This window comes from Aotus nancymaae, unplaced genomic scaffold, assembly GCF_030222135.1.
Source record: "Aotus nancymaae isolate 86718 unplaced genomic scaffold, 86718_ANA_hifiasm-v0.15.2.pri h1tg000106l, whole genome shotgun sequence".
Taxonomy (NCBI): Eukaryota; Metazoa; Chordata; class Mammalia; order Primates; family Aotidae; genus Aotus; species Aotus nancymaae.
Genome location: NW_026988521.1, coordinates 2,934,140 through 3,001,428, shown reverse-complemented (window position 1 = coordinate 3,001,428; position 67,289 = coordinate 2,934,140). Strand labels below are relative to the sequence as shown.

The 67,289-nt window shown below is 61.3% G+C and overlaps 3 protein-coding genes and 1 long non-coding RNA gene across 5 annotated transcripts; 2 read left to right on the top strand and 2 right to left on the bottom strand.

Annotated features, from left to right (window-relative positions):
* Positions 1-5,684: 5,684 nt before the first annotated feature.
* Positions 5,685-9,760, bottom strand: LOC135272124 (uncharacterized). The gene is made up of 3 exons (XR_010340223.1): positions 9,260-9,760; positions 7,411-7,648; positions 5,685-6,783 (listed from the first exon to the last, which is right to left on the bottom strand). It is a non-coding gene; the product is annotated as an uncharacterized LOC135272124 (long non-coding RNA).
* Positions 9,761-16,999: 7,239 nt separating this feature from the next.
* CD81 (CD81 molecule) lies at positions 17,000-37,017 on the top strand. The gene is made up of 8 exons (XM_012456173.3): positions 17,000-17,298; positions 29,904-30,018; positions 33,690-33,787; positions 34,633-34,707; positions 35,011-35,115; positions 35,457-35,558; positions 36,236-36,322; positions 36,409-37,017. The coding sequence occupies exons 1-8, from the start codon at positions 17,233-17,235 to the stop codon at positions 36,469-36,471; spliced, it is 711 nt and encodes a 236-aa protein (XP_012311596.2). The 5' UTR covers positions 17,000-17,232; the 3' UTR covers positions 36,472-37,017.
* A 3,343-nt stretch (positions 37,018-40,360) lies between these two features.
* TSSC4 (tumor suppressing subtransferable candidate 4) lies at positions 40,361-43,377 on the top strand. Of its 2 annotated transcripts, none has more exons than XM_012456171.2 (3): positions 40,361-40,426; positions 41,863-42,009; positions 42,163-43,377. In XM_012456171.2, exon 3 carries the CDS (start codon positions 42,186-42,188, stop codon positions 43,194-43,196), a length of 1,011 nt encoding a protein of 336 aa, XP_012311594.2. In that variant the 5' UTR covers positions 40,361-40,426; positions 41,863-42,009; positions 42,163-42,185; the 3' UTR covers positions 43,197-43,377. The 2 variants fall into 2 exon arrangements, with proteins under 2 accessions (XP_012311594.2, XP_012311595.2); XM_012456172.2 differs by lacking the exon at positions 40,361-40,426 and adding an exon at positions 40,443-40,562.
* Positions 43,378-44,484: 1,107 nt separating this feature from the next.
* Positions 44,485-64,882, bottom strand: TRPM5 (transient receptor potential cation channel subfamily M member 5). Its single transcript, XM_064370259.1, has 24 exons — positions 64,766-64,882; positions 63,556-63,736; positions 62,605-62,771; positions 61,675-61,858; positions 59,985-60,049; positions 59,625-59,816; positions 59,200-59,302; positions 57,772-57,890; positions 54,946-55,296; positions 54,733-54,873; positions 54,535-54,658; positions 53,893-54,038; positions 53,314-53,426; positions 52,970-53,062; positions 52,612-52,870; positions 51,968-52,086; positions 51,466-51,598; positions 51,186-51,360; positions 47,186-47,339; positions 46,559-46,740; positions 46,138-46,270; positions 45,541-45,613; positions 45,079-45,133; positions 44,485-44,591 (listed from the first exon to the last, which is right to left on the bottom strand). The coding sequence occupies exons 1-24, from the start codon at positions 64,880-64,882 to the stop codon at positions 44,485-44,487; spliced, it is 3,486 nt and encodes a 1,161-aa protein (XP_064226329.1).
* Positions 64,883-67,289: the final 2,407 nt, after the last annotated feature.

The following is a 67,289-nucleotide window of genomic DNA, read 5'->3' as shown; positions in this document are numbered from 1 at the left end:
TGGCATGATGGAATGGTGGAATGGGCTTTTGCAGACGCAGCTCCAGCAACCAGCTGGGTGGCGATGCCTTGCGGGCCTGGGGCAAGGCGCTCCAGGAGGATGTCTGGGCTCTGATCAGTGTCCAGTATGTGGAGCTGTTTCTCCCACAGTCAGGATTCCCGGGCCCGGGAACCAAGGGGCGGAATTGGAAGTGGCACCACCGTCCCTCACCCACAGTGACCCACTAGCAGACTTTTCCTTTCCTGTTCCCATGACTTTATGCTCTGCCGGCCTAGGGACCTTGGTTCCAAGGTGAGGAATGCTGCCACCAGGAGACACAGCAATGACTCCACTTAACTGGAAGTTAAGGTGCCAACCGGGCACCCGGGCACCGGGGGCTCCTCAAGCCTCAGAGTCAACAGCCCAAGAAGGGAGTTTGGATGCTGGCTGGGGGATTGATCCGGAGGACTCAGGGGACATTGGACTACACTCCACAACCGAGGTCAGAAGAGCCGGTGTGGAATGCAGGAGGCCCCTTAGCGCTTCTCTGAGTGGAACCAAGCCTCGTGGTTAAGACCCCTGGGAAACTACAGCGAGGCCCAGACCCTTAAGCAATGAAGCCTTGAGTGACCTGGCCAGGTACAGAACCACCACCAGCTGAGGCGCTTGCTAGGGCAAAGGGACCACAGAACAGGAGTGGAAGACCTTGGTTAGAAACACCAGGCGCTCCTGTAGGTTGGCCGGTTACAGAAATGAGGACTGTAACTGTCATGCGTGTTTCCTCTCTATTTTGTTAAGAAAGCGTCTGTGCATATGTGTACACATATTAAGCAAGTATCTGTTTTCTTTCCTCTCTTACTCTTTTATCATGTAACATAAGATCTAGTGACTTTGTCTCAGTGTCAACATATCGTTAACTTCACACCACAGTATTGAAGCCGCAGGTAATCGAGACAGTCAGCATCACTGGAGGACTTCACCTCCTCTTCCAGGGAAGGAGTCAGTGCGTCTGGTTGCATGGGAATAGCTGTAACTTGTTAGTGGGAACCATGGCCTTGCTGTGGTCTGTCAGAGACTAAGTGCGGTTTAAGGAGATGTGTGTGGGTTCCAGGTTGACAGGGAGTGAACGTTGTGATGGTTCAGTTCAGCTGTCAGCTTGAACTGGATGAAGGGGCAGCCAGAGAGCACTGAAGCATCATCTCTGGGTGTGCCTGGGAGGGTGTTTCCAGGAGAGACTGGCGTTTGAATCCGAGGGCTAAGCAAGGAAGATCTGTCCTCCCCCAGTGTGAGAGGGCACCATCCACACCACTGAGGGCCCAGGCAGAACGGAAAGATGAATTGGGCTCTCTTGCTCTCTCTCTCTCTCGCCCCCCAGAGCTGGGACACCCACCTCCTACTACCCTTAGATGCTGGAACTCCTGGGTCTCTGGCCTTTGGACGCTGGGACTTATACCAGTGGTCCTCTGACTGAGAGTTACGCTGCCAGCCTCCCTGGTTCTCAGGTCTTCAGGTTTGAACGGAGCCACACTACCAGCCTCCCTGGGTCTCCAACTTGCACAGGGCAAATCATGGGACTTCTGAGTCTCCATAATCGTGTAAGTCAATTCCCATAATAAACCCCCTTTCATCCATTCATACATCTGCCCATCTAGCTTACCTCCATGTCTACCCATATCTATATCTCTGCCTACATTTCCATATCTGTCTACTCTATCTTTATCTGCCTATCTGTCTGCCTGCCTGCCTACCTGCCAGTCTATCTGTCTGTCTGCCTGTCTGCCTGCCTGTATGTCTGCCGGCCTATCTGTCTGCCTGTCTGACTGCCTGTCTCTCTGCCTGCCTGCCTGTCTGTCTGCCTGTCTATCTGTCTGTCTGTCTGCCTGCCTATATGTCTGCCTGCCTATCTGTCTGCCTGTCTGTCTGTCTGCCTGTCTGTCTGTCTGCCTGCCTGCCTGTCTGCCTGTCTGTCTGCCTGCCTGTCTGTCTGTCTGCCTGCCTGCCTGTCTGTCTGCCTGCCTACCTGCCAGTCTATCTGTCTGTCTGCCTGTCTGCCTGCCTGTATGTCTGCCTGCCTATCTGTCTGCCTGTCTGCCTGTCTGTCTGTTTGCCTGCCTATCTGTCTGTCTGCCTGTCTGTCTGCCTGCCTGCCTGTCTGTCTGCCTGCCTGTCTGTCTGCCTGCCTGCCTGTCTGTCTGTCTGTCTGCCTGCCTGTCTGTCTGTCTGCCTACCTGCCAGTCTATCTGTCTGTCTGCCTGCCTGCCTGTCGGCCTGCCTGTCTGTTTGCCTGCCTATCTGTCTGTCTGCCTGTCTGTCTGTCTGCCTGCCTGCCTGTCTGTCTGCCTGCCTGTATGTCTGCCTGCCTGCCTGTCTGTCTGTCTGTCTGCCTGCCTGTCTGCCTGCCTGTCTGTCTGCCTGCCTGCCTGTCTGCCTGCCTGTCTGTCTGTCTGCCTGCCTATCTGTCTGTCTGTCTACCTGTCTGTCGGCCTGCCTGCCTGCCTGTCTGTCTGCCTGCCTATCTGTCTGTCTGCCTGTCTGCCTGCCTGTCTGTCTGCCTGCCTATCTGTCTGTCTGCCTGTCTGTCCGTCTGCCTGCCTGTCCGTCTGCCTGCCTGTCTGTCTGTCTGCCTGCCTGCCTGTCTGTCTGCCTGCCTATCTGTCTGTCTGCCTGCCTATCTGTCTGTCTGCCTGTCTGTCTGTCTGCCTGCCTGTCTGTCTGCCTGCCTGTCTGTCTGTCTGCCTGTCTATCTGCCTGTCTGCCAGTCTGTCTGCCTGCCTGTCTGTCTGCCTACCTATCTGTCTGTCTGCCTGTCTGTCTGCCTGCCTGCCTGTCTGCCTGTCTGTCTGTCTGCCTGCCTGTCTGTCTGCCTGTCTGCCTGCCTGTCTGTCTGCCTGTCTGCCTGCCTGTCTGTCTGCCTGCCTGTCTGTCTGTCTGTCTGTCTGCCTGCCTGTCTGTCTGCCTGCCTGTCTGTCTGCCTGCCTGTCTGTCTGCCTGCCTGCCTGTCTGTCTGCCTGCCTATCTGTCTGTCTGCCTGCCTGTCTGTCTGCCTGCCTGTCTGTCTGTCTGACTGTCTGCCTGTCTGCCAGTCTGTCTGTCTGTCTGCCTGCCTGCCTGTCTGTCTGCCTGCCTGCCTGCCTGTCTATCTGTCTATCTATCTATCTGTCTGTCTGTCTGCCTGCCTGCCTATCTTTCTATCTATCTATCTGTCTGTCTGTCTGCCTGCCTGCCTGTCTATCTGTCTATCTATCTGTCTGCCTGCCTGCCTGCCTGTCTATCTATCTATCTATCTGTCTGCCTGCCTGCCTGCCTGCCTGTCTTCGTCTCTATGGATCTGTACTCATTTATCTATCTCATTCTGTGTATCTGTCTCTACATCTCTACATCTACGTCATGGAGGACCATGGCAGGCGCTTGCCGCTGTGCACTGCACCACCCCTCCCAGCGGGACCACAGCGTGGGTCCAGCCAGCTGCCCACAGCTCACAGCTTGCCCCTCCCAAGGAAATGCCCTCGGCCAAAGGCAGTTGCCTCACCCAAGGTTTCTCCCTGCCCTGGGAGCCACCCCTACCCCATGAATAGTCGATGGAGGAAGCAACAGCTCAGTCCTATACCTCGATTCATGGCCTCTCTGAAGGACCCCTTCAGCACCAAAAGCACCGAGACCTCATCAGAAACCTTTGTGAGTGGAGCACAGCTCACCTCCCCCACCTGCTCCCGCCCTCTCTCACAGCCTTTGTCCCCAAGAGCCCTCGCCCCTTTACCCTTGACCTGCGTGTCTCTATCTGGCCGTGTCTCCTGGGGAACTCAACATCAGACGGTTTCCAAACAACAAATTCCGAAGGTCGTGCCCGGGCCGAGAGCGCTGCTGACATGGAAGCCATGACCTCCTGGGACCTGAGGGCGTTTCTTGCCCCACTGGCCTGATACGGAGTGGCGCGCACCTGCACACCCGTGTGGTTGTAAAAACACGGAACAGCTTCCATGCCGGTTGAACAGCCCCTACCCTGAGCCTCCAGGTGTCCCCCAGAAGCCACCCCAATCCCTTCCCCCAGGATCTAAGCAGGGAACGACAAAGAGCTTCTGAAACATCACTGGATGCTGTGGCCAGCCCCGTTCTGATGGATCCGCACCATTCGGGGTTGCTCATTGGGTCTGACTAAAGTCACCTGCACTCGTCTGCTAGGACTGTCACAGCAAAGTGCCACAGTCTGGCAGCCTTCACAGCCTGAGGCCCCAAGTCCAAGCTCAAGTTTGGGGCTGCTCCTTCGGGGGCTGTGAGGGGGCCTCTGCCCAGTCCCTCCAACCTCTGGGGCTCCCGGGCAGCCTCGGGTTTCTGGGCTCATGGAGCCTGCCTCCAATCTCCGCCTTCATCTTCACACGGCGTCCTTCCTATGTGTGAGTCGGCATCCAAATTCCCTGTTCCTAAGGTCACCGGTCAGATCCGAGAAGGGTCCACCCTATGGCCATGTCTCAGTTCCATCTGCAGGGACCCTATTTCCAAATAAGGTCCCATACAAGGCGCTGAAGGTCGGGACTGCCACACGCTTGCCCTCCTCTCCTGGAATCAGACCAGCAGGTGCGTCACATTCTACCAGGCGGGGAGTGGGCAGATGCCCCGCGGGCTTGACGTGTGCGGCTCCTGGAAGAACCACAGTGGCAGCGGCTGGGATGGGGGCGGGGATGTTCACAGCCTCCCATGACAGCCCAGGCTGGGGGCTCTGTCCACAGCCCCTGGTGGGGTGGGGCAAGGTCCTTCCTTCTGATCCACATAACTTTGGACCTCTGGGCCACTGCAGAGGGACTCAGGATCTGACCAGCAGCCTTTGACGTGGCCAAGAGTGAAAGTGATGGAGACCCACGAGCCATCGAAGCTCTGTCTCCAGAGTCTGAGCAGGGAGTGTGGGACAAGAAGCAAAGGAATCAGGAGCGCGTCAGGGTGGGCACCAGATTTAAGACCCCCTGGGGAATATGCTCGCAGGTGAGTGGGGCAGAGGCAGCCTCCTGGGCTTCCCTGGGGCCCGGCCCGGCCTGGCGGGCATCCCACCGTCTTCAGTGTGATGTGCTCCCTGCCGGGGCCTGCTTCTCTGACAGGAGGCCTGCTTCTGTAAACCACCAGGCCCTCACAGAACCCGCACCGCGGCCGAAGCGCCTGCAGGAAAAGGCCTCATTCGTGGCCAGGTTCATGGTTGAGGCTCTCGTAGTGAAAGACAATAACAGGAGCAAAGCAGACACGTTTATTCGATGTAAGTTTCATGTAGAACAGGAGCCTTCAGAAATGAGGCCCCAGCACTTTGGGAGGCTGAGGCGGGCAGATCATTTGAAATCAGGAGTTCAAGACAAGCCTGGTCAACATGGTAAAACCCCGTCTCTACTATAAATACAAAAATTAGCTGGGCGTGGTGGCACGCATCTGTAGTCCTAGCTACTGGGGAGGCTGAGGCAGGAGACTCGCTTGAACCCAGGAGGCGGAGGTTGCAGTGAGCCGAGATCACACCATTACATTCCAGCCTGGGTGACAGAGTGAGACTCCATCTCAAAAAAAAAAGAAAAAGAAAAAAAGAAAAAAGAAATGAGGACCCGAAGGAAGAGGGAAACCTGTGTCTTTGTACGTGAAGTTTGGTGGAGAGTGGAGTCATGCAGACGGAGTGGGTGTGTTAGTCTGTTCTTGCACTAGTATAAAGAATACTTGAGACTGGGTAATTTATAAAGAAAAGAGGTTTAATTGGCTTACAGTTCCCCAGGCTGTACAGAAAGCATGGTGCTGGCACCTACTTGGCTTCTGGGGGCGGGCTCAGGAAACTTACAATCATGGCGGAAGGCGAAGGGGGAGCTGGCGCTTCACATGGCCGGGCAGGAGGAGGCCCAGAGGAAGAGAGGGGAGGTGTCACATGCTTTTAAACAAGCAGCTCTCATGAGAACTCACCAGACCAGCACCACGGGGGAGTCCATCCCCATGATCCAATCAGCTCCCAGTAGGCCCCACCTCCAGCACTGGGGATTACAATTCAGCATGAGATTGGGGCAGGTACCCAGATGCAAACCCTATCAGGGTGTGGCCTAATGGTGCTAAACTGGAGGACCTGGCAGGCCCTGTGGTCTGAGTTCATCGTGTGCTGTTGTAACAGAAAAACACAGACTGGGTAATTTATTGGCTGCTGTTCCTAGAGGCTGGGAGGTCCAAGATCGAGGGGCCGCCTCTGGCGAGGCTGCCTCATTCCATGATGGAAGGGCAAAGAGAGGGCGAGAGAGTCAGCCAGAGAAGAGGGCACCAAACTCCTCCTGTCAGAGCCTGCTTGCACGACAATGATGTGAGCTGATCATGGGAACGGTGATGGGGGGCACATTGAGACGGCAGCAGCCCCTCACCCCCGACATGCTGTGCGCACTGAGGGGAGGGCCGCAGGACCCAAGGACACATCAGAGTCTGGAGTTACACACGGATGGAGAAGATCATGAGGCCCACCAGAGCTCTGCCGTCACCCGGCACCGAGGGGCTCATGGGACACAAGATGGGTCTCTCGGTGCTAGAGTGCTGGGCACACGCAGTCCTGGGCTCAGGGTCTGGAAGTTGTTCCTGGGCAGCCCTGGGGAGGGGCTCCCGGCTGAGATCAGCCACGTCCAGGGGAGGAGACAGTGTTCCCAGTCTCGCCTTACCCCTGGAGTCTGACGGGGTTGAATAACCAAGGAGGTGCCAAGGGCCGGGAAGGGGAGTCTGACCGGCCGTGTGGTTGCACCAAGGCACCTGCTTCCTGTCGGCGAGGCCCAGTCCTGTAGGTGGCCAGTTATGCAATGCCACTGTCTTCCTAACCTGCAAGGCGCATGGCTGGACTCAGAGACAGGCCCAGGCTTCCTTCTTGGCTCAGGCGAGGAACACAGCGGGCTTTGGGCTTTGCTTATCCATTTAGCAAATGAACTCCTAGTCTGTGCTGGGCCCCCATTTAAATGGTCCCTGGAATACAGCAGGGTCCAGAATGGGCCCAGACCCTGCCCCCATGGCTGACCCTCTGGAAAACCTGAGGATGGAGGGGAAGCCTCCAGGCATGGAGGATGAGGCAGGCCGGAGGCTTCAGCCACTTTCCCACCACGCACCCGCCCCACCCGAGCCCTTCTGGGTCAGCTGGGCTCCTGGCTCTGCCTGCCTTGGGTGCAAGACGCCAAGTTCCTTCGTGGACAGTGAGAAAACCAGGCCAAAAAGCAATGAAAGGAAGGCAGACGGCGAGATGAGGGCAAGGGTGGGCACCCAGCCAGGGACCGTGGGGACGAGGAGGAAGCACAGAGACCCACTGTCCCCAGACACTGCCAGTGAGGCTGGCCCAGGGCCAGGGGCTCTGTGTCCCTGGCATGCATGTGGCCCCCAGTGCCCCCACAGCCAAAGGGAGGGGGGCGGCCCCCTCGTCTGCCACAACCCCCCCCACCTCCCACTCACTGGTCTCACTTTTAAGTTTTCTTCTTGAAGTTATTCAGGATCGATTTGGAGAGCAGAGTGGCGACTGCAGCAACACAGACGTCTCTTCATTCTCCTTCACCTCAGAACAAAACCAGCACCCGCTCCGGGCCTCTCTCCCCAGCCTGCTCCCCACATGGGCACCTCCTCTTCCATGGTTGTGCTCTTCCCAGAGGGGGCCCCGGCCCGGCCATCCACTCGTTGTTGGAGTCCTCAGAGACTGTCCGCTCTGCAGTGGGGAGCAGCCGCTGTCAAAGACTCTGGAACCTCCTCCCTGCCACATCCAGCAACCCCCACTGCTCACTGGGCTTTCCCAACCTGAAACAACCTTGCTCCCTGCAAAAGTCTCACCTTTGACCCAACTTCCCACTCCCAGGATACCCAGCCTGGCCTCCTGTCTGGATATCCCTGTGGGCTCCCCTCTCCAGCTGGGGCTCCCCTCCACTGATAGGGTTCCCTTTTCATCTGGGGCTCCCCTCCACTGATGGGCCCCCTTTCCATCTGGGGCTCCCCTCTGCTAACGGGGTCCTCTCTCTACCTGGGGCTCCCCTCCACTAATGGGATCACCTCTCCAGGTGGGGCTCCCCTCCACTGATGGGGTCCCCTCTCTGGGGTGGCTCCCCTCTGATGACAGAGTCCTCTGATGAGGTCCCTTCTCCAGGGGGGCTCCCCTCCACAGGTGGGCTCCCCTCCCTGGGCCGAGTCTGCAGGTTGGGGCCAGGTGGGGCTGGCCAGCGTCTGACAACCTCCCTTTTCTTTTCTTGGGCACTGCCCACTTGTTGAGGTCTCAGCCAGGCAGCCCCTCCAGTGGGAAATTCAGGGTCCCCTTCAGCTTCACAGCTTCCCCTCTGTGGCCCAGCTCATGCTGAAGTAAACAAGGCAATGTCATTAACAGCTGGTATCGGCTTGTTCAGGGAACCGATGGCCCCGGGAGCCTCTGGGGAGGCACAGACTGTGAGGACCACGGGCAAGAAGAGCCCCTGGAGCTGGGGGAAGAGCCCTCTCGGGTCCCTCCACACAGGGGATGGTGACAACACAGGGTGGGGACAGAGCCGGGTCCAGGGCAAGGTGAACCTGGCCAGAAAAGGCCGGGCCTGGTGGGCACCGGCACGGAGGGAACGGAGCCCACGTGGAAAGCAGGCTGGGTCCTCTTCCGCGCTCCCAGGCCCTCTAAGCCCCACGCAGGCTGTAGGAAGGGGATCAGTGGCCCCTGGGCTTCCCACGGCTATGCTGCGCTTGGGGACATTAAGCACAGGTTGCTCAACCACTCTGGTCATGGCCAACAGACCCCCCACACCGGCCTCACCCCCCACAGGGAACAGGGTCCTAACTGCTTCCCCATCCCAACGTTGAACAAAAACTCATGGGCTTAGACAAGACTGAAGGTGAGCCCCCACCACCCATCCCACCCCCAGCAGGCAGACACCCCCAAATTTATTGATTTATTTATTAATAAATTAGTGTCAGGTGCCAGTCAGCCCCACCTGTTCCCAACCTGCAGACACAGACAGGGTGGAGGGGTCACTCTGTCCAGGAAGAGGAGCCCATCAGCAGAGGGGAACCCTCCGGAGAGGGGGCCCCATCAGCAGAGGGGAGCCACAGTTGGAGACAGTAAATAGGCAGACTATTCACTGTCTTCCCCCTCAAGCCAGGCCCACAGAGGCATGGATCCAGTCACCAGCCCTCTGGGCCCACCCAGGAGGCCCCACTCCCACCCCGGCCAGCAGGCCCATCTAGGCCATCTCCCCTGGACAGGGCCTCCCCCTGCTCAGCTCAGCCTGGATTTCTGAATTCCCCTGCCTACCAGGGATCCTGAGAGGAGATGGTATCGGAGTCTCACCAGCCTTCTCATGCCCAGGAGTCCTTGTGAGGATAAGTGTGTGTGCCAGGTTGTGCAGGTGCTAGCCGGGATCCTCTGAGGGGACAAGGTCTCCATGGTAGGGGACCACTCTGATGTCCATCCTGGGCTTCGGTGGCCCTGCCTGGCCACTGTCCGCTGCTCTTGGTCAAGGTCATGGGCCTTCAGAGGCCAGCCAGGCCTCAGTTGGTGCCTACAGCGTCCTCTCTACCTTCCCTCCTCCTGTCTCCCACCCAGAGCAAGAACAAAGGGGAGGCCCCCAGAGCCCTGCAGCTCCTGGAGAGACTCCCATCCCCACCCTGCACACCATCACCACGAACTGCCAGAGTTTAGCAGATCCTACCACTTGGGGTCTCCAAAGAGACCCCCAGGGACAGCTCATCAAGCCCCCACTGGACACTGCATGCTCAGGCTCCCCGCCTGGCCCGCCCCATGGGGTGTGCCCAGTCCTGCATCTCACCCCAAATCCCTGCATGCATGAACCTGAAAGCACCCACATCCTCTGGTGCTCAGTCCTCCCTCCCTGGGGTCCCCACTCCTTCCTGCCCCCCAAGCCTTGCACCCCCCTGCAAACCTCACAAGGGGAGCTGTTTACTGTCCTGAAAGCAGGGAGGGCCCCTTGCTTGGGACGTTATGGCCATCTCTGCCTCTAGTCCCAGCTGCCATCAGCTCCGGTCTGGCCCCTGCAGGAAGCGATCATTGGTCTCCCTGCTTCCCTCTGTAGCAATCATCCCAGAGGCTCAGACCGTGGCTAACGGCTGCCGGGTTCCCTATTTTTGCCCCCAACTCAGTACCAACCGGAGGAAACCAAGTATGTCCCTAGCCAAGCTACAGGAGGCCCTGCTCCAGGTGGCCACCTCAGCCTCCCCGGCCCACAGCCCGCAGCAGCATGCATCGGAAGCCTTCTCCGTTGGTTGCTTTTGTTGGTATTTGGGGAGATTTTTTACACCTTTATTGAGATATAATTCACATAGCACAAAGCTTAGCAATTTAAAGTCTAACTGTAGACTTAGTGTGGTGTGACTTCGGTGTAGTCATAGAATTGTGCAACTATCACCACTGCTTAATTTTAGAACAGTTTCAACATCCCAAGGACAGACCCCCATATGCACCCATTACCAGCCACTCCCCATCCTGTCCCGCAAAGCCCCAGGCAGCCACTAATCAATCTACTTCCCATCTCCGTTCATTTCCCCATTCTGAACACTTGAGATAAACGAATCACAACACGTGGCCTTTTGGGTTTGGCGTCTTTCCCTCAGCGTCGTATCCTCAAAGTTCATCCACGCTGTAGCTTGGATCAATACTTCGTTCCTTTTTATGGATGAACAATATTCCACTGTATGGATAGACCAACATGTTTATGAATTCGTTGATGAACATTTGAATTGTTCCCACTTTTTAGCTATTAAAACTAGTGCTGGCTGGGTGCAGTGGCTCACGCCTGTAATCCCAGCACTTTGGGAGGCTGAGGTGGGTGGATCACTTGAGGCCAAGAGTTTGAGACCATCCTGGCCAACACGGTGAAACCCTGTCTCTACTAAAAACACAAAAATTAGCCGGGTGTGGTGGTGTGTGCCTGTAATCTCAGCTACTCTGGGGGCTGAGGCAGGAGAATCACTTGAGCCCAGGGGGCGGAGGTTGTAGTGAGCCAAGATTGCAAGACTGCACTCCAGCCTGGGTGACAAAGCGAGGCTCTGTCTCAAAAAAAAAAAAAAAAATACAAAACCAACCAACCAACCAACAAATAAAAAAACCAGTGCTGTTGTGAACATGCACGTGCATATTGTTATACAGACATATGTTTTCATTTCTCTTGGAGATATTTCTCTTCATTTCTCTTGGAGTGAAATTGCTGGCTCTTATGGCAACTCTATACTTAGCATTTTGAGAAACAGCCAGTCTGTTTTCCAAAGTGGCTGCACTATTTTGCATTCCCACCAGCAATGAATGAGGGTTCCTGTTTCTCCACACTGCCACCAACACTTGTTAATGTCTGTCTCTTTCATTTACAGCCATCTTAGCAGGTGCATCCTGGCATCTCATTGTGTTTAGATTTGCATTTCCCTGATGACTAATGATGGGAACATCTCGTCATGGGCTATTGATCATGAGTACATCCTCTTTGAAGCAAAGTCTGTTCAAATCCTTGGCCCATTGTTAAAGGCAAGTGATTTGTCTTTTTGTTGATAAGTTATAAGAGTTCTTGGCCAGGGGCAGTGGCTCACACCTGTAATTCCAGCACTTTGGGAGGCCTAGGCGGTGGATCATGATGTCAGGTGTTCGAGACCAGCCTGGCCAACATAGTGAACCCCCATCTCAACTAAAAATACAAAAAATTAGCAGGGCATGGTGGCAGATGCCTGTAATCCCAGCTACTTGGGAGGCTGAGGCAGGAGAATCTCTTGAACTGAGGTGGAGGTTGCAGTGATCTGAGATCACACCACTGCACTCCAGCCCGGGCGAAAGTGCAAGACTCCATCTCAAAAACAAAAACAAAAAAAGAGTTCTTTACATGTTTAGATACTAGTCCCTTATCAGATTATCAGATAGATGATTCATAGATGTTTTCTCCCATTTCATGGGTGGCCTTTCCACTTCCTTGATAGTGTATATTAAAAACCATCGTTTAACACAAGCTTGCCAAGATTTATTCCTATGTTCTTTCCTAAGGATTTTATTTTTTATTTTCTTATTTTTTTTTTTTGAGACAAAGTCTCTCTCTGTTACCCAAGCTGGACCGCAGTGGCGCGAGCTTGGCTCACTGCAACCTCTGCCTCCTGAGTTCCAGCAATTCTTCTGTCTCAGCCTCTGGAGTAGCTGGGACTACAGGCACGTGCCACCACACCCAGCTCATTTTTGTGTTTTTAGTAGAGATGGGGTTTCACCATGTTGGCCAGGCTGGTCTCAAACTCCTAATCTCAGGTGATTCACTCGCCTCGGCTCCCAAAGTGCTGAGATTACAGGTGTGAGCCACCGCGCCCGGCCTTCCTAAGGATTTTATAATTTTAGTGCTTACATTTAGGTCTATGATCCATTTTGAGTTAATTTTTGTGCATAGCATGAGGTAGGAGTCCAACTTCATTCTTTTGCACTTGGATATCCAGTTGTCCCAGCACTGTTTTCTGAAAAGACTATTCCTTCTCCCACTGAATTGTCTTGGCACTTGTGTCAAAAATCAACTGTTGGCTGGTCTGAAGGTGGTGAGTTACCTCAATTGATTGTTCAGTCAGTTACAGGTGGAACACCTTGTTCTACTCTTTCCCCGCTTCTCGCCACTGCACTTGAATCATCTTTAAAAAAAAATCAATTGACCATAAACGCAAGGATTTGTGTCTGGAATCTCAATTTACTCCGTTGATCTGTATGTCTCTCCTTATGCCAGTACCACACTGTCTTAATTACTGTAGCTTTGCAGTAAGTTTGAATCAGGAAATGTGAGCCCTCCAATTTCGCTCTTCTCTTTCTAGATTGTTTTGGCTATTCTGAATCCCTTGTATTTCCCGACGAATGTGAGGACCAGCTTGTAAAAAGCCAGGTGGGAGTTTGATAGAGATTGCCTTGAAGCTGTAGCTGAATTTGGGAGTGTTGCCATCTTAACAATATTACATCTCCTGATCCATGACTTCGGGATAGCTTTCCATTTAATTAGATATTATTTGATTCCTTTCAAAAATATTTTGCATTTTTCAGTACACAAGTCATGCTTCTTTTGCTAAATTTATTTCTAGGCATGTTCTTTTTGCTGATAGTATAAATGAGATTGTCTTCCTCATTTTTGGATTGTTCATTGCTACTGTATAGAAATAAAATTGATTTTTGTATATTGATCTTATATCCTGCCACATTGCTATGCATGTTTACTAGTTTTAATAGGTTTTTGGTGGATTTTCTACATATAATGTCATATAATCCGCAAACAGAGAGTTTTGTGTCTCAGTCCCTTTGAGCTGCCACAACAGAGTACCATAAATCAAGTGGCTTATAAACAATATAATATATTTCCCACAGTTCTGGAGCCTGGGAAGTCCAAGGTCAAGGCACAGTAGACTTGGTGTCTGGTGGGGGCCTGCTTCTGGTTTCATAGATGGCTGTCTTTTCACTGTGTCCCCCCATAGTGAAAGGAAGGGGCCCGGGGGTCTTCCTAAGGCTTCTTTTATACAGACACTAATCCAATTTGTGAAGGCTCTGCCCTCATAACCTAATCTCTCAAAAGTCTCACTTCCAAATTCCATCACCTGGGGAGTAAAGATTTCAACACTGGGGGGCCGTGGATATTCAGACATAGCATTTTACTTCTTCCTTTCCACTATGGGTACCCTTGACATCTTTTTCTTACCTAATTGCCCTGCCAGAGACTTCCAGACAGTGTTGAATGGAAGTGGGGAGTGCTCACCCCACCTTCCTCCTGATCGTAGGGGAAGAGCTATCTGGCTTTCACCACTGAGCACCCCCTTAGCTGGGGGGTTTTTGTCAGTGGTCTTTACCAGGTGGAGGCAGCTCTCTTCTATCTCTAGTGAGTTCAGCACTTTTTTATCAGGGAAGAGTGTGAACTTTTGTTCGGGAGCTTATCCTGCGTCTGTTGAGATGATCATATGGTTTCTGTTCCTTATTCTATGGATATGGCATATTTATCACTTTGGTTGCTTTTGGGATGTTGATCACATCCAAACTCTCCCGCCACGCCTTTCAGTAGAAAGCTGTCCCACTCCGCAACCTGACTGTGCGTGTCTGCCCAACGTGAGTGCCAGTGGCCGACTCCCTGCTACAGTGAGCTCTGTACAAACAGCCTCTGTTTGTCCTCATATGAGCGATCTTCACATATTCCCTGGGAAATCAAGGCACAGGGGTCTCATTAATGGCCCCGCCAACTCAAGGTATGCTCCATCGGGCTGTGAGTCACCTCACACCAGGCAGAAAGGCCTCTCTGTCAAACATGGCTTCAAGGAGTCAGGGACCTGGTGCCTCCCACAGGCCAGGCCCTGCCCCGCAAGTGCAATGAGAATATATGTGCATGTCACCTGTCCTTCTGCAGATGGGGAAAGTGAGGGACCAGCCCGCAGTCATAGGGAGGAGAAGACTCCTATGCAAACCCAGCCAGGCTGCAAACACCTGCCCTTCCTCACCGTGCCACCGGCTGTGCCCACATGGCTCCAGCACCTTCACCTTCCCCAGGCATAAGCCTTTTCAGGCAGCCGGCCCAATCAAGGGATGCCCAGGGAGGGGGCGCTCCCATCCCAGCCCAGGTGCTGGCCTAGCCCCTCCTGTTTCTCCCCCTCATCCTCTGACACAGTCCACCTGGATATTTGTCCTGGAGCCAGGACAGAGCTCCATCAGGCCCAGCCAACAACAGGAGCCCTTTCAGACACACTCCTGGGTGCCTCCTGTCTGTCCCAGTATCACACAGACACAAATCATGTCCTTGTCAGCCATGGAACCCTGAGGTCCCCATGAGGTCACACCATTGGGCTGCTGGGAAGGGCACTTCAGAGGTGGAGCTCCCATGGGCCAGGCCCTGCGAACTGGCCCTCCTCCTCCTCCTCGCCAGTCCTCCCTGCAAGCCTCCCAGTGCCTGTGAACGCCAGTTCCACTCTGGAGCTGAAATGGCCTGCTGTCCTCGAAATCCAGAAGTCAGGCCCGTGAAGCCCTCCATCACCCCACTACAGTCAGAATGAAATGCAGCCTCCCTCTGGCCTCCAGGTCCCAAAGCCGGTTCCCTGCCTCCTGGGCTCGCACCTGCCCCTGACCTGTGTCCAGCCCCTTTGTACCAGTTCTGTCTACTTTGGGGCCCCCGCTTCCCTTGTGCTCCTCCAACCTCACCCATCTGCCTGGAGTGCTCCATCCCAGCTCTGCCTGGCTGACTCCTTTGCAGGCATCAGAGCCTGGATCCATTGTGCTCCTCCAAGCCTCTGCCCTGGAGGAGTGCCCCAACCCCGTGACCCTCTAGCAAGCATCCTAGGAATTCCCTCCCTCCCCAGCACTGATATGACCATCGTGCTGTGACACCTGTCATCTCTGCCAGAGCTGCAGATCCTCAAGGGGAGGGGTCTGCTGCCTGACCGCCATAGCCAGGGCCTGGAACAGTGCCTGGTACACAGCAGGCACCCACTAAATATTTGATGCATGGCTGAAGAGGACAGACAGGCTGGCTGCTGGCCGGGCATGGCCTGCTTCTGAGGCTGGTGGTCAAGAACACAGTGTGCATGGATCTGCCCTCTCCTCCAGCTTCCTGAGAGTGGGGTCAGTGTCTCCCTCCACCCACCCTCCCCTGCTGAGGACACAGCCCATGCCTTTAATGGGAAGTGTCCCTATCACTGGGGACAGCAGTGAGCTGATGGGAGAGCAGGTGTCCAGGAAATCCAAAGAAATGTTTCCTCACACTGGAACTCTTCCTGTCCCCTTCGAAATAAAAAGAATCCTCGAAGACTCTCAAGTGACCATTTAAGAATCTTTTCTTATAATGTCACTTCGACAGGCACAAAACGTAAAACTAGGCATAAAGTAGTGCTTGTAGTTCTTATGCAGGCATGAAGCCAAAACCAGTTTAAAAAGTAACCACCAAAAAACTAGCAGAGCACAGACGATTCCAATAGAACCGTTCTGCCCACTGTGAGCGCTACTGGCCACCCAGGGCCACGTGAATGTAAATTACAATGAAACACAATGAAAAATTCAGTTCCTTGTGGACACATTTCCAGTACCCAGCAGTCACTCACGCCAGGGGTTATCCAGGTACAGAACATCCCCATGGTTGCAGAAGGTTCTATCCGACATCCCTGGGTTGAACGACATTTGCTAAGACGGGCTGGCTAGAGGACTGGTTCTCCGGACCTTGTCCCACGTGGTTCCCAGGTAAGCTCCCCTCCATGACGCATCTGCGTTGTGGGAAGCCGTCGGTGAGTCATCTGCTGCAAAAGCCTTCGCTCCTTCATCTGGGGAGAAAGCACCCCTCACTCTGAATCATTAGCCCAAAGCAGTGAGTGCAGCGTGCCTGGCCCCACACCTTCAGGAAAGCTGGCATTCCTGGGGCGCGACACACCAGGGTATAGATGAAATAGATGCAGTATTTGGAGGTTCTCCTGCAGGTGGCTCTGGCCTCCCAGACACTTCACCCTGGTCTTCGAGCTGCCTTCTCAGGCCCCAGTGACCTTTTCAGATGCAGACTCCCGCAGCATGGGTCAGCAACTCCCCGCTTCCATGGGACAGGGATTGGTTGCCTGTACTAGGACCTTCAGGCCAACACCCACTAGCTAGGGGGCCTCATGCCTGCCCAGGTTCCAGCCCTCGAGAGCAATGTGAGCAAAGCTTGCTGTCTTTGCAAAGCCAACCGCTGCAGCATCACCTCCTTCGGGGAGCTCGCCGGGATTGTCCAAGGTGCTTGAGGGAGGGAGGAATAGGTTGTTCTCCAAGCACCCGGGCTGCACTCCTGGGCAGAGGCTTCATGCCTGTCCCCAGGCGCGGCCCTGCTGCCACCCCCTCGGGGGCTCCGAGCGCTACAGCAGCTCGGGGACGCCTCCCGCGCCGAGCGCGGTGCACCCGGGGCCCTGAGGTCCCGGCCGAAATGCGCCGAGTCGGGGGGAGGTGCAGCGCCCCACACACCCCCCGGTGGCGCGCCCCGGCGGCAGGAGGCGGGGCAGGGGCGGGGCTGGAACCGGCCGGGGCGGGGCCTACGGGGGGAGGGGCCGCGGCGCCTTTAAGTGGTGCGGAGCGGGGCGCGCGCCCGGCCAGAGAGCGAGCGCGCAGCTGCGGCGACAGCGGCGACCCCACCGCGCATCCGGCGAGGCGACCCCACCGCGCATCCTCCCGCGCCCCCCGCGCCCCCGCGCCGCGTTCTTCGCGCCCCAGCCTCCCGGCCCGCCAGGCCCCGCTGCCGGCCGCCCGCCAGGCCACGCGCCGGCCCGCCCGCCGCCCAGGACCGGCCCGCGCCCCGCAGGCCGCCCGCCCCCCGCGCCGCCATGGGAGTGGAGGGCTGCACCAAGTGCATCAAGTACCTGCTCTTCGTCTTCAACTTCGTCTTCTGGGTAAGGGCCAGGCCGGGGTCCGCGGCGGGAGGGGGCGGGCACGCACCCCACCTCGGTTTCCGGCAGGTCCCGCAGCCGGGCGCTAGGCCCCGAGGGCGCAGCGCGGGCCGCGAAGTTATGGGGCCACCTGTGGGCTCCGGGAGCGAAGTGGGGGTTCGCTCGGGGCCGCCGCGCCTCCCGACATGGGGCAGGGGGCTGCGAGCCGAGTTTCGGGGCCTCTGTGCGCGAGGGCCCAGCCTGGCGGCCCGGCGGGGGTTCTGGGGGCCGCCGGGCAGTTCCTGCTAAGTGGTGGTGATGGGTGCGGTGGGCGCGGGCCTGGATCTGAGTACCCGGTCGCCCCTCAGCTGAGGAGGGGCACGCGGGGTCCGCTGGCCGCGGATTCGGGACCGTTGCCTTGCGGAGACGAAGGGGGGGGCTCGCGGGCGGGACTCCTGGTGCCCCGCCCCCATGAGCTCATCAGGGCCGCCGCCCCTTGATGGTGGGGCGGGGGCGCACACTTTGCCGGAGACTTGGGGGCGATGCGCCTCACCCACTCCGCGGCCCAGCTTACTCTACAGTCTGCTGTCAGCACCTGGGACCTTCCTGGGGGTCGCGCTTAGGGAAGGAGCGCAGACACCCTCCGGGATGGCCCAAAAGCTGGGGTGCACGCACCCTGGCGGTCCCTACCTGGGGGCCGGTCTCCCGCTCCTCACCCAGACACGTTCCAGCCTAGGCCTCTCCCCAGAAGGGCTCTGGAGGCCTTGTGGGAGTGGGGTCCCGCGGCCCTTAGTTGGCACAAGGAATAAAGTGGTGCCAAGGGCTTTCAGTGGGTGCCAGGGTCTGGGCGTGGGCCCGCTGCTTTAGCAAGGGGCCCCCGCACTGGGCATCTTTGGGTGCCAGCTTGGGTGAAGGAGGGTCTCCGCTGAGGGCGGCTTTCTCTGCCCGCGGGTTTGGCTGTTGGGAAGTGACTGATGGCCTTCGCCTTTTGTCTCCATTTCCGCCAGTGCTGGAATTGAGGAGGGGGTGGAAATCCCTTCTTGGCCTGGAAGGACTGGAGTGGGTGTCCATGGCCGCGGCTTCCCTGTGGCCACGCCCCTGGGCAGAGACTGCAAGCCCCTCCCCGTGCCTCCCCCCAGGCTGTCACCCTCTTCTCGTGGAAGACTCGGCTGATGTCCCAGTAGACTGAGTGTTTCTCAAGTTGAGGCAGGGAGGGCAAACTTTTAAAATGGCCCCTGGAGCCAGTGTGTGGGACCAGGGACATCTGTTTTCCATCTGGAGGGCTAAGAATCTGGGGCAGGGAGATTATTTGGAGGAGGAAGGACAGAGGCTGGACTGAACTCTTGGCTGGGAGAGGAGTGGGGCAGTCACATCCCACCTTCCCCAAGGCTGTTCTGCACAGCCTGCCTGGGACACTGGTGGGAGTCACCCCGTCCATTGGCTCTGCCCGGGCAGTGGGGACAGCGAGGCTGCCTGGGAAAGGGTTACCCTCCCCAGGCATGGCCCTGGGACCTTGGCAGGTCCTTAATGGTGGCCTGCTTCTGGCCAGGCAGGTGGGAGAGGCCCAGGACCCAAGGACATCCCTCTGCTAGCCCTGGAGCCCCATCCCCAGCTGAGGAGAGCTTGGACATGGGGCAGGGGCTGAAGGGGAGTCGGGGAAGGGGACTTCTCCAGAGGCGGACTTTTGCTCTCTGGACAGTGCGTCAGCGCTGGGTGAGTCCCTCCTGCCTGCCCAGGCTGAGAGGTCTCCCTGCCAGCCCTCTGGGAGCGTCACCAGGGCGGGCCTGGAAGTTTCCCAGGCAGCTGGGGCGGAGGCCTGACGCATCCCAGGGGTGCTCATTATTAAGCCTCAAGGAAATGGTTAGGAGGCCTCGCCTCTGCACTCCCAAGGGCCTGCTCCCGCAAAGCATTGAGAACTGGTTCCATCCACAGTCACTGTGACCCATCCATCCACTGGGGCTCTGTGGCAGCCAGAAATGCCAGGCTGGGTGAGGGGGGGCTGGTGAGCACCACCCTGCGGGAGCCCCCTCCACCCTGGCATCACAGGGCGTGTGGCTGAGAGCACAGTGCTGTGGGCTTGGGCCTCCCCGTCTGCATTGCGGGTTCTCAGTGAGCCTGCCTCCTGGGGTTGCTGGTGGGTTTGCTGACATGCCTGAGTGCTGGTACGGGCCTTGGTGCAGGAAGGGCTCAGGGCATAGGTCTTGGGCAGGGCTCCAAAGGGACCCCTGCCTCAGAGCACCCAGCCTGGCCGAGCAGGATGTGCCGTGAGGAGGGGCTGCGGGACCCCTGCAGGGCCCAGAGGGACACAGTGTTGTCCTGTGGGCTCAGGGGAGGCTGGTGGGGAGGAGGCTGACAATGGAGATCTGGATGGGCACTTGTTAAAAGTTCCATTTTAGAGAGGACCTCTTCCCCAGGAAGGAGCCCACGCACACACGCACATGCACGCTCCCACCTGCACACACGCTCACACTTGCTGTCCCCCTCCCCAAGCCAAGGTGCAGGGGGTGGGGGGGCCAGGCATCGAGCAGGTGTGCCCTGCCTGCTTGGGGCCAGCGAGAACTGGGCTCCCTGGGTGCGGGGCCAGCCGGCCCAAGTAGGGAAGTCGGTGCGAACACCCTGGCCAAGCATCGTGGAAATCCCGTCCCTTGGGTGGGTCCGGGAGCCTCCATCAGAGGCGGCTGGCACCAGAGACCCGCTGCTGTCAGGAGCAGGGCAGGAGAGCCTGTGTCCGGGAGCAAGGGACTGACCTATGGGAGCCTCACCTTCCTCATCTGTGAAATGGACATAAGAGTCTTCTCAGGGGCTGGCCAGGGAGCCTAGGAGAGGTATTGCTAGTCTCCACAGGGAGAAGAGTGGTGTCCCCTGCCTGGGACTGGCTGCTTCTCCAACCTAATGCAGCTGGTGGCCATCTCCCTGTGGCAGGGCTGCCAAACCTGGCCGGGAAAGAGACTGATTAGAAGCCTTGCTAATAGGTATTTAATTCTCACTTCCAGACAGCACATGACTGTTTGTCACTTGGCAGATCTGTCGCTGTCCTTCCGGGAAAGGGGCTGCAACCCTGGCGGGTGGGAGGGGCTAGGACATCCTGTGCCTGATTTCGCCGAGCGGGTGTGTGGACTTTCCCTAGCTCCCCCAGGCTGTCTGGCTGCACAGCTTTGGGGAAACTGTCACTGGGCCAAGCGGGCCGAGAAGAGGAAGTCTATGGTTTGTCCCTGCCATGGATTGGCCACTGTCAGGCTGTCAAGCAGGTGGGGCTGCTTCCCTGGTCGCCCCTCTGGCTGAGTGTGGCCCTGGCAGGTGCTGACAAGCCACCCACCCTCCCTGCCTTGCCAGGCTGCATGCCTGAAAGCCCTCCATTCATCCCTGGGTTTGAGGGTACTTCTCCTGTGCCCACTCCAGCACCCAGTTCAGCTCAACTTTCAGAAATCTGCTTCACCCCCAATTCCTGTCTCATAACTGCTTCCAAGCCCAGACAGGGAGACAGACTCCAGACCATACCCTACCCCTGTTTCCGCACCTGAAATCCCATCACGGGAAGAGCTTTGCTCGAACAGTCCATAAGGCGTAGAGTCCAGGCGCTCCTGCGAGGGAGCAGGTTGTCACCCTTGTACCGCCACGGTTTTGGAAAGGACGCTGGGGCTGGGGAGGAGCCAGGTGCTCTGCCCCTTGCTCGGGCCCCTCCTCCTTGTGACCCAGGCTGGGTGCCCTGTGGGTGCTGGGTGATCTTCCAGCCCTGCAGGTGTCCGTCTTGTTCCCGGGACCTCTCGGGGCAAGAAGAACTAGGCTCACCCAGAAATGGGCCTCAGCGGCCTCCACCTCCGAGTTGCCCCACCTGCCTGGTAGGACACAGTGGCACCAGACAGCCTTCCAGGGACTTCTGGATTTACTCAGTGTCCCCCGGCCCCACACGCACATTCTTTGTGTTTCTGGGCCCAACCTCGTGGGTTGCAGAGCAGGTGCTGAGTCATGAGAGACCCTTGGGGATCCTCCAGGTAGGTGCCCAGTGCTGGAGGAGTCCCTTCAGGCAGGGGCCAGGCCCAAGGGCATGGAGGGTCAGCTGGCAGCTGGATCTTACTTTTGGGGCCATAGGTGTCTCTCGCTGGCCACCAGTGCCATGGCCGTGGGGTGGCCAGGATAAGGCAGCTGCCCCCCACTCCCCGCACAGGGTCTTTAAGGGCTGCTCGCTCAAGGAGGTGTGGTAGGGCTGGGGAGCCAGGGTCGCAGAGCCAGCACGCACCTCTCTCCGGGATGTCGGTGCCCCAGCAGGGGAGCTTCGAAAGTCCAGGTGTGGGGTTCCAAATGCCAGGGGCCGGGAGGAGGCAGTGGCTGGCCTGGCCAGAGCTTGTGGCTCCCGCCCCCACCCCACCCTGCCCCTCCCTCTGGAGGCGTGCCCTCCCACTACATTTGGAAGGTTACTGCTTCCCTCTTCCTCAGTCCCTCTGGGTCCTAGATATGGAAGTGAAGTGATTCAGAGAAGGTAAAGGATGGGAGGGAGAGGGCTGAGTGATGGGGGACCCTGCTTGGCACCCTGCCCTGTGCTACCTGGAGCTCCAGGATCAGGGCAGGCAGGCAGCCTGGCGTCCTCACTTCTATCCCCTCACAGCCCTGCCAGGAGCATGATACCCCCTACAGTGCAGAACCTACCTCAAAGCTCAGCCCCAGGTGATAGCACAGGTAAAACAGAAGACGCAGCAGTGAGACTCACCCTGGGACAGGCGAAGGGACCCCGCTGATGGGGGCCCAGAGCAGTCCTGATCCTTGAGCTCCTTCCTGAGTGGGACCCCAGGAGTTTCTGAGGGCCACGGTTTGGAAGCACAGACTCCAGCCCCCACCCTGGGCCCCCAGGGAGCTCACCCTCTCACACAGCCACAGGCCACTCCCCCACCCCCAGGGGCTCAGCTTGACCGTGGGGCTGCATGGAACAGTCTTTCCTTCTGTCCCCAAGAAGATGAAAGTAGCTTAAAGGAAGTAGCCCCGACTGCACCCGGCAGACTCCGAGCCCGGAACTGCCCACACCACCCCAGGCTTGCTGGGCGATTATCAGGCCCACCGGGCAATCAGGAAGCCAGGGTTCCCAAGTGATGGCTTTCGAGGCTGGAAACCAGAGCCACAGCCGAGTGGGGGCCACATCCAGGTGGGGGCAGGTACTGGCTCTTGGCCAGGCTGTGTCGGATGGCCTCTCGGGTGCTGCTCTGTCTGGAGACTCCCTGAGCTGCCCTGGGCCCCTCTACCCTCTCTCTGGTCCTCTGCCCGAGGCCACCCATCTTCCACCTCCCATCGACTTCCCTGGGGGCACTGGCCCACCCAGACCTTTTTCTTTGAAGCGCAGCCCCTCGTCTGGCCTTTCCCCCATGGGTCACTGGGACTGTCTGTGTTGACACACCCTTCCTACAGGGGCCAACGGGGTGGAGGAGCTTCCCAGAGGAGGGGTAAGCTTAAGGTGGGGCAAGGGACTTCCTGGCTTCCTTGCCTGGGGAGGAGCTGGCCCTGGAAGGGGCTTGGTTCTTGGGGCACCAGTGCCTCCCACCCCTGATGCCTGGGATACACCAGGATCCTCTGAGTGGGGTGATACAGGCCCTCTCAGGCCCTCCTAGGTGGTAGGCAGCTGCCCCTCGGACCCCGTTGTGACCTCCAGGGGCAGGAAGGCAGCATGGGAGGAAGAGGGGCAGGAATTCTCCTCTAGGCCAGGAAGCGGAAGCTCCACTCACAGGGCCCCTGGCCCCTGGCCCTGAGGAAGCTGCCTGTCTCAGTATCTAAAAATAGGTGTCAGACGAGGATGCTAGCCCTCTGGCCCTGCCAGCTGGGGTATGTGAGGAGCCACTTCCCTTGGTACCAGGAGGATGGGCAAGGCCCTGTCCCCAGACTCCACACTCAGGCCTGGCACTGTCCCTTTTTGGTGGGCAGAGAGCGAGGGTTTGGCCTGTGGGACCCAGGCTGGAGGGGCCATTCCCTTCCCACCCCCAGTGTCCCTTCCTGGGAGCACCTTGCCGAGCCTCTCCCTCTACCTTCACCCAGTACCTCCAGGGGACTTCCTCTCTTCCTTCCTGCCTCAGGGCCTCATTGTCCTCCCCGGGAGGGGCTCTCAGGCTTAGCTCAGTGGGCACTTCCTGGTGTGTTTCCCACATGCACAGCCCACCATGTGCAGCCCCAGGTGTCAGTGAGCAGACACAGACCCCGCAGTGTGGCCCTGCCTGGTGGCCCCACTCCCCAAGAGCATCAAGGGGGGCCTGGGCTAGACACGCACGAATGCCAGCCTCTGCGTAACGGCGGGATGAGCTGATGCATCGCGGTCCTCGTCCCCCAGTGGGGCGCCTGGGCAGGACTTGGGGTGACCACCCTTCTGGGTGGGGGTAAGCTATGTGTAGGGCGACCAGATCCCTGCCCCTTCCTGCAGCTGTGGGGGCGTGTATGCTGGCGTGGAGAGCTCTCACCCAAAGCCCGGCTCCTGGCTGTCCGGGACCTGCGGGGGCAGCAGGCAGCTGGCATGGAAGGGGAACTGCCCTAGGCCTGCCCGGGCAGCGCCTGCTGCCTTTTGCTCCCTTTCAGCTGCTTCTTGGAAACGGCGGACAGGCTGGACAGGGACCCAGTGTGCTTGGCAGCCCCCCTCTTAAAGTCGCCTCTGTTATTTATTAATTCCCAGGAAGGAGAAAGAATGAACCAAAATCCTTCATAGAGTTACACTTTCAGTCACCTTGCAGGGAGCCCTCCAGGAACCCCACAGGTCACCTGGGCTCCATCCTGAGAGCCACCCTCCATCCCCAATCCCCTCAGATCCTCTCGGGGGTGGGGCGTCTGGGGAGGCGGGGCGTCCGTGGGGCGGGGCACTTGGGAGGTGGGGCATCCAGGGGGCGGGGCGTTTCCGGAGGCTGGAGTATCTTGGGAGGTGGGAGCACGTGTCGGAGAGGCTTCCCACAGGCGAGCTTTGAGCAGGGAGGTCCCTGTGTGGATGGTTCTGTGGCGAGAGGGATGTCTGAGGAGTTCCACATGCCAGCACTTATGAAACCTAATGTTAATGGGGAGCTGGGCGCTGCGGCGCAGGCTAAGTTGTGTGGATGTCAGTTTCTGCATCTCTATTTTCTCATTTGTAGACAAGGCACAGGGAGGCTGAGATGGGCCTGAGGTCGCGCAGGTAAAAGGCACTCAGCAGCCGGGGCCTCCGGCTGCCCCCTACCTCATCTCTCTGTGTTTTCCATGAAAGCGGGACTCTCTTTTAACTGACGTTCAGGCTCCATACTTACATCCAGTTCCTAACTTAGATTTATCCTAAAACTACGCTTCTATGGACTAACTTTGGTGTTTCCCACGCTGCTGCTCGCCCCTGGGAAGCGTTGGCTCCGCCTTGGGAGAAGTCAGTACCAAGATGGCCGCCTGGGGCCTTTGGGGCCCAGAAGAAACGCTGGCCCTCAGGATTTCAGTCATCAGGGACTTGGGGCGTGGGGGCTTTTCACATAGCTTTATTTAGACATGATTGACACACCGTAAATGCAGATATTTAAAGGGTACAACTGGGTAAGTTTTGACAGGTTTGTACCGCCTTGAAACCATCACCAACTCCCCAAGCATCCCTGGGGCCCTTGGGATCTCTTCCTCCTGCCCCTCCTCCCCATCCCAGGCAACCACGGACCATCTCTGTGGATGCAGGCAGCATGTATTTCTTCGACCCCACTGCAGGTGGACTCAGAAGGCTCTTGTGAGTTCTGCCTCTTTGCCTCTTTGGTTCAGCATAATTACCCAGAAGTGCACCCATGTCGTGGCGTGCCTGTCACCCGTTCCTTGTTACCGCTGTGCAGGGAGGCACCCATGTGCGCAAGCCTGTGCGAGGGACCCAGGGTTCTCCCACTCACCGGTCCTCGGGCATCGGGGTTGTTTCAGTTTGGGACATTTACAAGAAACGTTGCTAGAACATTTGTGTACAAGACTTGTGTGAACTTCAGTTCATTTCTCTTGGGTAAATACCTGGGGGTGGGGCAGCTGGGTCATGTGGTGAGTGTGGGTTTCGCTACTTAAGCAGCAGTTTTACATAACTGCCAAACTGTGTTTCAAGGTGTCTGGACCGTTTTGCAGCCCCTGTTGAGTGCCTCCCCCATCGGCACTTGCTGTGGGTGGCCTTTTCCGTTGTAGCCAATCCAGTGGGTGCGCCCGGGATGTCGCTTCCGCTTTCCCTGGTTTCCTGATCACTGGCGATGGGGAGCATCTACTGTGGGGAAGGGTCTGTTCCTGCCTTTTGCCCATCTTTTAAAGATTGGGCAGTCGTTTTTCTTACTGTTGCATTTGGAAAGTCCTGCATACGTTCAGGGCACAGGTCCTGTCCCAGGCCCTTCCTCGCCCCAGTCCACACGTCTCCAGGCTCTGTCTTGTGTCTTTGGAGGAGCAGGTGTCCTTTGTGTTCCTGACTCTGGGGACACTCCAGCCCTGCCACAGGCGGTGCAGGGGCACCTCTGCCTTTCCCACCACGGCCCGTGGGGATTTGGTGCTGCCATTGCCCTCCCTCATAGGTGGCCTTAGGGGAGCCCCCCAACGCCTCCATTTCCTCATCCAGAAACCGGGGGTGACCATCACCACCATTAGGGTCACCTAGCCCCAGCTCAAGGTTTCTGCTGGAGGCCTCTCTGGCTCAGCGTGGCCCCCTGTGGGTCCATGCTAGGACTGGGAAGACCAAGGCCCAGATGAGGCCTCTACCCAGTGCCTGGCACTCCTTCCTGCCCCATTTTTCCACCCAGAGTGGCTCCTGACTGTTTCTGGTAGCCTCGGGGACAATTGAGGTGGGCAGACTGGTGTCACCCCCATTTCCCGCTGCCCTTCCCATCCGCTCCTGACCCAGCTATTCTTCCCTGTTGAAAGTCACATGGGCCCTCGGGTCCTTCCTGGTATCAGCCTAGGCTCTTCCAGGCCCCACAGGCCAGGATCAGCCTTTCCTGAAACCCTCAGCAGGGGCCTGGGGCCAGGGCTGGTCTGGGGGCAACATCCCCACACAGCCCTGGAGGCTGAACAGAAGCCCCTTCCCAGAGCACAGCAAGAAGCCGCCATGTGGCCTGAAATCCCACCATTGGCAGGTTTGGGGTTTAGGGTGAGCTTTCTGTGAGGATGGTGTGCCCATAAGATGGCTCAGCACCCAGGCTAAAGGAAGGGTGGTCCCCGCTCAGCCAGGGAGGGCGTAGGGCGGATCGGCCCCTGCGGAGCAGCTTCCGAGCCAAGCATGGTTCCATGATCAGCTCTGTTTTACAGAGGGGGACACTGAGGCACGGGGAGCCTGGGGTGCGGCCAGCAGCCCTGCAGCTCCTGTGGTTGAATCAGGGATTGTAACCAGGTCTCTGTGGGGATGGGGTTCCCCCATCGACCTGCCCTGCTCTGGCCCGGAACAGCTCTCAAAACAGTATCTGGACCACAGTTTCAAAACAAAATAAGCAATGTTTTCAAAGGCCCTGGAGGAAGCCAGAGTTACCACGGCAACTCGGCCTGGCCACCTCCTCCCGCCAGGCTGCAGATGGAGCCAGCTCAGGAGGGCAGTGGGGTGAGGACAGCCAGGCTCTCTGGGGCCACCCGCCGGCCCCCACCCTTCCCACCTCTCCTGAACTATCCATATCCTCCCTGTGCTGCCACGGGTGTGACAGGCACAGAAGAACCAGGAGCTCTCAGCTCCTGGAGGATTCTGGAAGCAGGGGGCCCCTGGCCTCCCTGGGGCCTTGTCACGTGAGGGGCACACTTAGGGTCCCAGCTGCCAGATGGCTTCCAGCGCTGCCTGCAGGTACACATCAGGCCCTCCATGGTTCTAATGAACCTTCCACTTGGCACGGAAGAGCTTCGGTCTGGGGCCTCAGCAGGGAGGTAGGCCCCCATCCTCTCTAAACCGAAGTGTGAAAATGCAGTTGAAACTTCCATAGGAGAACAGGAGGCCCAGCTCCTAAGAAGAAAGTCTGAGAACCCCCAGCCCAGGCTGTTGTGTCAGGTGTGTGGAGAGGGTGCCCTGGCAGCCTCAATGACCCCTTTGGGGTGACAGCCCCGTGACGGCTGGCACCAGCAGTCCCTACGGAGCTTATCTGATTTTTGAGGCAGGGTCTTGCTGTCCCCCAGGCTGGAGGGCAGCAGCATGATCACAGCTCACTGCAACCTGCAACATCTGGCCCAAACGGTCTGCCAACCTCAGCCTCCCAGGTGTTGGGACCACAGGCATGTGCCACTAATGTGCCCAGCTGATTATTTTTATTTTTTGTAGAGATGGGCTCTCACTGTGTTGCCCAGGCTGATCTTAGACTCCTGACCTCAAGCAGTCCCCCTATCTTGACCTCCCAAAGTGCTGGGATCACAGGCGTGAGCTACCACGCCTGGCTAATTTTCTTCTCAGAGACACAGCCTCGCTTTGAGACCCAGGCTGGAGTGCAGTGGCACAATCATAGCTCACTGCAGCCTCAGCCTCCTGAGCTCAAGCGATCCTCCCGCCTCAGCCTCCAAAGGTGCTGGAATTACCGGTGTTCGACACCGCCCCCAGTCCCCTCTGGCCTTACTGTTTGCCAGGCCCAGCTCAGGTCCCGGGAGAGGGGAGGCAGGGGTGTGAGGGAAAGGGCGAGGAGAGCCCCCAGCTCCTCCACCCCCAGAACCCTTATCGGAGCCCTCAACCAGCCTGCCTGGGGCGTCCTCAGGGCTTTCCTTGGGCGAGGGCTATGGTGCTGGGGTCTGAGGCTCACACTGTGCCTGGCACAGCCCCCTGCGCAGCCCCACCGTGGGGCCATGCTTCCCGGCAGGGCCATCGGAGCAGGAGTGGGGCCGTCCAGGTGGTGGTCTTGGGTCCAGCTTTCAGTTTCTCTTCTGCAGTTGACGGGCAGCCCTGCACCTGTTCTGGGGTCAGCGTCGGGCACCTGGTACTGGTGAGGCAAGGCCTCAGCTGCTGGGGCGGGACCTGCCTGGCACCCAGCTGCTGGCAGCGCCAAGCATTCTGACCCAGCTCTGGGAGCAGCTGCCATCTGGGCCGGCGTTCTCTGCGGTGGAGGTGTGCCCCTCGCCACCCCAAGTGCCTTCTCAACTGGCTGATTCATCTCATATCCCCATGCCTCCTCCTCCAGGAAGCCCCCAGAGCCTGGCCCTCAGGGAGAGTGGCATGGAGGAGGAAGGCAGACTTGCCCAGGCCTATGGGAGCCAGATGGTGGCCACACTTGTGGGCCCTGACCCCGTAGGTATCTTCAGCACCCCCTGGCCTGGGTGGTCCCTGCCTGAGTGCTGTGCATGGCTCACCTGCCAGACCACGTTTTAAGGGACTCTCGTGCTGTCCTGGGGCAACGGGGGTAAAGGCTGACTTAACCAGGCTGTCCAGCAATGAGCGCCTCCTGCTGTGGGCCAGGGACCCTGGAACTGACCGATGGTGTCCTAGAGACGCAGTGTCCCCAGGCTGCTGGAGGGCTGTGGGGCAGTGCTTCATGCCTGGGGCAGGAAGAAACCCCCAGAGGGCTCTGAAGGGGACCCAGCCCCCACCCCATCTCGCAGGGAGGAGCGTCTGCAAGAGGCGTCCTGGAGTGGAGGAGGGCAGGGCAACGGGACTCAGGGTCACTGGTTATTTATGGGGATCACATGTCTGCAGTGTGCCCTGCATGGTGCTAGGCACCAGGGACAGCAGAGGACAAGCTCGTATCCCCTCCCACCAGCAGAAGGCTGTGCACTGCCCCTAGGGAGAGGGGACTTGGTGCTTCCGGAGGGCGGCCTGGGGCACATGCCTGGCCTGGTCAGATGCTCAGAATGGCCTGGGCTGGCCCAGTCTCAAGGGCAGACCCCATCTGGCTAGCGTTGGTGTGCACACAGGACGACCAGGCGTTGGGGGTCTGTCCCCTCTGTGAGCCCCGTCCCCGCCCACCGGACGCCAAGCACAGCCCCCTTCCTGCCCCAGCCGCTGAGCAGCAGCCCCAGGCCGGCTTCTGTGTCTCTTCCTCCAGCACATGTTGGAGACCAGCAGCTTCCTTCCTCCCAAGTTTCCCTTCCCAGGGCTGACGGCCACAGGGACGTACCCACAAACCCCGCAGGCCCTGGCGCCTAAGGCTCGGCCTGGTAACATCAAATCCTACCCCCTCCTCCCTGCAGCAAACATGGGGCACCCCTACTCCAGAGTTCTCAGCACGCCCAGACAGAGGCAGTGCCTGCCGAGCTCAGACTCCTGGGGCAGTGCCACACCCATGCAGGAGGGTCCAGTGTTCCTGGGATACTCGGGTCCTGGTACTGCCTCTGGCCAGATACAGAAGGTGAAACTACAGGGTGTTCAGTGAACCCTGAACTCAGATAAGCACCACGTTATGTTTTTGTATGTCCCGTGCAGTATTTGGGACACACTTATCGTAAAGAAGGATTCCGTTTTCATCTGAGAGGCAGATTTCACCGGCGTCAAGTGTCTTCCTGGCTGTCCCGTCCTGGAGTGGCACTCCACAGGTGCAGGGCAAGGCCAGGCTCCAGGTAGATGGCGGCCAAAGCACCTGCCCCATGGTTCCTGACTCCCGGGGCCCCTCGGGGCAGGGCAGCAGAGCTGACAGCTGCTCCCTGCGTGGGGGCCGCGGGTGGCTCAGCCCGGCGGGAGGCTGCTGGGGCCGTGGGGGCGGGGGCGTACTGTGCTGCAGTGCTCTTGCTGTGTGTGACACATTCCCGCTCTTTCCCAGCTGGCTGGAGGCGTGATCCTGGGTGTGGCCCTGTGGCTCCGCCATGACCCGCAGACCACCAACCTCCTGTATCTGGAGCTGGGAGACAAGCCTGCGCCCAACACATTCTATGTAGGTGAGTGCACATGTGGCGATCTCACACGCATTCAGGGAGGGCTTCCAGGAGGCGGCGGGGCGTAGCCTTTCAGGTGGGAACATGGAGGGTGAAAGGCAGTCAGGCATGTTGTGTCTGGGAAGGGAGGTGGTCCTGGAAAGGGCTCTGGGCTCTAGGGTTGAGACAGAGGTGGGCCTGTGGCCTGCTGGGACCCCAGCACATCTCTGGGCTCAGCCGGGGCAGGAGGTGGAAGCTGGGCATGGGAGGGGACTGTGTCGAGACCTTGCTTATTTTAAGCATGGGTTATTTCTGGGGAGGCTCCCTGGGAAGGGCGGGGCTGGATGCCTGGGCCTCACTGAGCAGTTCAGGCCGCCCTGGAGGGAGGGAGGGAAGGATAGAGCTCGAGGGTTGGAACCCGGAGAGGGGTGGAGAAGGGGTAGGGGACTGGGCAGTTGAGGGGTGGAGACAGGAGAGGGGAGGGGTGGAGATAGGGCATGGGATGGGTGGAGAGGGGTAGAGATGAGGCAGGGGAGGGGTAGAGAGGGGTGGAGATGCCCCCAGAGGGTGGCATGACTCAGCTGCCCTCCCCACCCCCAGCAGCCCAGGGAAGGGAGGAGGAGGGCCAGCTCACTGTGCAGAGCAGTGCCCTTCCTCCCGGTGCCCCTGGCAGGGCTGGCGCTGGTGGGGCTCTGGGAGCATTTGTTGAGATGCTTCTGTCCTTTAAAGGAGGCCCCTGGGAAGGTCCTGCTGCTCTCGAAGGCTGAGGGGTGGGAGGGGTGGGCAGCTTGTGTGTCCCCAGGCTTCAGGGCTCCCCTCAGCCGGCAGTGGCCCCCAGGCCGGGCCCCCCACCAGTTACAGAGGCCGCTTGGCTTGGTTGCTGAACCAGGGCCCCAGGAGGCCCAAATGGTTCCACTCACGCCCCGCCCTGCCTCCTTGTCCAGTCCCCCCAGGGCCAGCTGAGGGCCCTGGTCACATGTTCCTTCTTCCCTTTGCCCATCTCATGGGTCAGATGGCCAGTGCTGACAGGGACGGCCCCTGTCCTCCCCAGAGACAGGAGTCTGCGGCCCACAGAGGGCTTCTGGGCCCAGCCGATCCTGGAGAGGGTCCCATGGCCCTCCCATAGGTTCCTGGCCTCTCTCGGGCCGTGGGGCCCTCACGGGTGTGAGTGTCAGGAGGAGAAGGGGAAAGGCTGCTGTCCCAGGGCTCGTGTGGAGACCGCCCTCTACAGGCAGCTGGGGCGCTCCTGCCGGCATCCTCGGAACACTTTGCCCATGTGCCTGGGCTGTGGGCAGCAGAGCCTGGCCAGCACCCTCCCATCCCTGAGGATGCGTCTCTACTGGGAGGTCCCTCCCGGGCCTCTTGTTTCCCGCTCCCCAGATCATCAGGGATGTAAGGGGCCCAGAAGGGCCTCCCAGCAATCCTGGGCCTTGCCCTCCAGGGCCACAGTCCAGCCAGTAACAACTGCAGCATCCCGGGCCTGGAACAAGGCTGCCCGACACGTTCCTCATACTCCTGTCCAGGGGCAGAAGGGGCGGCCCCTGCCTCCATGTCCCCTTCTCCAGGACCTGGGGCGTGTGGGTGTGAGGCAGCCTGGGGCAGGTGTTCTTGAAGGGGTCACCCTCCACGCACCCAGCGGCCAAGCCTCATGGATGGAGCAGCTCCCGCTGTTGGGTCAGCATCTGGCCGTGTGTGGCCCCAGAGGAGCTGAAGGGTCACCTATCTTCAGGCCGGGGCAAGGACAGGGGACGGAACACCCCAGAAAGGTGGGCCAGGCCTCCTTCCTGTGCCCCACCGTCCGTAGAAGCAGAGGTCACAGGCTGTGCTGAGCCCCCGTGGGGCAGTGGTGCTGACTCCCACAGTGCCAGGGCAAGGCTGGCGTTAGAAGCAGGTGTCTGACCCGCACGGTGTCACCGCGGCCACATCAGAGCTCCAGCCCCAGAGCCCCCCACCCTCTGTCCTTGGCTTGGTTTCCCTGGCCATTGTGTTGGCCACACGGCTGCAGGACCTGCCACCCGTGACATGGGCTCTGCCACCCCGTGGGGACCCCTTGGAGCCCCGCTGGCCACCAGGTCCTTCCCCATCCCAGAATCGGCCTTCTGGAGCCTCTTGCTGTCCCGAGTTCGGGCCAGGCCCTGCCAAGGCTCTTTGTCCAGCGCCGGGCCCACTCTGCAGGTCCCTCAGAGACGCTGTGTGTGCGGTGGGTGAGGCCCGCGGGCTTTAGAGAGGAGCCTAGGGTGGGGCTGGGGCCTGGCAGGGGCTCTGGCAGCCCTGGGCCTGGGCCTCCCACCTCCTGTCAGACCCTCCAGGACCAAAAAAGGCAAGGCGCCCCTCCTGACCTGCACCCCTCAGTGAACCCAGTCCTGCAACCCAGGAGTCCCAGGGTCTGAGGGGAGGGAGAGCTGGCTCCTGGGCGCCATGCCCGTGAGCAGGTGCTGCCTGCAAGGCATCCCTGGCAGAGGCTTCATCTGGCCAGGAGGAGGCCGGGCGGTGGAGCCCAGATCTGGGCGTGTTCTCTGCCTGGCATGGGTCCTGCCCCAGGCGCCTTCTCCCCTGGGCTGGCTGCTGCATTGCCACAGCAACTGGGAACGGGGCGCCTGCTGAAGGATCGGGGGCAGGCGGGCCCTGAGAGACACAGACAGCTGTCCCAAGGGCACAGGGCCCTGGGTGGCTGGGCCCACAGGTCGTTTCCCACCCTTGTGCGGCCCCTTCTCCCTCCCCAGGAGCGTGCTGCCCAGCCAGGGGCTGTCGGTGAGTTGGGGAGGGCCAGCCTTCCCGCCCTGGTGGAGCGGGCCCAGGTCGGGTGCTGGCCTTCAGCCCTCAGGCCCAGGGCCTAGGAAGCCAACTTGATTCCCGCACGCAGCAGCCAGGTTCAAATGCGGGTCCCCTAACGGAAGTACCGCTGTGCTGCCAAGCTGGGGGGCAGAGCCGCAGGGCCCCACCCACTTCACGCACCGCACTGGGGAGGCAGCACTGGTTCCGGACCCTGGGTTGACCCTCGACCCCAGCCTGACCCTTGACCCGGGCCTGCGCTTTCAGCTGCCACTCCCACCTAAGATGGGGGGTCCTTCTCAGACCCCATGCCAAGTCCCAGAGGCATTGGGAGCAGGTTTAGACAGTGGGTGGCAGGTGGTGGGTAGCAGGCCATGGGTGGCGGGCCGTGGGTGGCAGGTGTGGTGGGTAGTGGGCTGTGGGTGGCAGGTGTGGTGGGTAGCGGGCCGTGGGTGGCAGGTGTGGTGGGTAGTGGGCTGTGGGTGGCAGGTGTGGTGGGTAGCGGGCCGTGGGTGGCAGGTGTGGTGGGTAGCGGGCTGTGGGTGGCAGGTATGGTGCTTGGCGGGCCGTGGGTGGTGGGTGGGGGACCGTGGCTAGCAGGTGTGGTGGGTGGCAGGCCGTGGGCCACACTGCAGACCTTGTCCCTGCGAAGCACCCATCTCCAGCACTCAGAGCACTCATGAGGCACACAGTCCCCACCTGGATGTCTCAGTCTCCCTTCTGTGTCACGGGAGAGGAAACTGAGGCACAGAGAGTTCGCAGGGCCGAGCTGGGATGCGGGCCCTCGCTGCTCATCCCTGGCAGTCGGCATCCCCAGGTCTTCCCAGCTGGGCAGCCCATGGTGGGGTCGGCACCCGGGACCCTCCGGGGTCTTGGTCTGTGACGAGTTTGCAGGTGCCCACCCAGTGTCACTCTCCCACAAGGCATCTACATCCTCATTGCTGTGGGCGCCGTGATGATGTTCGTTGGCTTCCTGGGCTGCTACGGCGCCATCCAGGAGTCCCAGTGCCTGTTGGGGACGGTAAGGCAGGGAGGTGGGCCTGCACCTGGGCTGGGCCCGGCCCGGGGAGGGGCTGGGGGCTGTGTCTGGCCCTGGTGCTCAAGGCGGAGCCTGGACTTCTGGGGGAGGCAGCGGTGGCGGGGGCTCCCGTGCCCCAGTTTTCCCATTTGGTTTTAAATTAAATCCCACTGTGCTTGATCTCCATCGTGGCCAGTTCCTAAGTGACCTCTTTTCTTCGTCAGTAAATAGCCACAAACATAACAGGTTTTAGCCCTCAGGCCAGCCTTGGGCGTCCCTGGGCACACTGCCCCCAATGGGAAGCCCAAGCCTGGCTGTGCTACCCAGGGCCTGGCCGGTCCAGGAAGGGGGAGCCTGTGCCAGTGTTTCCAGTGGGGGAAACTGAGGCACATCCCATGGGGAGCAGGAGCAAGGGGGTGGGGAAAACCAGGTCTGAATCAGGGGTCAAGCTGCTGCACACGCCTCCCGGGGTTGCAGACATCTTGAACTCACCGGCTTTGACCCCAAACCTCAGGCCCCGCCCCATCCACCCCGGGGTGCTGGTGCTGGCGGGGAAGCCGTGGGCTTTGACGTCTGCTTCCTGGGGCTGAGCGTTATGCTCTGTGCTCTAGGGCTCACACACGGCACTCATTCCTGGTCAGGTGGTGGGCTGGTGGCTCTCACTAGCCCCTCACACACAGCCTGCTGGGTGCCTGGGTGTCTGCCCTGGGCCCCGCCCACAGCCTGCTGGGTGCCTGGGTGTCTGCGCTGAGGCCCCACACACAGCCTGCTGGGTGCCTGGGTAGCTGCGCTGAGGCCCCACACACAGCCTGCCCTCTTTCCTCCCTCTGGCCGCTGCATGGTTCCAGTTCTTCACCTGTCTGGTCATCCTGTTTGCCTGTGAGGTGGCCGCTGGCATCTGGGGCTTTGTCAACAAAGACCAGGTGAGCCTGGGCAGGGTGTGCGGGGGCAGAGTGGGGTGGGTGGGAGGGGCACCCTCCTCTCCTGTCTCGAGTAGTGGGGACCCACTTGGTAGGAGAGTCTCCAGGGGCTCTATGGAGGAGGCAGCGCTGGGGCTGAGCAGAAGGCCAGCCTCCCTTGTGTGTCCCAGCACCCCCGGGGCAGCTGAGAGTGTAGAGGTCTGGCCTGGAAGCCACCCTGCCCTGGGAGAGTCTGGGAAAGGTGCATGGGGCCGGGGCAAGGCGGGGGAGGTCCCAACTGTGCGAGTGACCGCAGCCCTCCCCCAGATCGCCAAGGATGTGAAGCAGTTCTACGACCAGGCCCTGCAACAGGCCATGGTGGACGACGATGCCAACAATGCCAAGGCCGTGGTGAAGACCTTCCACGAGACGGTGAGGCCCGGGCGGGGCGGGGCAGGAAGCGGGGGCAGGAACCCGGGCGGGCTGTGTCTCATCCTGGACCACCCCTGCGTCGGCCCAGACCTCAGGAGCAGGAGGCGCCCTGGGACCTCTAGGACCCTTGGGCTCAGCTGGTCCTCGGGTGGGAACCTATTGGGCCAGTCTGGCCCAGGGCACAGGGATCTCTGAGCAGCGCAGCTCAGCGGGAAGAAGGCTGGCCCTGGATGCATCCACAGTGGGGGCCACACGTACCCCCGGCTGCCTCCCTGCGGGTCTCCTAGAGCTGCCGTCCCCCGGGCCTGCCCAGGGCTGACCTCATACCCCACTCTCTGCAGCTCAACTGCTGCGGCTCCAGCTCGCTGTCCGCCCTGACCACCTCGATGCTCAAGAACAACCTCTGTCCCTCGGGCAGCAGTATGATTGCCAACCTCTTCAAGGTGTGCAAGGCGGGGGGGCCTCTGGGGGCCGGCAGGGGCGGGCCTGATCCCCCGAATCTCCTAGCCCCTGGGTGCGGTCTTGGGGGTGGGCAGGCCACACGGCCACCCCACCAGCCCTAGCAGGGGAGCAACCACACCGGGTGGCGTGGCCCCCTCAGGGCCGCTCTGCCAGGAGGGTCGGGGTGGGGCCACCTCTGGCCCGCAAGGAAAGCAGGCTCCCGGGCTTCACATGCCAGATGAAGGAGGTGGAGGCTCTTGGGGGTGGGAGCTCAGCTGTACCCACAGCCCCACGTGTGTACTCGCGGGTGTGGATGCCCCTGACAGCCCGTCCCTGGGGTAGTGAGTGCCCTGTGGAAGTTTCCTGCCGAGGCCCCAGTGGAAGCTGTCAGTGGGTGCACGTCAGTGACACTTTAGGGCACTAGTGGAACCGATGACTGTGACGGCAGTGGAAAACGGCACAGTGTGTCCCGGGCATTTCACATTTATGTTAAAACGGGTGGAAGATAAAAAGCTGGCAGAGGCTGGGCCGCTGCACTTGCCCGTTCTGAGGTGGATGGGAGTGGGGGGGCTGTTCCTGGGATTCCCGTCCACACTTTCTGTGATGACCACGGACTGCTGTGTGACAAGGGGGAGCTGAGGCCGGGTCCCTGACTGCTCGCGCTCGACCACCCCTGCAGGAGGACTGCCACCAGAAGATCGATGAGCTCTTCTCCGGGAAGCTGTACCTCATCGGCATCGCGGCCATTGTGGTCGCCGTGATCATGGTGAGCGGGCGGGGCGGGAGGGCCTGTTCTCCGGGCTGCCCCTCCATCGGGCCCGTGCTGACCGCGCCGCCGCCGCCCTCCCGCAGATCTTCGAGATGATCCTGAGCATGGTGCTGTGCTGTGGCATCCGGAACAGCTCCGTGTACTGAGGCCCCACCGCTCCGGCCGCAGGGACCCGTGCCTGCCCCCCACCCCCATGAGCGACCCGGACGCTTCAAGGGGGCCGTCACCGCCTGTGTATATAACGTTTCCGGTATTACTCTGCTACACGTAGCCTTTTTATTTTCAAGGTTTTTTGTTCTGAACTCTCCTGTTACCTTTTCAGGGCTGACGTCACGTGTAGGTGGCGTGTGTGAGTGGAGACGGGCCTGGGCCTTTGGGACTGCAGGGCAGGGGTCCTTCTGCCCCTGGGGTCCCAGGAAGCTCTGCCTGCTCAGCCGGGCCTCTCCTGGGAGCCACTTGCGCAGAGACTCAGCTTGGCCCATTTGGGGGGCTGTGTCTGCCCAGCCCGCCCGTCCTGTGGGCTGCACAGCTCAAGCCTTTTTAATCCTTGATCCCTCTGCCCTGGTCGAGAGCCGAGTCTGTGGGCACTCTCTCTGCCTTCATGCACCTGCCCTTTCTAACACGTCACCTTCAACTGTAATCACGACATCCTGAATCCATCATTTAATAAAGAAGGAACATCAGGCATGCTACCAGGCTGTCCAGTCCTTCAGTGCCAGTGGCGTCTGAGACCTACGGGGTGGCTAGAGGGCAAGGGAGTCCAGCGAGGGTGGGCTTCGGCTCTGTGGACTGTTGGGTCCAGGGCGAGGGGGGTGGGTTGGGATCCCTGGTGTCCACAAAAGAGAAGTCACTCTGTAAAATTTGGGAAATTTATTCTGAGCCAAGTATGAACACCAAAGGCCTGTGACACTGCCCCAGGAGGTCCTGAGAACCTGGCCCAAGGTGGTCAGGCCACACCTTGATTGTACCCATTTTAGGGATATAAGACATCCATCTGTACATCTAAGATGTACATTGGTTTAGCCAGAAAGGTGGGATAACTTGAAGGAGAGGGACCTTCAGGTCACAGGTGGATTAAAAGATGTTCTAGTTGATTGGCAATTGGCTGAGTCTATCTAAGGTCCTGGAATCAACAGAGTGGACTCTTGATTAGTCCATTATCTAATGGGTTAGAGGAGAAGTTGTGAAGACCGAGATTCTTATTACGCAGATGAAGCCTCCAGATTGTAAATGTTTCATATCAGACTTAAAAAGGTGCCAGAATCTTAGTTAATTCTCTCCTGGGTCAGCAAATAGACCTGGAGAGGGAGGGGGATTCTGTATAGATATTTTCCCCACAAGAGACAGCTTTGCGGGACCATTTCAAAACACGTCAAAGAAACTCGATTTCTTTTAGGGTATGCTGTCATGTTGGCATCTTATTGCTACAGAGTCTTTTTTGTGAGTCTTAAGTTCTCTGTTTTATTTTTATTTTAGAGGGAGTTTTGCTCTTGTTGCCCAGGCTAGAGTGCAATGGCATAATCTTGGCTCACTGCAACCTCCACCTCCCGAGTTCAAGCGATTCTCCTGCCTCAGCCTCCCAAGCAGCTGGGACCACAGGCTTGCAGCACCATACCCAGCGAATTTTGTATTTTTAGTAGAGACAGGGTTTTGCCATGTTAGCCAGGCTAGTCTCAAACTCCTGACCTCAGGTGATCCACCCACCTGGGCTTCCCAAAGTGCTGGGATTATAGGCGTGAGCTATGGCACCTGGCTTAAGCTCTCCGTGTTTTAATGTGAATGCTGGTCAGCTGTGCCGAAACTCTCACAGGAAGAGGGTATAATGAGGCACCAATGGTCATCATGGCCTAAACTAGCTTTTCAGGGTTACTTTAGAATTCTTTTGGCTAAGAGGTGCCCATCCCATTGGCTGGGGTTGCTTAGAACTTTGCTTTTGAGTTTAAACCAAGGAGCAACTTCAGGTAGCAAGGGCCCTTCTGGGGGCTCTGTGTTGCCTGCAGCCACTTCCACTCTGCCCCTTGGACACACCAAGGGGCAGTGCCAGCGGGTGGGCAGGAGGGGTCGGGCAGCCAGAGAATGCAGTAGGAGATGGGCTCGGGGCAGGGGCTGGGTAGGCTGCAGGACTCCTCTTCCTCCTGAGGGATGGTAAAGGATGAACACACGGCCCCCTCCCGAGCATTTAAGGGTCTCTGCTCTGCCCATCTAGTGCCTGTAAGTGTTCCTTTGAGGAGCTGGTGGTTCAGGGCCTGAGCCACATCTCAGAGGTGCTGGAGGGGAAGAAAGACCTGAGCCTCCTCGGGAGCCCACCCAGCCCACCAGTGAGCAGTGGGTGGGTGGACAGGCTCTGGGGCTAAGCATCCCCTGCACTCCCCCCACCCTTTCCCTGTCTGAGCTCCTCCAGCCAATGTCCTTGGTCTCGGCTCTCCCATCTCCCATCTTCCCTCACACTAGGGGGTGGTGCTTGCTGTGGGTCCGGCTGCTTTTCCCTAGTTGTGGGGAGGAAGGTGCTGGAACATTTAATTGACCCCTGGAGGAAAGGAGAGACTGGGAATTTATGTCTAGGGCTCCCAGCAGCCCCTCTGCAGGCCAATTTGGAAACTGTCCCCAGCCCTGCATTTTGGGGGGGTTGCAGAGTCTCTCAGCAGGCCCTCTCCTGCTGCTCCCAACTTCCAAGCCTGCACTGGTTGGGAGAGCAGGATGGTCCAAGGAGCCCCCTCTCCACTTCCCGCTGTGTTCTCTGTGGGGAGGGAAGAGCAGTTTAAGGAATATTGTATCCCAAAGGCGCACAGCAGACCGGGGGCCGAGGGGTGGGCCCTGCTTCCCCTCCTTTTCTCTCTAGGCCGGGCCACAGCAGGTCCTTGAATCCTGTTTCCCAGAGGATGCCAGGATAGCAGGCTCTGGGAAGGGAGTTCTCTCTCGAGCCTTTCAGACGGACCAGCGGTCTAGCCGCCAAGGGGAACTCAGATTCCCGGAGTGTGCGGGGCATGAACGCTCCCAGCAGAGAAGGGGCACAAGGTGCCAACCAACTAGGGCCCGGTGGCCAAGGGAGACGCGGCTTGTCAAGAGGAGAAGCTGGGCCCTCGTTCTCCCTTTCAGGGCGGGCACCGTGGACAGGCGAGGCCAGGCTGCCGGCTCCCAAGCATGGCGGAGCCCAGACCTTTCTGGCTGCCGCCGACCCAGCCACGCTGACTTGGAAGCTTGAGGAGCGTTCAGCGGCCTCCACCCTGCCCGGGAGGACGGGGGACCGGGGACCTGGAAGGGCCTGGCCCTGGCTTCCCTGCAGCGCCCTCGGGGGCCGCCTCAGGCCCTCCCGGAGCCCGGACCAATGCGCCAGAGCTGAGGGCCCAGGGCTGCGCGGGTGGCCCGGCAGCGTCCCCAAGGGCGACGCCCCACAAGTTTGCGGCCAGGGCCCAGCCAACCCCTAGGGGTGGGAAAGCGTCGGCCCAGCCAGCGGATCCAGCAGGGCCGCCCCCTTCACCCGTTGCCCAGAGGTCAAGACTCCGCGTCCTCATCTCGGGCTGGGACCGTCTTTGCGTCTACCCTGAGCGTGACCGTGGGATCCTGGGGAGCCCCGCCTCGGTGCCCCGAAGCCCCGGAAGAGCTACCGTTGTCGCTTCCGATCACGACCGGAAGTGTCCGGAACGGCATTCGCCCGCCCTACGAGATGACGCACTTCCTGCCTGAGGCGGCCGCTGTTCTCGCGGTTTCCAGCAGGTGGCGCTGGGACCACGGGAAGCCGGCCCGGCTGTCGGTTAGCCCTCGAGCATTCTGGGAATTGCAGGCCTGGCCCCTCCTCTTCCTGTTCTCCTTGGTCAATTCCGGCCTTGTTTCTCCAACAAATGCCGCGGTTCCGGGCTGTTTCCGAGCCGGACGCCAGGACCGCGGTGTCGAGGAGTAGAGAGGCGGACGCATGCGCACAAGACTACACGTCCCGAAAGGCGTCGGGAGCGGCGGCCCAGTGCCTTGTGGGAGGTGTAGTTTTGCGGGCGTGGAAGCCGCGGCGCTCGGCCAGTTGAACACTCGGTTTCCCAGAGGGCCGAGCGCGCCGCGTGGGCGGGCGGCGCCGACCAAGATGGAGACGGCCGTGCCGCCTTTGAGCTGGTAGGTTTGTGTTGAAGAAGTACGGGCCGCGTGGGCCGGGTGAGCCTCCGGGAGGTCACCGAGCGCAACTGAGGCCCCGCTGTGCTCACCGACCCCGGTACCTCGCGGCCGAGCCCTTGGGACCCACAGCATCCTCGTGAGTGTCCAGCCCTACTTAGCACCGAGAGCCGACTTGGCACAGAGAGTTTATTCCCTGGCGGGGAGGTCTTGCTGGCACATAGAGAGGAGAAAGGCCAGGCCCTGCGTTCATGTGGAGAAAGAGACGGTTTCCTTCAGCCTCCGGGCATGAAGGACTCTGCTCTGCCTTCCACACATTGCCAGATTTCGCCAAGAACTCCGAGAAACGGATTCCCAGAGTCCCTATCTTGCAGCCCGATCCCCGGCTCCCCCTCGGAGTGCCCCGTTGTCCAGGCTGCTTCTGGCCGCGGCAGCGTCCCGCTGCAGAGGACAGGAGTGCGAATCTGGGAAGCAGGGGTCTGGTTGTAGCTCCAGCTTCATCTGCAACATGCCATGTGACTTGGGCAAATTATTTCCCCACCCCGTCCCTGCCAGCTCTAAAACGGACATCAGTGGGGGGTTCTGGGTAGCCCCTTTCATTTATGGGGTGACTTCTTCACTGAAGAGAGTCACGCCTCAGAGGAATTAAAGTGCTGCCTCTGTTTGACCTGGTGGAGGGCACTAAGAGCCCCTTCTGGTACCCCTGACCCCATCCTTGTTGGGTGCACAAGACACAGGTCACCGTGGCGGGCAAGGAATGTTGGTAGCAGAAGAGTCAGTGGATGGATGGCTGAGGGTAGTGCAGAAGGGTGAGACTGGGCCGTCCTCTTGGCCTGGAAATGCCAGCTCCGAGGCACCCAGTCACTCCTCCACTAAATGGGTGCAGGAGGCAGCACTTGTCTGCCCAGCTGGAAAGGCAATGTATGTGTTGAGTGTTACACGATGAGGGCCACTAGAGGTCGCTCCAGAAGCTGCGGGGATTTGCCTCTGCCTATGAGGGCTGCTCAAGGTGATGGTTGACACCCCACTTTCCTGAGATGCCAGGGCCTTGGCTGCAGATGTCTTCGAAGCTCCCGGGGCTCTCCCAGCAAATAGGAGCAAACGTTTTCCCCGATGACCAGGAAGGTGCCTGCTCTTTGTGGAGTACCGACTGCTCATCCCCCACAGCAAGCAGCTTATAAGTAGCTCTCCTGCCTGATCTCGGCCCTGGGTTCAAGCCCTGGGCAGCTGCTTACTACCAAAATCGCTTAGTAGTTCCAAGCCTGCCTGCAGAGGGTTGGCATGATTAAATTAAGTCACGAGTCAAAAGTCCCTACCCTGGGTTCTGGCCTGTCAGCGGCTCCAAAACCCAGGCTCTGGTTGGTCCTGCCTGGCACCTCTTTCGCACATTTTCGCTCCGGTCTGAGGATGGTCCTCTCCCCCACCCCTCCCACCTGCAGTTGAGCAGCTGAACAGAGCCATGCCAGGGGCACTCCGAGGCCTGAGACCACCATACCTGTGCCACTGAGGACCTTCATCAAGGTTCCGCCCACCTGGCTGTCCAATCACACTCCAGTGTCAACCACTATACCCAGGAGCCAAGGGAGGTGAGAGGAGGGCTGGGAGGGGGAGACGGGACTCCACCCTGTGTGGGACAGGCCTGTCGGCTGACCCTCCTTATCCAGGGGCAATCGATCTGCAGGAGACTCATTCTTAATACTGTTCCTCAGAAACAAACTTCCTGGGCTATTTTGGTCTAGGTGTGACGTGGTCCTGGGAACACATGGCTGAGGCAGGGACAGAGGAGCCGTCCTCCAGCGTGGAGGGGGAGCAAGAGACGGAGTATGACACGCTGCCTTCCGACACAGTCTCCCTCAGTGACTCAGACTCTGACCTCAGCTTGCCTGGTGGTGCTGAAGTAGAAGCGCTGTCCCCGATGGGGCTGCCTGGGGAGGAGGATTCAGGCCCCGATGAGCCGCCCTCACCCCCCTCAGGCCTCCTCCCATCCGTGGTGCAGCCGTTCCATCTGAGAGGCATGAGTTCCACCTTCACCCAGCGCAGCCATGACATCTTTGACTTCCTGGAGGGGGCAGCCAGGCGGGCTCCACCGTCTGTGGCCCACACCAGCATGAGTGACAGTGGAGGCTTCAAGCGGCCCCTGGCGCCCTCAGGCCGGCCTCCAGTGGAAGGCCTGGGCAGGGCCCATTGGAGCCCAGCCTCCCCCAGGGTACCTCCAGTCCCCGACTATGTGGCACACCCCGAGCGCTGGACCAAGTACAGCCTGGAAGATGTGACTGAGGTCAGCGAACAGAGCAATCGGGCCGCCGCCCTGGCCTTCCTGGGCTCTCAGAGTGTGGCTGCCCCTACTGACTGCATGCCCTCCTTCAACCAGGACTCCTCCAGCTGTGGGGAAGGGAGGGTTGTCTTCACCAAACCAGCCCGAGGGGTTGAGGCCAGACACGAGAGGAAGAGGGTCCTGGGTAAAGTGGGAGAGCCAGGCAGGGGCAGCCTTAGGAACCGTGCCCCAGACGGGGGCGAGGGCCCGGTGGAGCTGGCCCATCTGGCCAGGCCCGGGAGCCCAGAGGCTGAGGAGTGGGGCAGCCCCCATGGGGGCCTGCAGGAGGTAGAGGCACCGTCAGGGCCTGTTCACGGCGGGCCTGCGCCAGGCCTCCCACCGGTGGAGACAGTTGGTTTCCACGGCAGCAGGAAGCGGAGTCGAGACCACTTCCGGAACAAGGGCAGCAGCTCCGAGGGCCCAGGCGCTGAGGTCTCAGAGGGAGACGGTGCCGTCTGACCACACTGGCCACTGCCCAGCTAGAGTGGGAGGAAGCCTGCAGGCTACCTGTAGGTGGCACTGGTGGCCCTGGCTGTGGCCCTGGGCGTCATCCTCCCAACAGAGACCTGACTGAGGCTCCTGGGGTGTGGGGTGTGGGCGGGAAGCATTGGCTACCTGGTGGGGACAATAAAGCTTTTGGGACTTACTCAGGTTTCATGTATATCTGGGCCCTGCTCACCCCTGTCGGCAATGAGGGGTCCCGCTTGGCTTCTTCCAGCCTCACTTAGTCGCAGTGTCCCCATACCTGACCCTCTGTGCCGGGCCACTCGAGGGTGGCTGGCACCTGCATCCCTCTCCAGCAGATCACCCAGGTGGCAGCAAGAAGTGGAAACCCCAGGTCTCCTCCAGGGCTTGTGGCTCAGTGGCAGGTGTCCGGCGAGTGCCCTCAATGGGCCCGGGTGGGTACAGAATCTGCTCTCCCCCAACCAAAGCCCACACGATAACATCAGCCCCAGGCCTGGTGCAGATTCCAGCATGGGAGGCGAGAGGAAGGTGACAAATTGGGTCTGGACAGAGTCTGGGGTGAGTAGACAGCCAGGGCGCCGGGACAGGTGGGTGTTTGACTGCGCCTGGGGTCCAGTTTTATCTGGTCAGGGTGGTGCAGTGTTCTCCAGGTTCCACTGGAAGGAAAGCAGCCAGTGACGCCAGCACGGGTGAGTCCCGGGGCCACAAACACCAGTGTGTCCCATATTGGCCACAGGGTGTCGGGGACATCTGGCAGACGCAGTGGACGCCCAGTCCTGTCCTCCAGGAACCAGCCTCCTGAGTCCCAAAGGATCTTTTGGGTCTTAAGTGGCAGAAATTCTAACCACTGGTGTTTCAAACAAAGATGAGTCTCTTAGCAGGCAACACAAGTGAGGGCAGGGGTGGGTGCAGGCCCAAGAGCAGCTGGCCATCTGGAAGGGGCTGCACCCTGTCATGCTGCAGGGCTGGCTTTTCCCTGGTGCAGGCTGGTCAGTTTCCAGGTAGCGACATGGCAGGGCACATGTTTTCTGCCCGGGGAGTTCTGCCTGTCAGAGGAGGCGGCCCCATGACACTGCTGTGCCTCTGGGGAGAACAGGAGGGCCAAGGAGTGGTTCCTGTGCGTGAGGGTCTGTGGTGAGGCACTGGGGTGGGGGTGGAGGCATTGCCTGCTGGGGGGCTGCTGCTCCCTGGGGTTTCCACTGGAGGTGGGCAAAGGTCAGTGCACAAGGCCCAGGGTGGCCAGCTGACGACAGGTGGCCCCTCAGGTGGCAGGCCAGGTAACTCAAGTGTCTGAAGGAGGCTGGCCAGCCCTGGGGTGATCCCGGTCAGCAGCCACCAGCCGGCCTCCCCCACCATAGTGCCGAGAGCCTGTTGGAAAGGAAGGCCCCCCTGAGCAGTGGGAGCCAGCAGGGCAGCCCCAGGAAGGGGAGAGGTGGCTGGCTGGGAGGCAAGGGCCAGGACGCCGGGGCCCTCGGAATGAGTCCCGACAGGCCAGCCCGGGAAAGGTGGGCAGCCTAGGGCCAACCAGGCCTCTGCCTGCACTCTTAGAACTGGGGAAGCAGCCCCCGTGGGGCCGAGGGGCCTCACCTGCTGGGCGGAACAGCCCAGAAGGGCACATGCCAGGCAGAGCCTCAGGAGTCTGAGCCACATTCTGCCCTGGAGCTCCCCAGGGAGCTCCATCAGAGGGCGCTGCCCTGAAGTACCGTGTCCAGCCAAGGCCATTGGAGACTCTCAGGCCAGGCAGGGAAGGAAGGGCACACAGCACAGCCCACAGCACAGCCCACAGTCCCCCACCTGCTGCCACCAGCCCCTGCAGGGTGGGTGCCATGCCCACCCTCATCCCATGCTCCCCACACAGGCTTACTCCAGGAGGCGCTGCCTTGGGCCAGCGTGTCTGCCACGGAGGACAGGAGCACTGAGCAGTAGTTGATCTGGAGGAGGGAGATGTGTTGGGAAGCTCCAGGGCTCTCAGGACAGCAGGGGACAGGCAGCCTCCCCCTGCTCCTGCCAGGGCCTCCGTTGCCCCATGACTCCTCCCTCCAGGAGCTGCCGCTCAAAGGCAGGGGTTGGTGAGGCTCCCAAGAGGAGTGTAGAGTGAAAGGTCAGGGGTCTTAAAGTGAGACCCCTCGTTTAAGGCTGTGGCCTCTCAAGTGTCGGGGTGGGAGCCGGCTCAGGTGGGAACGGACCATCTCCCCCAGGACCCTCCCTGCCCACGGTGGTGCTCCTGTCCTGGCTCCGGGCTGCTCGTCTCTGTGAATGGCCAGGGCTGTGGACAGGTCCCGGTAGCCCCACACAGCCACCCGCCTCCCCTCGGAGAGGAGCTCCTGGGCTTGCTTGCCTGTGACTCCAGACGCTTGATGCGCCTTTCTTGCTCTCTCAGCCCCCCGAGGTACTTGGCGACGAAGTCCACTCTGCAGCAGGAGCAGGCGGGCAGGCTGTGGATGACTTCGCCGCTCGGTGGGGGGCTCCCCATCCCCCAGGCCTCCCTGTGTGCCCGGGTCCAGGGTGCCCTGGCCCTTCCCTTCCCCCTTCATGCCCAGATCTGGTGAGTGTTCCCGGCGCAGGTGCGGAGCGCCCTGTGCCTTCCCGGTAGGGCTGGGGTGCCATCCCTGCCTGGGCACACCACCCAGCTAAACGGGGCAGGGCAGGTGGTCGGGAACAGGCCCCTGGAGCCACGGCTGGAGGGAAGCCAGGGGTGGGCAGTTCCACTCCTGAGACCACAGCAGGGCAGCCGTCACGCTCACTGTGCACGCTCCCTTTCAGCCTGGCCGGTTCCTAGCAGGGCCCTCCACGGGTCAGGCTGGGGAGCTAGGCCAAGGCCCTGCCCCTCCCGCTTCAGCCTCAGTTCCCCAGCTTAGATCCTCCATCACTGACACCAACGGCACATCCCTGATTAAAGGCCGACACCCACCAGTGATCAGGACAGGACCCGCACCTGTGGGCAGTTTTCCGCAGCACCTCCGCCTCGCTGTCCCTCCTCCGCTTCTCCATTTTGCTCAGAAAGTTCTCCTTCTGGACGGTCTCCCAGGTGACCACCTTCTGGTCCATGGGGTCTGGCAGGTCTCTCTCTGGGAAAGCCAGGGCAGCAGCCGGCATTACCAGAGCACGTGGGCCCCCGTGGCAGAGCCCGGGCCTGTCCCCAGGCGAGGTAGGCCAGGCGGAAGGAGTGGGACCCAGCCAGGGGATGGAGGGCAAGGACGGCCCCGTGCAGGGACAGCCAAGCTGCCGGGGGAGGGGCTCGACTGTGCCAGCCTACACAGAGCCCAGCCGAGGGCCCACGGGGCTGAGGAGGCACCCGGTCTCTCCCGACCTGCCTCGGGGCATGGCCCGCCCCGGGACCCGCGCCTCGGCCTCACCCAGGTGCTCCCGCTTGTGCTCGGCCTCCTTCTTGAAGACCCTGCGCAGTGCCAGGCTCAGGTGGCTGAGCAGGATGAAGGGCGGAGCCAGGGCGGGGCGCTCGTGGTACTCCACGATCAGGTTGTAGCGCTGGAACTTCCAGAACATGTCCGCGTTGCCCTGCACCACCTGGAACGTGTAGCTGCGGGGACACGGCCAGACCCTCACCTGCCGGCTCCTCACGCCCACCCGGAGGCGTGTCCCCCCACACCCGGAAGCCCTTTTTGAAACCGAGGCCCAGCACTGCTTCTGCGTTGCCTCTGGGGTGTGTCTGAAGGGCTCCACTCTTCTGGGGTCTTCCCTGCCCACTCTGCTCTCCCGGACAAGCCCAGAGCTCTCAACACGGCACCGGTTCCCCAAAGACCCAGGCCCTGCTTCCTGGGACCAGGAGGGCGTCCCACAGAGTTCATGGCCTTGGGCAGGAAAGGCCCCGAAGTCCAGGCTGTGCCGCCTCCTATCTGCCCTGGGGCACCAAGCCCCAGTCTCTGTGGAGCACCAGGCGGGCTGCAAAGGAGCGAGTGTCGGGGAATGACCCTCTGCTCCCTCCACCTCAGGGTCCTATCTTCCAGGGGCTGGGGCAGAGTCACCTGAACATGGCAATGAGCAGGTTCATGAGCAGCACATTGGTGACCAGCAGGAAGGTGACCAGCAGGAGGATGACCAGCCAGTTGGCATAGAGGCTGGGGCAGGAGGGCGAGTCTTCTAGCAGCAGAGGGTGTGTAGAGCAGTTCACACGGGCTTCTGGAAGGCAAGGGTGCCATGGAGACCAGGCCAGGAGCAGCCACCCGGGCAGCCTCAGGCAAACGCCCTGAGACAGAGCTTGGTCCTGGGGATGAAGCCCAGGGGACGGGGTGCCGGGTAGTGACCCACTGTCCCAGTTCACCCAGGACAGGGTTTTCGCACCAAAAGCCCCATCTCAGCAAACCAGAGGCAGACGGGTGGTGAGCCCCGCCCTGGGCCACCTCTGCCATGTCTGCTGGGCTTCCATTGGGGGCTGGAGTCAGCCAGGGCCACAGGCCCCAGAGGCAGAGCCAAGAGCCCTGGAGGGATGGAAGGCGGGGTCAGAGGGGCCCCAGGACACAGGTTTCTGCTGGTGGTTGCATGTGTTAAGACCTCCGTCCCTTCCCCTAAAAAAGCCTCTGCTGTTGAAAGTTTGGGGAGAGCTTCAGAGGAAGGGAGATTGCATCCTCACTACAGGACTCCTCAGAGCCTTCACGGCACTGACATCTGTCCTTCCTCCAGGCTGGGGACTGATTCCACCACCTTTCCAAAATGGGGTGAGCCCAGAGCGCCTAGGTCCCACACTGGGCCACTTAAGTCTGAAGAACATTCTTCAGGCAGTGAGTCTGGGAGCTTGCAGGCTGAGCTCCCTTGCCCTGGGCAGGAACACCCTGGAGGGGGCAGATCTTGCTCCAGTCCCTTTAAGCCAGACCCTCACCCCTGCTTCTCCCCTACAGGGCTCAGCCCTGGACCCCCACCCCACCCCAGCCTGCAGGGCAGGAGGAAGGAGGAAGGAGCAGCAGTGGGCGTTGGGGTGCTCAGGGTCCCAGCCAGAGGCCAAAGCAGACCCCAGGCTGGATGTCCGGGGCCACATTTCCCCTCTGTATACTACAGGGAGCTCCGCTTTCCCCTCCCTCCCTGCCTGCACGCTGGCGTGTGTCTGCGTGAGCCTGTGCCTGTGTTTGGATGTGCCTGGCACACATGCTCGTGTGTGAGTCTGCCTGTGAGCACACTGGCCACACACACGTGCACATTCAAGTGTGTCTTGGTGCCTGCCAGCTCCAGGTTGCCCTGTGGTGGGTCCTGGGGGTCTCCCTGTTCCCAGATTCCTGCCTCTGTGCCTGGGTCCCCAGCTCCAGAGATCCGTCCTCCCTCCCAGGGTGAATTCCTGCCTTGTTTCTCCCAAGTGAGTTATTGTGACGCGTCGACCCGCATGTGAGTTATTGAGTGTTTGTGTGTGCGCTGGCAGTCAGTGAGCGCCAGCCCTCCCCACGCCCTCACCCCAGGCCCGCCCCTCCTCTGCCGGCCCTGGCCACCTCCAGCCCATGAATCTGCTCCTGGGTGGACTCATGACCCCTCTCCTCCCTGCACCCTGGAGGGGCGGGCCAGGGTGAGCCTGGAGAGCCTGTTTGTGAAGCCGTAAATCTGTCTGATAAAAGCAGCTCTGAGGAATGAGACCCCTGCACCCTCCCCCAAACCGTGATTTGGGAAGGCGCCACCAGGCCTGGCTGGAAATTAAATTGTCCCTGGGGCCTGGGGCCCCAGAGAACAAGCTCATCACCACAGCTCAGCCCCAGCTCTGGCTTGGCATGTGTGCTGAGTGAGGCAGGGGGTTGTCCTGGGCTCTGAGGGGACCCACAGGCTGTGGGGGAACCGTCTGGGCCTCAGTTTCCCTCTCTGCCCAGCATGTGTTAGTGAGTAACTCTGCCCAGCAACAAAGGGAGCTCCGCTCTCCCCTCCCTCCCCGGCCTGCACGCTGGCGTGTGTCTGCGTGAGCCTGTGCAGCCAGGCCAGGCTCTGTTGCAGGCTTTGCACCACCCTCCACATTCTTAAGGGAGAATATAGGGGCCCGGAGATCCCAGCAGTTCCACACACCTCCCTGAGGCAGCACTCTGGGCAGAGGTCCTCGGGAGTCTCAGTGTCCCCACCTTCTCCCATCGAAAAGGAAGCTATGGCCGGGCCTATCCCCTCATACGAGTGGCTGGGACTGACCCTCCAGAGATGCAGCCGCTCAAGAAAGGGGGCCCCAGCCCTGCCCTGAAGTCACTCAAGAAAGGGGGGCCCAACCCTGCCCTGATGTCACTCAAGAAAGGGGGGCCCCAACCCTGCCCTGAAGTCACTCAAGAAAGGGGGGCCCAGCCCTGCCCTGAAGTCACTCAAGAAAGGGGGGCCCAACCCTGCCCTGACGCAGCCACTCAAGAAAGGGGGGCCCCAGCCCTGCCCTGAAGTCACTCAAGAAAGGGGGGCCCCCAGCCCTGCCCTGAAGTCACTCAAGAAAGGGGACCCCAAACCTGCCCTGACACAGCCACTCAAGAAAGGGGGGCCCAGCCCTGCCCTGAAGTCACTCAAGAAAGGGGGGCCCAGCCCTGCCCTGAAATCACTCAAGAAAGGGGGGCCCCAACCCTGCCCTGATGCAGCCACTCAAGAAACGGGGGCCCCCAGCCCTGCCCTGAAGTCACTCAAGAAATGGGGACCCCAGCCCTGCCCTGACGCAGCCACTCAAGAAAGGGGGCCCCAGCCCTGCCCTGAAGTCACTCAAGAAAGGGGACCCCAACCCTGCCCTGACGCAGCCACTCAAGAAAGGGGGGCCCCCAACCCTGCCCCAGCTGGAGGCGCCGTCTAGATCCCCTCCTGCCCCAAGGGGCCCCACGGCGGGGCAGCGATGGAGGACATATGTTGAGGGCGACGTGGGGTCGCAGGCAGGCAAGGGCTGCTTAAACTAATGGCCTGGAAAACGAATGCCTGTGCTGAGCAAACACCAACATGTCAGGAGGGGCTGCGGGGCTAAGAAAACAGCCCACGGAAATGAGCCGCGCTGGGAGTCACGGTTTCCATCACGGCGTCGCCCCGCCTGTCCCCGGAGGCCTGTGTTTGCTCCGGTCTGGCCATGATCCCGTCAACAAATATTTATCGAGGGTCCAACAAATATTCGCTCCACAGAGTCGGGGTCAGGCCTGGGCAGCCCCAGCCCTTGGACACCGCCCGAGAGATGGGCTCCCTGCACCTTCTCTGCCTGATCTCCAGCCTGCGGCACCCCTGGAGGGCCCCAGGGACTGGCTGACTGCTGGGCCACCTTCCCAGAGGGGTGCGTCACCTCCCAGGTTGGGGCTCCTCACTGAGTCCCAGCCACCTCTGAGGCCTGCAGAGGTCTCCGCCCCATCCCAGAGCTCCCCACAACCCATCACCACTGAGGCCCTCATGGCCAAGCAGCTCTGACCCACTGCGCTGGCTTATGGAAAAGTTTCTGGAGCCTCCACCAGCCCCAGCCAGCTACAGGGGTCAGCCTGGGGACACCCACAGCCACGGACAGGCCACGCACACACAGAGTGGGTCCCCAGGAGCAACCGGGGTGCCTTTAGGAGCGGCCTCATGGTGGAGGGGTCTTACCAGCAGGAAGGCGTGGGGGCTTTGGTGGGTGAGTGGTTGACAGGGCACTTAGGCCAAACAGGGCCCTGTGGGAGGGCAGAGGCCAGGGGCCATGGGGAGAGCCGGAGGGCCCAGACCCCAGAAGATGGCTGGGGCAGCCTTGGGGCCCACGCTGCCCTTCGTGCCTGCCCCCAACAGACCAGCCCCAGGGCAAGCCTTGCCGCTCAGCCTCCCCAGGCAGGAGGCCGCCAGCCCTGGCTGCCTCGGGGTCTCCTTGTGTCTGCTTCCTATCCCAACACCCCAGGCTGGGGCTCTGTGACTGGAGCTGCCTCTGCCTGGGGAACCAGACACTTTTCCCATATCTGCTCCAGGCTGGGGTCTCCATGACCCCAACAGACCCCACTGGAGAGCCTCATGCCCAGGGCTTGTGAACACAGGGCTGCACTAGGTCCCTGCCCCTGCCTCCCCTCAGCACCCCCTCAGCCCCAGCTGTGTGCAAACCATCAATCTCGTCCAGTGGGATCTGCCCGAATATCTGCAGGTAGGGCCGGTAGAGCACCCGGCGGAAGATCCACTCCAGGCGGCCGTCGTGAGGGTGCAGCAGCGCCTGTGTGGTCACGCCGTAGGCCACGAGCCACACGCTCAGAAAGAAGAGGAAGAAGAAGACGTCCTTCATCTCCACGGGGCAGGGGCAGAGAGAGGAGTGTCAGCAGCCGGTCGGGTGGGGCTCAGGCAGGGAGCTGGCAGTCCGCTCAGGGCCAGGGTCCCCCGGGGGGCTCACCATGCGCTCCACCACAATGATCTTGGGGCCCAGCTGCTTGTGTATGGCAAAGATGTGGATCAGCCGCAGCGTGAACACCATGAAGTCCATGGCAAGGACCGTGCGGCCAGCCTCAAACGCTGAGGGCAGCATCCTGGAGGACAGGAGGCTGACGCAGCTGCGAGGCCCAGAGAGGGGCAGAGGCTTCCCCAGGGACACACAGCACACCGGCTACAGGCAGGGCCAGGGCCAGGCCAGGACTCCTGAGTGGCTCTGAGTGGCTTTATCTTTTGTTTATTTATTTTTAAGAGACAGGGTCTGGCTCTGTCACCCAGGCCAGAGTGCAGTGGTGTGATCATGGCTCGCTGCAGCCTCAACTTCCCTAGTCCAAGTGACCCTCCCACTTCAGCCTCCTGAGTAGCTGGGACCACAGGTGCAAACGCCACGCCTAGCCTGAGTGGCTTCATCTGGAAGCCTGCCCACAAGCCCTGCTGAGGCCACACGGCCTTTGGGCCCCACAGACCTGCAGGTGACTCCCACGACAAACAGGAAGATGGCCACCATGTCACACTTGTTCCAGTTGTCCCCCACGTACAGGGTGAACTTCTTCACCAGGTGCGTGTCCTCATCTGTGAAGAAGCCCTGGGAGGGAGGCAGGCAGTCCACTGAGAGCTGTCCGGGCCCCCTTGCTGGGGTCAGCCCCACCCAGACAAGCTCTGATCTGTAAGGAGCAGGGCTCAGTCAGCCAGGGGGATCGGAGTTCCATCTATGACCAGGGCCCAAGCTACCAGTGGGACTGGGAGTCAATTGAAGCTATTCCAGGGCTAACTCTGGGAACAGAAGCTGAGGTCAATTTCTACTTGGGGCCAGGGCTCTTTGTGCCCAGGGTCTGGGGTCAGTTTATTCGGTGTCTGGACTCAATCTGTGATACAGCTCAGGATTCGGACTCTGATGAGGGAGAGCAGGGTCATGCTCAGTCTGGAGCAGGGCTCAGGGCTCAGTCTGCAGCAGGGATCAGGGCTCAGTCTGGAGCAGGGATCAGGGCAGGCCCCCATGCTGTTCTTGTTCTACAGATGGGGAGCCCCACTCCGAGAGGGCAGAACCCAGCTTAGGTTGCCCACCCGGAAGCTGCTGAGTGGAGGGGACCAGACTAGTGTGGCCACCGACCTGCCGGATTTCCTCCAGCACCAGTGTGAAGACCCAGAAGTAGAGGGTGACCTCGGGCCCTGAGGGGCCCTGGGGGGGCGGCCTGAAGTCCACCAGCAGGACGTAGGTGAACAGGAAGAGAAAGGCGAAGTACATGACCACGTTCCCCAGAAACACAGTCACGGGAGCACCCCAGAACTTCCGCCATCGTGTGAGCAGGAAGGCGGCACGTGGGCCTCGGTCACCCTGAGCCCTCGGCGCCTCCACCAGCTCCTCCACCCTGTGCCACAGAGAAGGCCGCAGTGGTGAGGCTGGCGCCCAGCCGGGGGCCCCACCAGAGTCCAGCCTCCCAGCCACCCCGCCGGCCCCCGCCTCGCACCGGCTGCGCAGGCCGTATAGCAGGCTCTTCTCCGTGTCCAAGCTGTCCAGCTCCTGAAGGTCCTCCTGGCCAGTCCTCAGGGGAGCGTCCTCACTGTGAGCACAGGAGAGCTCAGGGCCCGCAGAAGGGGCTCCCAGAGGCACCTGCTCGGCTCCAGGCACTCGGCCGTCAAAGTGCCTACTGGGATGCAGGGGCTGCAGGGAGCGGGACCCGCAGGGAGGCTTGACTTGGGGGCAAGAATCAGGCTGCCACCAGCACTGGCAAAGCCCAGGCCCTCCCCACAGCTCTGGCACACGTGCTGCAGCCTGCCCTGGCCAGGTGGGCATCCCGCAGACCTGACCCACCTGAAGGTGATGAGGTTGGTATAGATGAGGGCGGGGCAGAGGAAGGCTCCCAGCAACCGCAGGATGGGCGTGCCCGCAGCCATGTCTCCCCACCAGATCCTGGTCAGGAAGGCCTGAGGGGAAGGCAAAACTGTTGGCTCCACCTCTGCACCTTTGCCCAGACTGCGCCCTGCTCCAGAAATGGCCTTGCCCCAGGTCCTGGGCCCCGTGAGCTGAAGGGGCACCCAGCCCAGCCCTCCCTCCTGGAGCCCCCATCCTGGTAGGGGACACAGTCCTTGGGTGCTCCTCCCAGGGGTGTGGGTTGAGCTGCTGTGCCCTTCACTAGGGAAAAGATTGGGCTTGGGGGTTGGGAAGGACCAAGGGGAGGAAGTGGTGCTTCTACTGAGCCCAGAAGCGGGGGAGTGTACCTGGTGGAGGAAGCCAGGTGGGCACCTTCCAGTGACAGAAGCCCTACCACCCCTCCGTTTTGGGGACGGGAGTGACAGGGCAGCTGCAGCCTGGGAAGTCAACTCAAGCTGGGCCCAGCTCACCTGCCCGCCCCACCCCCAGGCAGCCCTCCCAAGGCCAACTGGCACTCACCTGCACACCGTCGTGGGCAAAGAAGGCCTTGGCATCCGCCTCGGTGGCCAGGTGCAGGCAGGTGGTCTTGCTCCAGCAGCGGTTCCGGCGCACCAGCAGGGCGAAGGCGCGGTCCTCGCTGTTACTGTAGCACTCAGAGAAGAGGTCTGCCCGCAGGCCCTGGTGCTAGGACGAGACACCAATGCCCGGCCCCCGGCCCCATCCTCCGTCCCCTGCCCAGAGCGGAGCTCTGCAGCTGCACCCTGCGTCCACCTCCCGGAGCCCAGCCAGGTCTTCTGCCCTGACCTGGCCTGCTCGGGGCCCTTCCTGATCCTCTGCCCTTCTCCAGCTTTTTCCCTCCCCCAGGGAAATGAGGGGAGCCTCCACCATGCTGAATGTCCCTCAGCCCAAGGCAGGTCCAGTGTATGCCCGGGGCGAGAGGCTGTGTCTTCCTCACCCGTGCCCAGAGGTCCCACACTCAGGGTCTGGGGCCGCCTCCATCCCAGGCAAAGCCATCTGTCCTCTCCTACAGAGGAGGCCACTGAGGGCGCCTGGAGCCCCAAAGCGGTCACAGGCGGCCCTGGTGAGGCCCAGGCCCCTCCGTCTGACCCCTCTATCACATCCTCCGCCGCTGCGCTGGCCTGACCCCAGCTGGTCACTCACCGAGGGCCAGCTGCTCATATTTCGCCTCGCGCATGGCTCGGGCCACCTCGGCCTCCGTCTCCAGGTGTGACATCTCTTTGAGGATTTTACAGGCGGCCAGAGCGGCGGCCACACCCTCCTGGCCCTAGGAGACCCTGTCTCAGGAGGCCGCCCCTCCCCTGCACCTGCACCCACGCGGGACCCACGGCCTCGGCTCACCATGGCCCAGAAGTAGGTGGCCATCTCATGGCGGTTCTGCAGCACGGCCCACAGGAACAGGTCCCGCCAGGGGTTCTCGCTCCTCTGGTTCAGGTCCAGAGGCCACTTCTGGCCCGTGGGCCGCTTGGCGGGGCCCTTCTCCTGGAGGACACAAGTGTCGGCCTCCCGCTGCGGCCCCGGCCTCAGCCCCCATCCCCACGGAGCCCCACTCACCGCCTTCCTGCGGTCCCCTGGCCGGCTGTCCTGGTAGAGGCCCCGGCAGGCATCCTGCAGGAAGTCCTTGAGTACCCGGGAGACCTCGTGGAGGGAGAAGGCGGGCAGCCCCGCAGGTGGCTCCCGGGCCTGCTGGGCACCGAGGCCGGCCAGGGTCAGCCGGGCCTCCTCCTGCTTCCGCTGCAGCAGGTCGAACAGCAAGCTCTTGGGGGACACGGAGCGGTAGAGCTGCTGCAGCCGCCCATACGTCAGGAAGTCGGCCACGTCCGCGCCGTTGTCCACAAAAAGGCGCACGAACTCAGGCTTGTTGCTGACCAGGGCATCCACCATCACCTCCTCCAGGTCACGGGACTTGACACCCCAGGGAAGGGGGACAGGAGAGTGAGCCAGAGACAGGACGAGCGGGCCCAAGGAAGGAGAGCGCAGGGAGCACGGGGACCCACGCCAGAGGCCAGGTCACCCAGACCCTCACGCTCTCCCGCACCCCAGCCTGCCCCCTGAGTTGGGGCAGGCACAGAGGAGCCGGTTGCAAGCAAATGCTGGGAGTGTTGCGGCCCCCTCGGGCTTCAGGGACAGCCGGCACCCAGCCAGCTCTGCCTGGGCCAGTGAACGAGGCCGAAGCCCGGGCGGTGCCGTGGCCTGGTCTCTCCCTGGACCTTGGGACAGCTGGGCAGAATGGGCTTGGCCAAGCAGCCCTCAGGGTGCAGGAGCAGGCAGTGTGGGCAGCTCAGGCTGAGCCAGGAGCATGAGGTGGGTGGGCAGGGCGGGAGGTGGACAGGCAGGGCGTGAGGCGGGCGGGCAGGCAGGTGTGAGGAGGGAGGGCAGGGTGTGAGGCGGGAGGGCAGGTGTGAGGTGGGCAGGCAGGTGTGAGGCGGGCGGGCAGGTGTGAGGCGGGAGGGCAGGTGTGAGGCGGGCGGGCAGGTGTGAGGCGGGCGGGCAGGTGTGAGGCGGGAGGGCAGATGTGAGGCGGGCGGGCAGGTGTGAGGCGGGAGGGCAGGGTGTGAGGCGGGAGGGCAGGACGTGAGGCGGGAGGGCAGGGCGTGAGGTGGGCGGGCAGGGCGTGAGGCGGGAGGGCAGGGCGTAAGGCGGGCGGGCAGGCAGGCGTGAGGCGGGCGGGCAGGGCGTGAGGCGGGCGGGCAGGCAGGCGTGAGGCGGGTGGGCAGGGTGTGAGGCGGGCGGGCAGGTGTGAGGCGGGAGGGCAGGGCGTGAGGCGGGAGGGCAGGGCCTGAGGCGGGCGGGTAGGCGTGAGACGGGCGGGCGGGCAGGGCGTGAGACGGGCGGGAGGGCAGGCGTGAGATGGGTGGGCGGGCAGGTGTGAGACAGGCGGGCAGGGCGTGAGGCGGGCGGGCAGGTGTGAGGCGGGCGGGCAGGTGTGAGGCGGGCGGGCAGGGCATGAGGCGGGCAGGCAGGTGTGAGGCAGGTGGGCAGGGCATGAGGTGGGCAGGCAGGCATGAGACAGGCGTGCAGGCAGGTGTGAGGTGGGTAGGCAGGGTGTGAGGCGGGCGGGCAAGGCGTGAGGCGGGCGGGCAGGGCGTGAGGCAGGCGGGCAGGGCGTGAGGCGGGCGGGCAGGTGTGAGGCAGGAGGGCAGGGCGTGAGGCGGGAGGGCAGGGCGTGAGGCGAGTGGGCAGGGCCTGAGGCGGGTGGGCAGGCCGTGAGACGGGCGGGCGGGCCGGCATGAGACGGGCGGGCGGGCAGGTGTGAGACGGGCGGGCAGGGCGTGAGGCGGGCGGGCAGGGCATGAGACAGGTGGGCAGGCGTGAGGTGGGTGGGCAGGTGTGAGGCGGGCTGGCAGGCGTGAGACGGGTGTGCAGGCAGGTGTGAGGCAGGTGGGCAGGCAGGTGTGAGGCAGGCGGGCAGGGCGTGAGGCGGGCGGGCAGGCAGGCGTGAGGCGGGTGGGCAGGGTGTGAGGCGGGCGGGCAGGTGTGAGGCGGGAGGGCAGGGCGTGAGGCGGGAGGGCAGGGCCTGAGGCAGGCGGGTAGGCGTGAGACGGGCGGGCGGGCAGGGCGTGAGACGGGCGGGAGGGCAGGCGTGAGATGGGTGGGCGGGCAGGTGTGAGACGGGCGGGCGGGCAGGTGTGAGACGGGCTGGCAGGGCGTGAGGCGGGCGGGCAGGGCATGAGACAGGCGGGCAGGCGTGAGGTGGGTGGGCAGGTGTGAGGCGGGCTGGCAGGCGTGAGACGGGTGTGCAGGCAGGTGTGAGGCAGGTGGGCAGGCAGGTGTGAGGCAGGCGGGCAGGGCATGATGTGTGCAGGCAGGCGTGAGACAGGCGTGCAGGCAGGTGTGAGGTGGGCGGGCAGGGTGTGAGGCGGGTGGGCAGGGCCTGAGGCGGGCGGGTGGGCAGGGCGTGAGATGGGCGGGCGGGCAGGTGTGAGACGGGTGGGCGGGCAGGTGTGAGACAGGCGGGCAGGGCATGAGGCGGGCAGGCAGGTGTGAGGCGGGCAGGCAGGTGTGAGGCGGGCGGCCAGGGCATGAGGCGGGTGGGCAGGTGTGAGGCAGGCGGGCAGGCGTGAGGCGGGCGGGCAGGTGTGAGGCGGGCTGGCAGGCATGAGACGGGCGTGCAGGCAGGTGTGAGGCATGTGGGCATGCAGGTGTGAGGCGGGCTGGCAGGGCATGAGGTGGGCGGGCAGGCGTGAGACGGGCGTTCAGGCAGGTGTGAGGTGGGCGGGCAGGCAGGTGTGAGGCGGGTGGGCAGGTGTGAGGCGGGCGGGCAGGCAGGTGTGAGGCGGGAGGGCAGGTGTGAGGCGGGCGGGCAGGCAGGTGTGAGGCGGGAGGGCAGGTGTGAGGCGGGCGGGCAGGGCGGGAGGCCGGTGGGCAGGTAGGAGGCACCTTCCACTCCACGTCCCCATTGAAGATCTCACTCTTGGCGATATCCACGCGGTCCCACGCCACTGCCAGCTTGAGCTCATCCAGGTAGTCCTGCGGCTCCTGGCTGTGGCTCTTGCAGGCTGCGGGCAGAGCAGGCAGGAGCTAGTGAGGGTGGAGCTGAGGGCCTGACAGAGCCAGGGCACGGGGCCCCGAAGGTGGGCTTCCTAGAGACGCAGAAATGGGAACTTCACACTGGTACTGGAGGGGGCACACGTGCCAGCTCTGGGCACCAGCAGGGGGCAAGAGACTTTGTTGCCAACCCTAGGAGCCATGGAGTGCCGCCCTGGTCTGCATCCCCATTGTGAGGGGGGATCCTTAGCTAACAGGATCCCCTGGGCCTGGAGGCCACTTCCAAGCGCTGAAGGCCCAGGACCTTCCCATGGATATTGTTGGGGAGCACACTGGGTCACGTTTCCTCCATGGGCAAAGGGCATTTGGCCATGACTTGGTGAGGTCACCTGGGCCACTGGAGGGAGGCCTGCAGCACCTGGGCACCCCTGCTGGAGACCACTGTCCTCACCGGCCTCAGCCTCCACAACCACGGACCCTGTGAGACTGCAGTGCCCCTCTCAGGCCACAGGTACCAAACTGAGACTTCGTGAGAAGGGCCAGGGGGTTCCTGAAGTGATGGGGGAGGCTCATTTGACCTCCTTGTCCTGGTGAGGTTGCTAAACCCAGAGCCACCCGAAGTCCAGACACCCTTCCCGGAATGGCCCCTCACTCCAGGGGTCCCCAGTCCCCGCTCAGCAGCGCCCCTCCCTGCCAGGGCTGTGTCTGCCTGGCGGCAGCCGGCCCTTCAACACAAGTCTGTCTACAATAAAAAGCACATCCGATGCTAATCAAAAGTTTCCATCAGTGGATGAACGGGTGCAGACAGCACTGTCTGGCCACAGGCTGGAACCTGACTCTGCCTTACAAAAGGAGTGAAGCACGGCGTGGCATTGGCCGCAACACGGATGAACCGTGAAACCCTCTCGCCGCCTGCCGGGAGTCATGGACACAAAGCGCCCGTCGGCAAATCTATAGAGACAGGAAGCAGACGGGTGGCTGCCAGGGGCTGGGGAAAAACGAGGAGTGAGAGCCAAGGGGAATGGGCTCTTCCTGGGGCGACGAAGGCTTCCAGAATTAGATACCAGTGATACTTGCCCTACCTTGCGAATAGACTAAAAACCACGGAGTTGAGAGCTTTAGGTATAGTTTTAAATTGTGGTTAAAAAAAATGTCGTAAAACTTGCCAAATACAGAGCGCTTCACGAGTCACACGCCGCCTTCCCTGGGAAGGGGCAGGTAGGTGGTGCCATAAACGTTGGCCAGTCTGCCAAACCCCAAGCGGCTCCGCGCATGAAGCCTCCCGATGGCACCCACCGAGGCCGCCTTGCCCGCCCTCACCTTTCACCAGCGCCTTCAGGATGACCGTGTCCAGCTCCTCGGAGCCTTCCTGCTCAAAGTCATACACGGTGAACAGGTGCGGGTGTGAGGCGATATTCTGCAGCTGGGTGCCAGAACAGAGTCCCAATCAGGCAGGGGCAGGCCATGGTTGACATCAGTGGAGGAACAGGCAGTGTCCACAGGTGAGCGAGTGCCAGCCTGCAGCCTGTGTGCCCACCGCCCACCAGGCCCAGCCTGGGACCACCCGCAGACCAGGGGGCTGCCTGGGTCCTTCTGCTCCCTGTGGGTCTGAAGCAAGAGTGGGTGGGGGTCCCAGCAGCATGAGGTGGGAGGGGTGGCTGGAGGCTGCATAGGCAGCTCTCCCAGAGGACCAGCCTCACCCCCGGAGGAGGGGTCGGGAGGACAGGGGAGGGGGCAGCACATACCAGCTTGGTCCAGCGCACGATGTCCTCCCAAGAGAAATGCTCGCTGGGGAACTTCTCCTTAAACTGCTTCTCAGCCACCTTGGGCACCAGGAGGTGGGGCTGGTTGACCAGGGCAGCGATCACGTCAGCGATGCCCCCTGAGCCCGCCAGGATCAGCCATGGGGCAGCCTGCTCCACGGCCCTGGAGATCCTCTGAGGCGGGGAGGGAGGGGAGCGCAGACCCCAGATCAGCCCGGCGCCATCTGGATGAGGTATCAGAGGTGCTCCCATCTCTTCCAGCCCTGTCCCAGGGGTGCCGGGAACCCACCATACCCCTCCAGGGGGCTCCAGCCAGCCAGGGGTCCCCAGCCAGGGCCCTACCTCCAAGGTGCTGGGGTCGCCATTGACCAGCAAGCAGAGGACCGGGATTTCGATGCTGCCAGTGCCTGTGGACAGGGCGCCTGTGAAGCCCAAGGACCCTCTGCCTGGGGTGACCACCCAGATCTCAGGCTCTCAGGCCGCCACATTTTCTGGCCAAAAGCTGGCCCTTCTGAATAAAGTGTGGGCTCTGTCTGGGCCACGTGGCACAGGTTGCTCATTACAGCCCCTGCCATATGGGGGCCGAGGCCTCCAACTCTAACCCGCAGTGCCCAGCACGCACACCCTGTGGCTAGAGCCAGCCTGCGGCTGTTAAAATACAAAGTGACGCGGAGGAAACAGAGCACCCAACCCCGCAGCCACACCGCCGCACGGCACGCGCCCATGCTGGGCATGGCAGAGCCAGCATCTGGACCATGGAGGGAGCTCTGCTGGGCAGGCTGCTCCTGACCACCCAGCGAACTGAAGAGGCACAGGAGGGAGTCCTCAGGTTTCTCACCTAGACAGAAGCTGGAAATGAGACTTCCGTATGTGAAGCCCCCAGAGAGCCCTGGACCCGCCCCCGTCTTCTGTGAGGAAGCAAACTGGCTGGAGGCGCCTCCGAATCACCCACAGGGAACCAGGCTCCCAGGCAGGCCCCTAACTTTGAAAGGTGCCTCCTGATTGAATCTGGAGGATAAACCAGGCCTGGCCAAACAGTGCCTGGGCCAGCAGGGCTTCCGCAGAGCAGAGCTGGACCCTCTGCCTATGTCCGCAAAGTTTGGTGAGACTTTGTTTTCATATCTAAACAGTGCTCAGTTGAGTGGGCACAATGGCTGATGCCTGTAATCACAGCACTTTGGGAGGCATGAGGTGGGAAGATGGGCTGGAGACTGCATTGGCAGGAGCTCACCTGAGGTCAGGAGTTCAAGACCAGCCTGGCCAACATGGTGAAACCATGTCTTTACTAAAAGTACAAAAAAAAAGGCAGGCGTGGTGGCACATGCCTGTAATCTCAGCTACCCGGGAGGCTGAGGCAGGAGAATCGCTGGAACCTGGGAGGTGGAGGCTGCAGTGAGCCGAGATCACACCACGGCACTCCAGCCTGGGCAACAGTGAGACTCTGCCTCAAAAAAAAAAAAGACTGCTCAGTTGGCCCGCCCAAGGAATTATTTTTTTGTTTCTAAATATTGTATATTGTTCATAGATGTCATAATAATTACATACTTTGTTTATGAACATTATTTACACAGCAGCATTTTCTCAGTCCAGCTTTTGAATGTGGACTGGCCACAGTGGTGTCCATTTCTCGGGTGACGCTGCCCCCTGGCGGCTGCACGCCTCATGGCTGGCAGTGGGAAGCAGCCCTCTTTCAACTCACAGATCTCATTTTGCTCTCAGACCTGCAGGGTCTCTGGCCAAGGCCAGGCCCAGTGAAAACAGAACTGCCACGACTGGTGGGAATGTCACTGCCCCAGCAGGGCTACTCTGTCCAGCTGTGCCCCTCCACCGCACTGACCAGACAGCATCTCCTCCCAGGCCCCTAGGGCCCAGGTCTCGGTACTCAGGCATGCTGGGTGCGTTCTGCCTAGAAACACCCCCGACTCTCCCTGGCGGTCACCCCACCCGCCCACAGGCTGATCCCTGGATCCCCACTGGGTCCCAAGGCTGTTGGCCACTGGCAGTTTCCTTAGGTGGCTGGGGCGAGCCTCACCCCCATAGCCCGTCCTCTGCTCCGAGATGTGCTTCTCCAGCCTCAGCCGCAGCTCCGTCAGCCCATCGCCCTTCCCTGGAGGTGCTGGCTCCACCAGGATGAAGTGGGAGAGGTTGCTGTCCAGCGAACAGAGCGGGCCCTGGATTCCACCGTCATCCTCGGGGTAGTGGACAGGAATATCCTCCTGTGCCCATTCAGGGAGACGAGGCTGAGCCCTCGGGAGGCAGCTTGACCTGGGTCCCGCTGCGGGACCCTCCCTGCCAGGCCGTGCACACCACGCCATGGGGCCCTGGCTTCCCCAGCCCTCAGACAGAAGGAGGGATGGACAGCGGGGGCCTGATTGAATCTGGGGGATAAACCAGGCCTGGCCACACAGCGCCTGGGCCAGCGGGGCGTCTGCAGAGCACAGCCAGATCCTCTGCCTGTGTCCCCAGAGTTTGACGAGAAAAATCTCTGTAAGTTTTTCCTGCAGGTTTATCATCCAGATTCAGTCAGTAAAAACTCTGTCGCCCCTCCTTCGACACTCGGGCAGGGGCAGTGGGGAGCGGGTTCTTTTAGACAGAACCCTGGAGACAGCCGGGCTGCCGGAAGCTCCTCCTTGTCTACTCTAGGGCTGACGTCCGGACATCCACCAGGGGCTGCCTGGGCCTCCCTCAGCTGTGCCTTAGACAGACCCCAGCGTGGGGGACGAAGCTGCTTGCCCAGGCTTGGACAGGGCTGCTACAGGAAGAGGCCGGGGCCAGCTCCATGGTCTACACTGGCCGGTCCCTGTGCGGTGCTGCCACCTGCCGGCCACATGCTGGCTCTGCCCTCTCCTGGCTCTTCCTCCAGCCCGAGTCTTGTCCTCCCAGAGCTCTGACTGCTGCCCATGCCCTTCCGAGCCCCTGCCTCCAGGCCCAGAGGCCATGGTGCTGGGAGCTGGATGCGCACCTGGGCCTCCTCCAGAATGCGGCGGTGCAGGACGCGGCCCAGCGAGGCCATGCCGATGGCAACCACGCGTACCTTGGTGGACGTGCTGGCCAGCGAGTGGTCCCGCACGGCCTGCCCGATGTGCCGGGCCAGGCCCACGCGGAGGCCGCTGGTCAGGATCCAGGCTCCTGTGGGGATGGAGGACAGGCTTACTGTGCCACAAGGCCTAGGGCTTCCCCAGCTGGCCCCACACCCTGACCCCTAGGCCCCATCAGCAGCCAGTGACCTGGGAGCCAGGGGTGGGTGCTGGGGAATGCCTCAAGGTGGGATGGGGAAGCTGAGGCCCAGAGAGGGCAAGGCACCCACCCAAGGCTGCTCAGCAGCGGGACTGGCTGGGCCTAGAACCTGTGAAGCAGCACCCTCAGCCTGCCTGGAGCTCATGTCCCCCCACTGGGCTCCCTCCGGGACAAAGCCCACACAGCTCTGTCCAGCTGCCTCTGCTGGGCCAGAATCCCAGGATGTTTTCCCAAATTACAAAGCCTCAGGCCAGGTCTGGCTGGAAGATCTGTTTGCGTTTGCCAATCATTTCTTTAGTGAGGGACCCTGAAACCTCAGGGCCTTCTCCTGGGTGTTCTAGAGTACAGGCTGCCTCCAAATAAAGCCCGGTCATTGGACTCTGCCCCACAGCCGGCTGGCCCGACTGCTTCCCCAGGGGTCCCACCCTGTGTGCTCTGGGGTTTACTGGTCCTGGGGGAGCGGGAGAGGGACATCCCACAGGTGCCCACAGGCCTTGCTAGGGGAGGGGGCAGCTCTAAGGAGAGGTCCTGGTCCCGTAGGTAGGCACCGCTGCCCCTGTGGGGACTACACAGGATGGGCTGAGTCATTTCCGGAAACGTTTTCTCGATGGCTGAAGTGCCAGGGCGCCGGGCTGCTGTGCGGGGTGGGAGCGCTGTCAAATGGGTTGGGGCTCACCTGTGCTCTGAGCCGCTTTCACCAGCCCATTGCGCAGCACGTCCCGCAGCCAGGACTTCATGGCAAAAGACTGCTCCTCGCCCACCAAGGACACCACCAGGTTGGGAGCCGGCAGGTGCCACTCAGCGAGCAGCAGGTCAAAGAGCACAGACGGGGCCGCTCCGCTCGGCACCCTCACGAACTGCAAGGCAGGGGCTGCGGCTCAGGGACTTTGGGGCGTGGGGCACAGGAGCTGCCGGGCAAGGTGGGGGCTGGACACGGGGAGCTGCTGGGCATTGGTGGTGCTGCACACAGTGGGGTATGGGGGAGCTGCTGGGCAGTGGAGGGCTGGACAGGGGGCACTGGGCACTGGGGAGGTGCTGGGCATTGGGGGGCTGGGCACAGGGGGCATGGGGCACTGGGGAGGTGCTGGGCAGTGGGGGGCTGGGCACGGGGGCACTAGGCACTGGGGAGCTGCTAGGCAGTGGAGGGCTGGACACAGGGGGCACTGGGCACTGGGGAGGTGCCGGGCATTGGGGGACTGGGCACAGGGGGCATGGGGCACTGGGGAGGTGCTGGGCAGTAGGGGGCTGGGCACGGGGGGCACTAGGCACTGGGGAGCTGCTGGGCAGTGGAGGGCTGGACACAGGGGGCACTGGGCACTGGGGAGCTGCTGGGCATTGGGGGTGCTGCACACAGCGGGGCACTGGGGAGCTGCTGGGCCGTGGGGGGCTGGACACAGGGGAATACTGGGCACTAGGGAGATTCTGGCCATCAAGAGGGCTGGACACAGGGGGCGCTAGGGAGGTGCTGGCATTGGGGGCAGGTAGCAGGAGGAGAGAGGCCCCACAAGACCCCTTTTGGGACAAGGCCAGTCCTCCCTTGACCTGCTGTGTGACCTGGACAGTACTAACCCCTCTCTGGGCTGGCATCCCCCTCTGTGAGCCAAGGACGCTGGGCAGAAGTGGAGCCCTGGATGCACTTGACCTTGTGCCTCCAGATCTCTCAGGTGACCTCAGGGGTCCTGGTCATTGCAGGGAGGTCGGAGGCCGGCCAGAGCCACTCCTTCCAGCCTGGAACTCTGCCTGTCTGGGGGCTCTGAACATGGCCACAGGGGAGCAGACCCCAGGCGTAAGGAGGACCCTAGCACTCAGCTTCTGGGGAAGGAAATGGAGGCTCATGGGTTCCAGGGCAAGGCAGATGTCACCCGAGGCCTGGGGGCTGCCCCTACCTTGCCTCGCTTCTTCCCAGACCCTCCGAAGTCGACCTCGCCCCTGCGCAAGCCCAGCCCCTGCCAGTCTTCAGCATCCCCGGGGCTTCCGGGACGGGGGCCTTGGACATCCTGCATGACAGCCTCTCTGCAGGGACACCCCGGTCCCTGAGGGCTGGGAAGGCCCATCCCCGCCTCCCTCCCTCAGAGGCCTGGTGCTGCCTTCCCTGGGAAGCCCCTCTCCAGCCAACATGCACGTAGAGCCTGGGGACTGCCCCACCACATCTCTGCCCAGGGACCTTCTCCCTGCCCAGCACCCACCCTCCCCCTGCAGCTCCATCTCTCTCTGCAGCACTGCCCCAAGCAAGCTCCTTTCCAGCTGAGGACGGGGTGTGTGGGTCTCCGCCACCGGCACCTGGTCCCTCTACTCACCCCACTCTGGGCACCTGGGTCCACACCTGTGGATGCGTCTCCAGAGGGCTTTCGTGGGGATGACCTGGGAACTGCGAAAGACTTAGCGGAGGCCTCGCAGCCCCCCGGCCACACAGCCCACCCACTCCCAGGACAGAGATGCGGAGAGCCTGGGTGCCCCTGGGTAAGAAGATGAAGCGGGTGCCCTCAGCTCAGGGGCAGGAGGTGGTGTGGACGAGGGACCACCCTCCTTGCCCAGGAGGTCCAGGAGGTCCAGGAGGCACAGAGAGGGGAGGCCTTGCCCCGGCCCACGCAGCATCGGCAGCAGAGCTCTTCCCGAGGCACTCCCACATCAGCGAGTCGGGGAGAAGAGGCCACGTACGCCTCAACCCTCTCCCCTCAACCCTGGTGGGGTTCGCGTCTCCCAGCTGCCCAGTGAGGCCAGGCGTCTCAGCCCCTCTCTGTGTGGCAGGGATCCAGGGATTGGCACTGGCCCTTCAGCACCCTGGCTCCACCCCTGCCCATGGCCTCATCTCTCAGCTTCCCAGCTCCAGCCTGGTTTGGCCTCACCTCCCTCCAACTGCTCCTCTGAAAACTCAGTACTGGAAGCTGGTGTCTGAGGACACGCCCTGGCAGGCCGAGGGCACCTGCACCTCTGTCTGCCCTCCTGGAACTATGCGCCGGGTCACAGGCTGCTAGGCAGAGGTCTCCTGTCCAACCTGGGGCCACCTGGCAGCTCCCGATCCCACAGAACTGTCCCTTGGTTCTCCTGTGCCCACCCTGCGCCCACCCTGCGCCCACCCTGCGCCCAGGCACCCTGAGCAGTGTCCACCAACAGAAGGCTCTTTGTGAGAGGACAATGACCCTTCTGTAAAACCCTCATTTCCTAGAGAGGGCCACCGGTGATCCCAGGAGGGGATATTCAGGCATGGCCGGGGAGTGTGTCCTGGGACCCCTGGGACCGGCTTTGGGGCAGAGGCCAAGGCCAAGGCCCTCCCCATTAGGCCTCTGGAGCCAGCCGTCACTGTGTCCTCAAACAGGTATGTCCAAGTCCCAAGCCCCGGAACCTGGGAACATGACCTTTGGAAACAGGGCCTTTGCAGATGTGATGAAGATATAGGTGAAGAGGGGCCTTGCTGGAGCGGGGTGAACTGATTCCCAGGACCCAGGTCCTCATATGAAAAGGGGACTTTGGACACAGAGATGGACGCACAGGGAAAGACACTTTTAAAATCCAGGAGAAAGGTGGAGGCAGGGGTTGGGGGAGGTGGCCATAAGCCAAGGGACACCTAGAGCCCTGAAGCTGGAAGAGGCAGGAAGGAGCCCCCTGAGGGCTTGGCCCTGCCAACACCTTGACTTAGGACTTAGCGCTGGTGGCCTCCAGAACCATGAGAATCAGTTGCCATTGCTTTAAGATGCCCGGCTCAGGCTGTTTGTCACCGCCACCCAAGGTCCCCATGGGAGGCCCAAGTCAAGCCCTGCATGATGTCTGGGGTCTGCCAACCCCAGGCAGGACCCACCCACGGGCCCCAGCCCCCTCCTTTGGCCAGGCCTGGGGAGGCACCCTGATGCTGTTAGCACCATGTAAGCCTCTGCCGCCCCTGCGGGGTGATGCAAATTCTCCCCAGCTCTCAGACCACACAGAGGCGAGATTTGAATACGGCCTTCCGAGCCGGCAGAGACGCTTGGTGGTTTTCAGTGTGGGAAGCTGCCGTCTGTGGCCAGGCCCCAGGTGGGGGCTAGAGGCTGGGAAGAGGCCTGGCATTACTGCCATGTCCCAGGGCTTCCGAAAGAAACGGCCACACCCTCGGGGTGTGATGATCTCACAGTTCTAGGGGCCACACGTCAAAAATCCAGGGTCGGCAGGGCCAGCTCCCTCTGGGAGCCCTTGGGAGGGTCCTTCCCCACCTTCCAGGTTCCCTAGGCGCCTGGAATTCCCTGGTTGTGGCTGCGTGGCTCCAACCTCCGCCTTGGCTGGCGTGTGGTCTGCTCACCTGTCTGTCTCCTCTGCAATCGATTGACCAGGCCCGCCTTACCCAGTGTGGCTTCATCCTCATGGGGTGCCATCTGCGAGGACCCCATTTCCAAACGAGGTCTCATTCTAAGGTCCCAGTGGACAGCACCCCACCATTAG

Coding starts and splice junctions, on each gene's coding strand:
- CD81 (XM_012456173.3), top strand. CDS start 17,233: ATGGGAGTGGAGGGCTGCACCAAGTGCATCAAGTACCTGCTCTTCGTC. Junction 34,708..35,010: donor GCTTTGTCAACAAAGACCAG/GTGAGCCTGGGC, acceptor GCCCTCCCCCAG/ATCGCCAAGGATGTGAAGCA. Junction 36,323..36,408: donor TTGTGGTCGCCGTGATCATG/GTGAGCGGGCGG, acceptor GCCCTCCCGCAG/ATCTTCGAGATGATCCTGAG.
- TSSC4 (XM_012456171.2), top strand. CDS start 42,186: ATGGCTGAGGCAGGGACAGAGGAGCCGTCCTCCAGCGTGGAGGGGGAG.
- TRPM5 (XM_064370259.1), bottom strand. CDS start 64,882: ATGCAGGATGTCCAAGGCCCCCGTCCCGGAAGCCCCGGGGATGCTGAA. Junction 51,599..51,967: donor GTCGTGGGAGTCACCTGCAG/GTCTGTGGGGCC, acceptor CCTGTCCTCCAG/GATGCTGCCCTCAGCGTTTG. Junction 51,361..51,465: donor TCATTGTGGTGGAGCGCATG/GTGAGCCCCCCG, acceptor TGCCCCGTGGAG/ATGAAGGACGTCTTCTTCTT.